At 39.2% G+C, this 72,089-nt stretch overlaps 1 non-coding gene across 1 annotated transcript; it reads right to left on the reverse strand.

Annotated features, from left to right (window-relative positions):
• Positions 1–36,556: 36,556 nt before the first annotated feature.
• Positions 36,557–36,675, reverse strand: LOC111754161 (5S ribosomal RNA). The gene has a single exon (XR_002788872.1). It is a non-coding gene; the product is annotated as a 5S ribosomal RNA (ribosomal RNA).
• Positions 36,676–72,089: the final 35,414 nt, after the last annotated feature.

Consider the following 72,089-nt stretch of genomic DNA (forward strand, 5'->3'; position numbering starts at 1 on the left):
TTATCTCAATCTCCTTTTTTATTATTTACTTTTTTATCTTTTTAATTAAGGGAAAAATAAAAAATAGCAGGATATATAATTGCTTACCAATAAATTTTTCCTTTGAGTAGTAGATTCCTTTAAATGTTAGTGAAGATTTCCTTATAGTTTTTGATGTTGTTGTTGTTGTTATTGATGCTGCTTTCCTAAGTGATGCAACATTCTGTAGCCTCAATTTCAGTCTTTGAGTAAATAAAATATTGAGGGCCTCACTGGAAATACTAGTTCTGCAGTTGTGTTCCTCAGGTACAAAATATCTGTTTGTTAATTTTTATAGTTGTTACAGTTTTTAAACTTTTATTCCATCCATGATTTTGTTCCGGGTGAATACCGAGCTTCCTGGAGAGCACTGTTCTGCTTTATTGTGGTCAGGAAGTTAGTTGATCTCCATCTGGGAGCAGGGCACTGCAGCTTGTTTTCTCTTTGGTGGGATAATGTTTCCCTGATTCCCCATGATCACTGGAGTCTGTGCATTTGAAGGAGTCACCATTTCCAGTACTTAAAGACTGACTTTGGGAGACACACATTTTCCCTGTCAGCTCAGACAGAGATGTTTGGCAGTTCAGAGACATTTGAAGACAGAGGCCATGTGCTCTGAGGTCAGGGTTAGTGATGTATCAGTGAAGCACTGGTGACAGGCCCATGGGGGTAGACACAGAAGGGCCCCCAGGGAAACTTTCTGCCATACTCTGTAAAGGCAAGGCTGTGACATGGTCCCTGGAGTGGGGTCCCTTTGTATAATGACTTCCAGTTATGAGACCCCTCCTCCAACCATGCCAATGGACCTGGCTACTCTGTTCAGAAATCAGAGAAGCAAGGTGAAGTGTCATTCTGTCCTGCCTTTTAGAGGTGAGGTCTTCAGGAGCCTTGTCACTACTTACACTCCCATGACCCTGCCTCTCCTCCTCTGCCTGTACTCTTCTCTCCGTGGTGCATGACACAGATTTCAGAAATGACATCAGAGATGACACATTGAATCTATGACTCTCAATGGTCTTTATACCCCAGTTATCCAGACCGAAGCACACTTTATGTAATGGAGGAATCAATGCTCTTCCCCTTACAGATACTCAGCCTCACCTGGGCCATCTGCATAGCCCTCTCGGTTTCAGACTATTTTGGGTCAGGAATGGTCCTCAGTCAGGAATTTCCTGTGTGGGCTGATGTGGAGTGCACTCAGAAGAACATTCTTTTTTTTTTTTTTTAATTTTATTTAAGGAGGAAAAAAAAACAGAAAAGGGGTACAAGTTATGCAGAATTTCAGAAAAAATAAACAGTAGGAAATCACTAGTTAATAGATTACATATTGTCATCTTAGAAATAGTTGTTCAAATTACAAAATTAAAGCGTATAAAGTGGACATTCAAACAGTGAGACTGCAATGAGTTCTGTTCAATGATCCAACAAAACTCAGTAATATGGTTATCTAATTTAGTATCTAATTAGTATCTAACTTAGAATACTCTAACAGTGTGAGAATGAGAAGAGCAGGCTTCTTCAGCTATAGTTATAATGTAAAGACACATGTTGTAGTCAGGGATTGTACACAGAGAACAATTCAGATCAGGACATGGAGTTTTTATAATGGTGACTGGAAGTTAACACAGGAGAATGTAGGAAATCTATCCACAACACCAGAGTTAAGAGTCTAAACCCCATGGCAATGTCCCACATGAGTCCAGATAAAAACCCAGAGCTCAGGACAACACTTCCACGAGTCCAACTGGAAGTCCAGAGCCCACAAGAAGGATTCATGCCAGTCTCTTTCACAGATTCATGCCGGGAAGACCCAAGGGTCAGCGGTGGAAACCAGAAAGTCTATGCCAGCAGGATGAAGGAGCTGTGCTAGTGGGATGAGGGTTCTACACTGGAGCTGAGAAGTCACACTCACACCAAAGAGTGGGGCTGTCCTGAAAGGCACCACAGCTGTCCTCAGCAACACAGAGGCCCTGAGCTCCTCCAATGACAAGCACAGTCGGGTACATGCCAGGAAGCAGCGTGATGAGTTCATCCTGGAGACCAGGCAGCACATGTCTTCCCCTCTGGATCCAGGAAGCAATGCTCGATGTGATGACCAAAGCTTCTCCAGGAGAACCAACAGCTCAGACAGCAACTCGTAGGAGAACCAACAATGCCTCCATAACGCCTCAATCCCTCTCAACACCTCTCTTCTTCTCCACCTATTTATCCTGGCAACCCTCCTCAGGTGGAGCATCTTCTCTCAATGCATGCTGATGTAATCCAGCTGGTGTTAAGTTGACCACCAGTTTTCAAACCATAACAACACAGTTGGTAAAATTATTCTAAATGCACATGAATACTAATTATAAATGAACAAATGACAAAGTGTAATGTGTCCTGTTAATATATATGAGATTGGGGTGAATGTAGAGTGAGTTTACATCACTGAAATTGAGTTGTCAGAACCATAAGTGAAGTTTCTCCAACTCTAAAACTGGAATCTATATACTGTAATGTGTTTCAAGTAAATTCATTACAACTACAGAGATAATCAACTTTTAATAGATACACTAATAGAAAATGGTTTCATAGCCTTCCTAAAGAAAATTCAAATGGAAAAGACAGAGAATTAATGAACTACAAAATAGCAGGAAACAACAAAATGGTAAGAGTGATTCCTTACCTCTCAATAATACCTTTGAATGAAAATAAACTAAATGCATACTACACAATTTTTCCGAATCCATTAAAACAGTGAGATGCAGAAATCTGCTTCCTGCAGAAGACTGCTATAGCCATAAGATCACACACATTTGCTCAATCTTGTAATTCCATTGGAAGATTTGGAGTGGGTTGAGCATGCACAGTGGAACTCTTGAGAGAGATAAAAATTCTCTGACTCACATTCTCTACTAGAAACAACTCAGAGCCTTCTCACACAGTACGAGCAGAGAGTAGTGCAATAATGTTCTCAGTTACCACCATCGACCCCCAAAAATTAATAATGTGAAAAATGGGGCAAGTACAGAGATAGAAACATTTATAATAACAAGAATATTTGTCCACTTCAGGTGGGAATGTGTTAACCACATGACCTAAAATTATTTTCTGCACTTTTCTTGACAGGGACAGTTGCAAAGTCAGTACCTATTTGTATTCTTGCATGCAAAATAATTTTATAACTCATGAAATTGTCAGAGAAGAAATCTGTGAATAAGGACACACTGTATAGTACAAACACTTTTAATTAGCAGTCTGAAACAACAGGTGTTTCCAACCTCATTTTTTTCAGTGCCAAGTAACATCAACCAAGGGAAGTCATAGCTCTTCCCATCCCATGTGCAACAAGTGAATAAAGAGATTTGCCAAAGATGGGAATTCCCCTGAGACTTCTTCCCAGAGTCATGAATTAGACTTATGTTAAAAATTCAGGCTGCTCCCTTTGTAGAATTTGATTTTTGCCTTCATGGAATCAGGCTGTTGCCTTTGTGGAATAATCCTGAAACAGTGCACTGATGTGAAGATTCAACATTCTGTTGGTGTAAATGTTAAATGCTCCTTTCTTATATCCTTGGTGCAAAGAGCCTTCCTCGGAGCTTGGCTGGTCTTGAGAATTTTCCTACAACATTTCTGGTGTGTTGGCTGGGAAGACACATTGCTGACTACTTAGGTCACTGGTGCAGGCCCCACTGGCTGTTACTTTGATCACACGCCTCCGATGACTAAAAGATGCCATATGACTTTTTCTCAGTCTCCTCAGCAGTCAAAATAAAGGAGCCTCTACATAACAGCAAGGACCTCTTTGGACCCAGGAAAGAGTTTAACATGGCTCAGACTGCACTCTCAGATAAGAGACCCATCTAGAACATTGTGGGTTAATAATAAATAACAGCTCTCTGGCTAATAGTTTATATTCTAACATGTTTAATTTTCAGATAAAATTATAACTGACAGCGTTAATGTCACTGATTTTTTCTGGGTGTTCAACAATTGACGTTTAGAAAGGTAACTGGGCAAAGAGAATAGCCAATATTTTGACCTTGGCCCTCCAGTGTCATAAAAAATTCAGCACATGAAGGAACCTTTTCTGTGACAGCCTATGTTCAGTGAGTCCCTGGTTTTCTGATCAAGAAGACTGTGGGACCTAAGGTGAAAATGATTTATGATGCATAATGTTCCTAAAGAGAATCACTAGAGAGAGAAAAAATAAACTCCTAGGATTTCACAGAAAGAAACTTGGTCAAGTAAAGACTGTGATACATTCTGAGGGCTGTCAAGAACTGAGAGACTGTACCTGGTTCCAAGGCAAATCCTGGGAAGACTTAACTGACCTAGATAGATAGCAAGTGGTTAATTTAAATTAGTATGGGTCTCAATTCAGCTTGAAAATCCAACAGAAAAGTAAAGTATATTCAAAAGTTATATAAAAACAACAGCATAATGAGTTATATATTTATAGGATTTAAAATAGAGCTTCAACACTTAGGTTGAAAAAGAGAAAAACATCATCTGTTCCATCTTGTGGCATAACTGTAAAAGGAAACTCACAGAGTTTAGAGGTGACTGATTTCTGCTGAATTTAGGGACTGCTTACACTGAAATATTTATACACATTCCCAGTATGCCTTCACTACAGTTCATGTTATAAGGATGCTTTCAAAAAGTGGATACAGGCACAAAATTGGCTGCTGAGTTCTCAACAAGCCCTCAATCACCACCTGGAATCTAACACATGAGACTATTATTTTGAAGATCTTCAGACTTCACTGAAATTGAGTCATGTAGGGCTATAAGTATTTGCTGGTCCTTGTCTGCACTTATACTGGCTGGCCAAAGGAATTCCCTTTTTGTAAAAAAAAAATTATTTAAAGAAAGACAAAAAAAAACAGAAAGTAGGTAGAAATAATACGTATGTTCAGAGAAAAAATAGTTAGAAATCACTAGTTGATGTTTACATATTGTCATTTTACAAATAGTTGTTCAATATACAATAATGGAACATGTAAAGTGGGAATTCAGACAGTGAGAGAGCAAACAGTTCTGTTCAACTGTCCAACCAAAACTTAGTAACATGGTTGTCAATCCTATACACTTAAACATACATGCAGTTATCCATATCTTTATTGATGTTTACATTAAACAAACTAAAGCAGGTTAAAATCATTCTGAACAAAGAATAATACTATTGCTGGATTTCACATCATGACACTCCATGATCAGCACTGGATACTGTAGTGTCTTTTTATTAAAATTTAATTTTAAAAAGACTAAACATAACAGAAAATGGGTAGAAATAATACATAATTTTGGAGAACAAAATAAACAGTAAGAAATCACTAGTTGATGATCACAGATTGTCTTCTTACAAATAGTTATTCACGATACTAAAGTGAAGCATATAAAGTGGGGATTCAAACAGTGAGATTGCAACCAGTTCTGTTCTACTATCTAACAAAAACTTAGAAATATGGTTATCAATCCTATACACTTAAACATACATGCAGTTATCCATATCTTCAATTATGTTCAGATTGAATAAACCCAAGCAGGTTAATATCACTCTAAACAAAGAATAATACTATTGTTGGGTTTCACATTATGATGCTTGAGGATCAGCACTGGGTATTTTAATGTCTCTTTTTCTTCAAAATATCTGTTCATTTCATCGTGTGTCATATGATCAGTTCTCATAAACTGTTTACAGATTCTACACATGCATGAGGCTTAACATGTATTTCTATCCTTTCTATATTAGAGGGAGAAGCAAAACAAAGCAAGGCAAAACAACATATTTCTATAAACACATGAAACTAAATAAACATATAAGACCAATGTACAAATCACTCTACTATAGTTCCTGTGTTGCCTCTTGTTATCTCCAATAGAATTGGCTACATCATCAGACATAGTATAAATGAATATATCAGTACATAACATTAATAAAAACCCAATTTTGTATATAGTATAGAACTTCAAAAACCAGCAGTTATCAAAACAGGATGTGCATCATTGAGTTTTGTCATCCTCAGTGTAGTTGCCTATACTCTCAGACTTGATATTATCAATCATATCAGTTTTGAATAAAATTTTGTCTGCCTCATTTCTGTTATGCTCTTTTTTTTTGCCACCACTTGCCTGCTTATCTTCTTTATTATGTTTTCTGCTCCATTCATTGAGGCCTCCCTGCCACTGTTCCTGGAATCCTAGTATTTTTCTGTTTCTCTAGAGTGCCCTGCAGTATTCTCTGTAGAGTTGGATTGGTGGATGCAAATTTCTCAAGTTCCTCTTTGTCTTAGAAGCATCTTGTTTATCCATTAATTTCTGGAGAGAGTTTATCAGGGTATATCAATCTGGGATGGAGGTTATTTTCTTTCTGGGCTTGGAATATTTCACTCCAGGCTCTTTTTGACTTGATGGTTTGTGTTGAGAAGTCTGCCATTATTCTGATGGGCCTTCCTCTGTAGGCTATCTGTTTCTTGTCTCTAACAGCTTTTAATATTCTGTTCTTATATTGAATTTCTGGGATTTTGATTATTATATCCTGGGGTGTGGCTCTGTTTTGGTTGTAAGTGGCTGGAGTTTTGCATGCCTAATATATGAGAATATCATTTCCTTTTCCTATGTTTGGGAAGTTTTCCTTAATTATTTATGGGAATAACCTTTATAGTTCCATTGTTTATATTCCAGCTTCTTCATTCACATTCTTTATTCTCAAGTTATAAATCCTTTTGTCATCTTCTAGTCTTTGTATTGTTACTGCTTGTTTCCTTATTATTTTTAAAAAGTTTTCCCTTTCATATTCCCACATTGCAAAATTGTCCTCCAGTTTGGATAAACTGTCCTTAGTTTCTTTCAAGCTGATTTGCCATCATTCCATAGAGTTTTTAATTTCCTTGTGATCTCTTTGAATCTGCTTCATGTATTCTATTTTATTATTTTCTTCATCAAATGGTTCTCTCCTTTGTTTGAGTCCCTCCCATTTTCCATCTGTGTCTGCTTGAGGGATGCTTAGTATCTCTTTAATTAATCTTCTTATATCTTGCTTTATTTGGATAAATATTTCACTTTTCAACTCATCTATGAGGTCCCAAATATATCTCTTTATGTCCACTGGTGCTATGTCTGATATTGCATGTTTGCTGTTCTCATTATCCTTTGTATTTACCTGTCCTGGGTCAGTGTTCTCAGGGTTGGGAGTTGGGGACTTTTTGTTGTTTCTCCCTCTTCCCATCTTTTTTCTTCTTTCAGGAGGCCCCAGTTTCTTTCTTTATTAGTTACAAGTCTTCTGAAACGTGTTAGCTAGATGACCCTTCATACTGCAGTGTGCTAGTGAGTTGCAGACAGGGACAGCGTATGCTGGCCCCTCCCCTCCAGATCAGTCAAGCTGCTGTGGCCTGAAGTACTGTATTATTTTGCACCACCTCCCCTCTGGACCTGCCAAACCTCCAAGGCCCCACTGGGTCAGTGTGGTTAGTGTGCACCACTGCTGCAGGGACTTGCCCTCAGCTAACCTATTGGGTCTCAGCTGGGACACGTGACCCAGGCCTAGCTCACTCCACCAATCCCGTTTGGGAAGGGAACAATTTAACTGAAGTCACCGCTGTACCTTGTACTTGCCAGTCCTTCCCGGTCCCAGAATGTGGTCCTCCGGAGCCCCAGTATTTATGGAATGGCTCCACTCCCACCACTCACCACAGGTTGATGTAGGATCCCCATCAAATCAGCTCTCCATTCAGCTCACAGACTCCCGAACTCAATGTAACTGCACCTCCAGTGAATCAAAGTGGCTGGACCTCTGATGGATGCCAAGTCACCTTAATTTCTTCTTGGGATGAGAGAATTCATCTCCTTCTGTTTGGGGCTCCCCACTCTGTATTATATTGAATTCTAAATTGACTGTCTCAAGGACCATCTCTATAGCCAGCTGATATCTATCCACCATCTTTTCTCCTCCTATTCCTCCTATTCCTTTTGCTACCTCACCCAGAGTGTTTCAAGTCCTGAATGGAAACAACTTCAAAACCGAATTGGTGTACCCTGAACACTATCTTCAAAATTAATGGAGAAATAAGATACTGGCATGAAAAAGAAGCTGGTACTGACCCTCCCTCAGTGCTGATTCCCTCCAGGTGCTGACCCACCCAGTGCTGATACCCCTCCTGCTTCTCACCTTCCTGGTCCTGACCCAACACCGTGGTGCTGAACCCGCCCCTGGTGCTGAACTCCTCTGGTGCTGAACCACACCCTAGTGCTGAACCTCCTCCTGGTGCTGCCCTCCCTCCTGCTTTTCACCTTCCTGGTGCTGATCCCCACACTGTAGCTGATCCCCATGCTAGTGCTGACCCCCCTCCTGCTTTTCACCTTTCTTGTACTGACCCCCCCCCCCCGGTGCTGACCCACCACCTGCTGTACTTCCTCCTAGTGCTTACCCCCTGGGTGTTGACCCCCCTTGGCGCTGACCACCACCCTACTGCTGAACCCCTCTTGCTTCTCACCTTCCTGGTGCTGACCCCAACATGTTGCTGACCCTCCATGGTGCTGATCACCCCTGGGTCTCACCCCCCACCCCGCTGGCACTGACCACTCCAATGTTGCTGATCCCACCACTGGGGCTGACCCACCTCGGTGCACAGGGGGCTGACCCCCTGGTGCTGACACCCCTTGGCGCTGACTGCCCTCCTGCTTTTCACCTTCCTAGTGCTGATCATCCCCATGGTGCTGACATCCCTCTTGCTATTCACCTTCCAGGTCCTAATAGCCCACTGGTGCTAAACCCCCCTTGTGTTGACCCACCCCTGGTACTTACCCCTCCCTGCTTTTCACCTTCCTGATCCTGATCCCCCTTGGTGCTGACTTCCCTGGTGCTGACCTCCCTCCTGCTTTTCACCTTCCATGTGCTAATGCCCCCACTGGTGCTAACCCCAACCTGCTGATGACCAGTCCCTACTGCTGAGATCCCTGGTATGACCCTATTCCTGCTTTTCACATACCTGGTACTGATCCCCCCCTGTGGCTGATTGCCCCCTGGTTCTGACACCCCTCCTGTCTTTTACCTTCCTGGTGCTGACCCCCCTGGTGATGACCACATTTCTTCTGAGCCCCCCCCCTGGTGCTGACACCCCTCCTGCTTCTCAACTTTCTGGGGATGACTCCACCCTTGTACTGACTCTTCTGCTGACAGCCCTCCACGTGACCCCCCTCCTGCTTCTCACCTTCCTGATGCTGACCACCACCTGGTACTCACCCTCCCATGTTGCTGATCCCCCCAATGTTGAACCCCCCATGCTGACCTGCCAATGGTGCTGACGACCCGTCTGAGTCTCACCTTTCTGGTACTGACACCACGCAGGAGCTGACCCCCCCTGCTGCTGAAGCCCGCTGGTGGTGAACCACCCCTTGTGCTGACCCCCATTCTGTTTCTCATCTCCCTGGAGCTGACCCCCCCATGCTGACACCACTACTGGTGCTGACCTCGCCCTGGTGTTCATCCCCACTGGTGCTCACACCCACTTGATGGTGACCCCTCCCCTGATGTTGACACCCCCCTGTGCTGACCCACCCACTGGTGCTGCCCTCCCAAGGTGCTCACTCCCCCTGGTGTTGACCTCCCTGGTGTGGACCCCCATCCCGCTTCTCAAATTCCTGGTGCTGACCCCCCCCCACGGTGTTGTGCCACACCATTGCCCACCCCACTACTGCTTTTCACCTTCCTGGTGCTGACCACCATCCTAGTGCTGAACTCCCACCTTCTTTTAACCTTCCTGGTGCTGACGCCACCCTGGTGCTGACACAACCTGCTGTCCAACCCCAACCCGTCCTGCTGATGCCCCCCTGGTGCTGACCCCTCCCCTGATGCTGACGCCCCCACTGGGGCTGACCCCCTTCAGTGCTCATACCACCCTGGTGCTAATCCCCCTTGGTGCTGACCGCCCTCATGCTTTTCACCTTCCTGTTGCTGACCATCAGCCTGGTGCTGAGCTCCTGCCTACTTTTCACTTTCTGGGTGCTAACCACACCCAGTGGTGCTGATCCACCCGGTGCTGACACATCTCCTGCTTCTCACCTTCCTGGTGCTTACCCAACCCTTGTGCTGATCCTGCTCCTGCAGACCCTCCTCCAGGTGACCCCCTCCTGCTTCTCACTTTTCTGATGCTGACCACCCCCTGGTTCTCACCCACAATGGTGCTATCCCCCCCCCTGTGTTTCCCCCCTCCCCCGATGCTGACTCCTCACTGGTGCTGACCCTTCTCCTGTGTCTCACCTTCCTGGTGCCATCCCCATCTTGGTGCTGACACCCCTGCTGCTGAACCCCCCTGGTGCTGAGTCCCACCTTGTGCTGACTCTCCTCATGCTTCTCACCTTCTTGGTGCTGACCTTTTCTTGTGCTGACACCCTCCTCCTAACCCTCCACTGGTGCTGAACCCCCACCCTGTGCTGACACCACCACTGGTGCTGACCACCCCTGGTGTTCATAGTCCCTGATACTCACACCTACCTTGTGCTGACCCCTCCCCTGATGCTGACATCCCCACCTGGGCTGATCCCACTTGGTACTCATCTCCCCCATGGTGCTGATAACCCTTGGTGCTGAACACCCTCCTGCATTTTACCTTCCTAGTGCTGACTCCCCCTCCCCGGTACTGAACCACATCCTGCTTCTCACCTTTCTGATCTGGACCCCACCCTGGTGATGAAGCTCCCCCTGGTGCTGACCTTCCCTTTGTGCTGACCAGCCACCCGGTGCTGAAGACACACCTGGTGCTGACACTCTGCCTGATTCTGACCTTCCTGGTGCTGAACCCCTTGGTGATGACACCCCTCCTGCTAAACCCCCTAATGTTGCTGACCTCCCCTCCCCCGGTGCTGACACCACCACTGGTGCTGACCTTCCCCTGGTGTTCATGCCCCCTAGTGCTCACACCCACTTGGTGGTGACCCCTCCCCTGATGCTGACACCCCCACCTGGGCTGACGCCCCTCGGTGCTCATCCCTGCCCCCTGGTGCTGATAACCCTTGATGCTGACCTCCCTGCTGCTTTTCACCTTCCAGGTAGTAACCTGCACCTTCGTGCTGACCCCAACCTATTGATGACCGCCCCCTGGTGCTGACACTCCACTGGTGCTGAACCCCCTCCTGCTTCTCATCTTCCTGATACTGACACTGCCCTGGTGCTAACTCAACCCTGGTGCTGGCCCCCCCCCCTGGTGCTGACCAGCCCCCTGATGCTGAACACCCCCCTGGTGTTGACTCTGCTCCTGTATCTCACCCTCCTGGTGCTGAGCCCCCGCCTTGTGCTGATCCTCCTCCTGCTGATCTCCCTTCAGGGGACCCCCTCCTGTTTCTCAATTTCCTGGTGCTGACCAGGCCCTGGTACTCACCACCTCTAGTGTTGACCCCACCCTGGTGCTGATCCCCTCTTGTTTTTCAACTTCTTGGTGCTAAATCCCCCCTGGTGCTGACCACCCCCTGTTGCTGACCCCCCCAGGAGCTGACCCCTCCATGGTGCTGACCCACAACTGGTGCTGAACCCCACCCTTGTGCTGCCCCTTGCTCCTGCTTTTGGCCTTCCTAGTGCTGACCCCCCCACTGGTGCTGACCCTCCTCCGCTGGTGCTGACCCCCCTCCTGCTTTTCACATTTCTTGTGCTAACCCCACCACGTGGTGCTTACTCACCTCCTGCTGACACTCCCTCTGGTGCTGACCACCTGCAGTACTGATTTCCCCCTGGTGCAGACCCAGATTCTGCTTCCCACCTTCCCATGGCTGACTCCTTGCCCAGTGCTGAAATGCCCCATTGTGATGAACCCCCCTAGTGATGAACCCCACATAGTGCTGACCTCCAGTCTGGTGCTGACCCCCCTCCTGCTTCTCACCTTCCTGGTACTGACCCCTCCATGCAGATCCCCCTGGTGGTAACCCCTCTTGGTGCTCACTCCCCTCCTGCTGACCCCTCCATTTTGCTGGCCCCTCACCAGATGCTGACCCCCCCCACTGGGGCTGACATCTCTCAGTGTTCAACTCCCTGCTGCTGACCCCCCTTGGAGCTGCCCCCTCCTGCTTCTCACCTTCCTGATCCTGACACCCCCCTGGTGCTGACCCCCTCTTGTCCTGACCTCCCTTGCTGGTCCCCCTTCAGCAGACACCCCTCCTGCTTCTCACCTTCCGTGTGCTGACCACGCCCTGGTGCCAACCACCCCTGGTGCTCACACCACCACCCCCCCCCCCGTGCTGACATCCCTTGGTGCTGACTGCCCTCCTGATTTTCACCTTCCTAATGCTGATCATCCCCTGGTGCTGACATCCCTCTTGCTATTCACCTTCCGGGTGCTAGCACTCCATTGGTGCTGACCCCCCCACTTGTGCTGACCCATCCCTGGTGCTTACCCCTCCCTTGTGATGAACCCGTTCTGCTTTTTACCTTCCTGATCGTGACCCCCCCCCTTGGTGCTGACCCCCTGCTGCTGAACCCCCTTGGTGCTCAGTCCCCGCTGGTGCTGACCCTCCTCCTGCTTCTCACCTTCCTGGTGCCGCCCTCACCCTGGTGTGCACATCCCCTGGTGATGACCTGCCCCCAGTGTGGATCCCTCTCCTGCTTCTCTCCTTCCTGGTGCAGACCCCCCCTAGGTTCTGTCCCCACTCTTTTGGTGAACCCCTACTGCTTTTCACCTTCCTGATGGGGACAACCCCCCTGGTGCTGACCTCCCTCCTGCTTTTAATCTTCTTGGTGCTAACTCCCCCATTGGTGCTGACCCCCTGGTGCTGACCCCACTGGTTTTGATTCCCTTCCTGTTTTACACCTTCCTGTGCTGAATCTCCTTGTGCTGACCTGCCCCATGGTGCAGATCCACTCTGGGTGCTAACACCCCCTGTTGCTGATTCCCCCCTGGTGCTGACCACCCTCCAACATCTCACCTTTCTGGTGCTGACACACCCCCCCTGCTGAACCCCTCTGCTGCTTAACATCCCTAGTGCTGACTGCACCCCTGGTTCTGACCCCCTCCTGCTTCTCAGCATCTTGGTGCTGACCCCCCCCCCATGCTGATGCCCCCTGGTACTGACCCACCCCTTGTGGTGACTCACCTGGTGATTTCCCCCTGGTGCTGACCCCCCCCCGTGCTGACCCCCACCGTGTGCTGACCAGCCACTTTTACTGACCCTCCCCCCTAGCTAACCCCCCTCCTTCTTCTCACCTTCCTGGTGCTGACTCCACCCCTGTGCTGTCCCCCTCCAGGTGCTGACCCCTCTTAAGGCTTCACCTGCCTGGTGCTGACCACCCCTCTGGTGCTGACCTCCCCCCTGCTTTTAACCTTCCTGGTGCTAACCGCCCCTTTCATACTAACTCCCCTCCCCCAGTGCTGACTCCACCTTGGTTCTGAACCCCCGGGCTGACCCGCCCTGGTGCTGACACCCCTCCTGCTTCTCACCTTTCCGGTGCTGACTCCCCCTGCAGTTGAAGCCCCCTGGTGCTGACAACTCCCTGGTGCAGACCCTCCTTCTTCTCAGCTTCCAGGTGCTGACCCCACCCAGTGCTGAGCCCCCTCCTGTTTCTCACCTTCCTGGTGCTGACCCTCACCCTGGTGCTGTCCCCCTCGCGGTGCTGAATATATATGTATTCATTCACATATATTTATGATAACTACTATTACTAGGTGCCAAATACTATTCTTAACTCGGAATATGATAGTTTATAAAATACACAAAAGTCTCTGCTCTTTTGGAATTTATATTTTACTGAAGCTAGCAAAATAAAATGTGGCATTTTAGATGGTGCTGAGGCCAATAATAAAAAAAGCATAAGGCAGACTGGAAGTGTGTGTTGCAATTTTACATTGAGTATTACAGAAAACTTCATGGAGAGGAATGAGTTAAATAGGGGTGGGAGAAGAGTGTTTCATGCAGTAGGAATGGCTAGTACAAACAGATTAAGGTCACGATGTTAGTGGAAAAGAAAGGGAGGTAATGTTACAGTCTGAAATTTCCCCAAAATGTTGTTGAGCCCTTAAGCCCCATTGTGTTGGTATTAGGAGATGGGCTCTTTAAGGAAGTGTTTAAGCCATGAAAACTCTGCCCTAATAAATGTGTTAGGATTTTATAAATGGGCTGGGATTGATATTATCAAGAATTCAAATAATAACCAATGCTGGTATGGCTGCGGGTGGGGGAATGCTTCTACATTGTTGATAGGAATGTAAACTACTACTACCACTCTGGAAATCGATATGGAGTTTCTCCAAAAAATGAAAACTAGAAATTCCACTGATCCAAGTTTTCCCCTACTAGATATTTCCCTGAAAGAGCTAAATATATATTACAGTGCTGCATGCAAACCCATGATTCATAAAATCTAAATCTTGGAATCTTCCTATATGTCCATCAGCAGATGAATGGATAAAGAAAATATATTTGGACACAATGGAGCAGTACTGTGCTATAAAGAGGGCTAAATTTGAATCACTTTTATGAAAATGGGTCCACTTTGTTTTCATAATTTTAAATGAAATAAATCAAACACACAACTTTAAAAATCATGTCATTTTTCTTATATGAGAAGCCCAAATTACACATAATTAAGGATTAAAATGAAAGATTAGAAATAGGAAATCGGAAGGTACATGTTTTGCAAATGGGAAGGTGACCAAGAGATGGAGTGAGGGGTGAAGGAGAACAGGAAGGGAATATAAAAACAATCAAAATGTGCCAATCCGAGTGTAGTGGTGCATGACTGTAATCCCAGTGCTTTGGAGACTGAGGCAGGAGGATCACAGCAAGTCTGAGACCAGCTTGAGTTACAAAGTGAACTCAAGGCCAGTCTCAACTTCATAGCAAGACCTTGTCTTAAAAAAAAAAAATGTAAGTCATATACATATACCAACAACCCACAAAGAATGCTTTCATTTTGTACCCCAAATACATACTAATATAAATAAAAATAACTGGAGGGAACTGGGTTAGTCCTCTTTGCCCTTTAATCCTCTGCCAGGACACAGCATTGATAGCCTGTAGCCTTTCTCTCCCTTTCACCACATGAAGATAACACCTCACATTTTATGGGGAATGGGCCTCCATCACACACAAACCCTGCTAGTGATTTGGTTTTGGACTTTCAGCCTCTGCTCTTGTGAAAAATAAATTTCTGTAGTTTACAAAGTAAAGGGTCTTAGGGCTTTTTTTTTCTTTTTCTTTTTGAGACAGGGTTTTGTTATGTAATTCAGGCTAGCCTTAAATTCACTTTGTAGCCCAGGCTGGGCTTAAACTAATAAGTGCCTCAGTTTCCCAAGTTCTGGGGTTACAGGAATGCACTACAACACCTGGCTCAGGTATTTTGTTATAGCAGCAGGAAGGGACAAAACTCACCATTGTTACTGAAGTGAACTGAGCCTGGAAGGGAGGAGGAAAGTACAGAGAAAAATTTGGCATCAACCAGAGAGGACCTCATTGGCCACTGCAAGGATTCTGGCTTTTATCAAGCAAGATGAATAGTCTTAGGAGGTTTTTGAGGAAAGGCATATCATGGAAGTAGATTATGTGTCAAACAGGTTCCTTTGACTACAATATTGTGTTGAAAATAGACTGTGGGAGAGACTAGGGAAACCAGGTAAGAGGCAAGTGTAGTTATGGGGAGTGAAATGATATTGGCGTGAAAGAGAATGATGGGAGGGGAAAGAATTGAAAGGATTTGAGGTATTTTGTGGGTAGATGAGTAATGCTGATTGTCGGGGTGGGTGACTAATCATGGAGAAAACAGTAGAGTCAATATATTTGAACATATTTAAAGAAGGGTGCTTTTCTCACAAGAGGAAGGGACACAGAGCCCAGGCCATTCTTAGTCAGGAAGTGCTGGATTGTGCTACAGTGATCAACAGTCTCAGGGACTTGAAGTAAAGTTATTGACCAGCTACCTATATTATGCAGCATAATAGGAAACCTGTGGTTATTACTGTACCTCATTGCTGTAATCACTTTACTTTGGGTGACCTTTGGGAAGAATAAATGCTGAGTAAGGGGGAGAAACCAAAAGGAGTTTAACGTTTGGTGATACAGATTCCTGAGGGAAATAACACCCCATGTAGAACCACTCAGGCAGGACCTTGGCTGGTAACAAGGAATAAAGTGAGAGGCAACTATGGGAAAATGCCTACATTATGGTTTCTGTGGGGAAGGGAGGGGGAGGTAGGTCAAATAGGTTTGGGATTGAACAATGGGAGTAGGGCCTAGTGGCTGCTTTTGATTCTCTGGTACATGAACCTGGGACAATTAGGGCGATGTGCCTGGAGTGTGAGATCCAGATAGCGAGGTAATTGTGGGTTGGAATTAATTGACTGCTCAAGGAGAACTGAGTGAATTCTCTTGCCAAAGCCTCAAAACCAAGTCAAGGCAACATTTTATAAAGTGTCATTGACTCAGGCTGACGTAAACTACAACATTTAGTGAAATCCTCCTTTCAACGTGAGGCTTCATGATTAAAGACAAGGGAATGGTAGGTTTGTGTGGAGGCGACTGAACACTTCACTAAAAGAGACTAATGGCATGCCTTATGACATTACATGGCCCAAGTAAGTCTTATTACCGTACCTCACTAAGCAGGTGTGGGTCTGGGAGGAGACAACTAGAAATCTTGGTGAGTACTAAAAAAGTCGACCACAGGAGGCAAAGTCAATAGATTTCCATCATTCAATCCATGTTTTCCAAACCACAAGATGTATTTATTTTGTTTACCTTTTTATTGTCCATCTTTTGTAATCTCCTTACCTCCGACACCCAGCCCTAAAGCCTTTGAGATTAATTCCACTATAATTGTCCTTTCATTTTCCCCTACTTATTTTCCTTCATCTGTACTCTAATAGTAGGTAACTTATATGTTTTAAAAACTTCCTTACTGCTAGTTCTAAAGTTAACTGTGTCCCACTTAGTCTTGCTGTCTAACAGATTACCTCAAAATAAAGTGGCTCACAGAAACAATGATCATTTTGGCCACAGAATTACAATTTGTCCAGGGGCCAGTAGGTTTGTCTAGCTCTCTTCACATGGCTTAATGCAGGTGAAGTTACCAAGGCTCAATGTGGGTTCACTCAATGAATTGCCTGATTCTTCACAGGAAATTGTGGGCTTCCTCACAGGATGGTAGTTTGGTTCCTCGAGGGAGTATCAAAAAAGAAGCAGGTGTTACTTGTATCATATTTTAAGAGTGAGCCTTAAAAGTTACTTGATGTCACCTCAGCCATAGGCTCAAGTTCACTATGCTTCAAAGGGAAGGAATACAGACTCTTTCTCTCATTGGGTGAAATGTTAAAGTCACATTGTAGGAAGACAGGAGGATGGAAGATTCTGTTGCAGTCATTTTCAGAATATGAAACCTGGCACAGATTTTACTTCCTCAAATCTTTTACAATTAAACAGAGCAGGGGCTGGGGATTTAGCTCAGCGGCATAAGCGCCTGCCTTGGAAGCAGGCAGTTGTGAGTTCGATCCCTGGTACCGATAAAAAGGAAAAAGACAAAAAAAAAAAAAAAACAATTAAACAGAGCAATAAATACACAAAATTGTCAAGTAGATGAATGCCTCTTCTGCTTGTATACTTGCATGTTCCTTAAAAATTGGGGCCGTGATTTATCCATCTTTGTATATCTAGTGCAGAGCACAGAGTGAGATGTTTGAGAGAAGTCATCTTATTTATTCCTCTCTCTTCTTAAATCAGAAAATACCTAAATTATTTAAGGAGGCAAAGTGCTCAGCATGGATGGCCTGAACCAAAGGAATGGATCTTGATGGGTCTAAAACTGTTACGAACATTGTATTTCTCTTTTTTGGCTTGTTGATTTAGAAATAGCCATGCAATCTAATTTTCTCAAAAGACATATAAGAGTCTATAGAGACTTTTAACAGCCATAAATAGTCTATACATTTTTTTAATTGTGAAAAAGACTTTATATTCTAGAAAAATAGAAAGACATGGAGAAATCCTACCTTCTTTTCTATGCTTGGGCATTGTTCATTGAAGATGTTATACATGAAGAAGTAGCAACCATTTTGAAATCATAAGGATACCTCTGTTGGAATCTCAAAAGAACGAACTAATATTTCTGGTATTATTTAACCATAGATTAACCACCTTCTGTACCAATTTCTCTTCAACTTCTTGTTAAGTGAGGTAATTAATTCCTATTACTTAAAGCCAATTTCAGTTGGCTCTTTTGATTGTTATTTGCTGCTGAAAGCATTCTCAATGAAACAGAGCACATTAATGTTTATCGAATTGAATTGAATTCCCTTAACTGGTTTGATTAACTCATTTTGTAGTCTGGGACATGCATAAGAATATGTGCAAAGGATTATAAAATTGCATTTCTATGTATGCTGCTGTGATTTTTTATGTGAACCTTAGGGATTTCAATGTTGGTTTGCCTCCTGAAATGTTTTCAAACCAAAGTCCTTTGGCTCACTTATATCTAAGTGGCAACTTTCCTTGTGAAATTTCTTCTTCTTTTTTTTTTTTTTTGGTCCAAGTATTTAAAACACAAAAGGCTGTTGGGGGTGTCCACTTCTTGGCATTCCCAAGTCTGAGACATAATGTCTAACCACAGGGAATTAGAGAATGAAGTTGGTACCCAGCACTCAGTGTAAATGAAGAACACAGCTGAGTGGGACAGGTCTTTCTGCCATCAACCAGAGGAACATTTCCAAAAAGTCTGTAAACTTTCCCAACTACTTTTGCAAAACGTTCCCCTTTTAGAAAACATCCCCCATGTTTTCAGCATGATACCTAAACAATTTTGTACATTTGGATATTTTATTCTTCATAGGAAGATATTGTTTATTTTTCTTTTGAAAGTAGTAAAACACAACAGAACAAGACAGAATAAAGCCAACTGAGACCATGTAGTGAAACTGGTACAGAACTTCACAGCAGGTTACTGGGATAACAGTAATAGGTATCAGAGTTTATCTTGTTATTTTCATAATAGTTGTTCTTTCAATCATGTAAATCAAAATAAAATGAAGTACAAAACATTATAGAACTTATCAAAACAGAATATTGAATAGAGCAGTACCATTAATCAGAATAAAGCAAAACAGTAATAAAAATGTTTGCCTTCAAAGAGATGGTAGAAGGAAATCCCATTTTTTATGGTCAACCTCCCAAGAGATACTCAGATTTCTGGTTCCTATTTGCTAACGGGGGGACAGAGGAAGGGGGGTAAGGAAAGTGAGATGTTTGACCCTAGGCTGTGCACCAGTGGGTTCACTATTGCTTAGCAGGGAGGTAGGCTGGCTGCTTGGTTTCCCAGGGTCCTAAGTTCCAACATGGTGCAGATCTCAGAACACACTGGTGGTTCTCCCCCTTGGAGGGACACAGCCTACCACACCACAGTTGCTTATCAGGGAGGGAAGCAGCCTGCTTGGTTTTCAGGGTCTTAATTTCCAACATGGCATGGATCTCAGGAGATGCTTGTGGTTCTCCCCATGGAAAGGCCGCACCCAGCTGAAGGTATTTTTTATAGCATATTTTAACCCTTTACCCTAAGAAGACTCTAAATAAGATTATAGGGCTTTAGCTAGTGAATTTTATGATGGAGTAAGGATGACAAGCAAATTCCTATAGGTAAGTGAAGAGTCACTATGGTTTGAGTATTCTCTCCAAAACTTGTTCAAATTTAATTGCCCATGTGATATTAACAAGTAAGACTTTTAAGAAGTAATTAGTCTTCAGAATCCTGGACCAAATACATTTCTATTGTTTATAGTTTACGAAGTCTGTGTTGTATTCTAACAACAGAAAATGAAGTAAAACAGCATGAAGACAGACAGCTTTGACTTTAGCCACTAGTGACTGTGAGCCCCGTATCAGGTTCTTCCCCCTAAACCTGGTTCTTCAGACCCGGGGCTCTTCAAACATGAGCTCTTGGCCTGATCAATCACAGGACTTCATTGTCATGAGCACAGACACATGATTCAGGGAAGACATGCTTTTATGTTTTGATAGGTACAACCTGAGTCTCTGTGAGAGACATGGGTAGAAATTGTAGAAGGAAAGGATCTCTTGCCCTGAGGCAGTGTAAGTGATAAGGGTGCTGACAGCCTGTTGGTGACATATTTCCATACACAAAATTTTCCTGAAAGTCAAAGAACAATGCAGAATAAAGCAGGGAAGAGCAGAAGGGCAGCCCATTGGTTGTGGTGATGCCTTGAACTGGCCCTTCCTCTTTGTTTATTGAAGACAATAATCCCCATCTCACTGTTTATTTTGTGGACTCCTAAAACTTGTTTACATGTGTTAATACTGCTGTCTACTCTGAGTCCCTGCTAGTGCAGTGTGATTTGAAGGTCTAAGAAGGGACAATAACATGCCCCAGTGTTTTAAATTTTTATTTTTGCAACTAGTGAAAGTTTTATTTTAGTAATTAAGTTGTTCCTATCTAGTTGCCAAGTATGATGAAGGACAAATATATTTTGATATAAAATACATTGTGTATGAGCCTGAAGTGGGTTCTGGGGGCATCTAGGGATTTCCCCAAGACCATCAGGCACTTTATGGCTGAGAAGAAAAGATGAATTGAGGGACAATAGGTTAACATTTGCTTTGTCAAAGTTTTTTGGAGTGTAACTCTTAGGAGACATTAGGAAAGGGGAAGCGATCATTGACAGGATTGTGTTGAACACAGCTATGATGCAGAGGCAGGGATAAAGACCCAAACACATGGTGACTAGTTGCCCTGGTTTGGCTGGGACAGAGGGGATACTTGGGATGTGGGACTTAGTTTTAAAAATAGAAATATATGGAGAAAAATGAGATGAAATGGTTATATTATTTGAGACTTTCTTAAGCATCTAATTGATTAGCACATTTGTCAAATACCTGCTGTGTTCTAACCATTGCTTTCACTGCTAAGGATCCATGAATAAATAAGACAGCGTCTTGGGTGTTAAAGATCTTTAGAGTCACAAATCAATTTCAGCGTCATAAGAAATTCTGCGGGTCTATGTGTGCTCACAGTGGTTTAGCCCAAACATTGAATGTGCGGCTGATGTTGTTGCTACATAGAAATGCAAGGTTAAAGTTGAAGCAAAACCAAATTTCATTCGAGGATAGCAGGGCATTGTGATGGGAATACACATTCCACTGTAAACTATTGGCCTATTTAGAATTGAAGAAAGAGAAGATTTTTTTGTGAAATTTAATAAATCGCTCAGTTCTCCCTTTATATAGTACCCAGCTTTTCAAAATTTTAGTATTTTTATTAGTACAAATTGATTATGTACATAATGATTGTATTCATCATGGGGAGTTGACATATAGATTTTTAACAGATAGAGTAATTTTAAATAGTACTCTCTGTTCACAGTTATTAATAACAAGGGATAAATTCAACGTTGGGTAGAATAAAAGTTGCTTGGTAGGTATCCTTGTAGAAGTTCCTTTTGTGCAAATTTATGATGGTCTCTCTACAGACTTGTGGTTCTAGTAGTCTTTTATGATAATTATGCTTAGGCAATGAAATACAAGAACACTTCCTTTATAACATCTTGGTCTTACTTATCTTTGTTGGAGTTGACACAAATTGCTATATCTTGATTTGAACAATTTTTACTATGGAAAATCTTAACCCATTAAGTTGTGCTGTAAGGTTTCACATGTACTAAATATGCTGACAAATTACTGTGTGTGATTAGGCAGACATGAAATTCTTTTCTTTAGTTTACATTGGTTACCTGTCTAAAATAGATATTGTTGGTTCCATTCCCAGATCCCTCTTACCCAGCTGGTACATTGGTTCTCTAGCAGTTGGGAGTACTGGCTGCCAGCAGTTTGTGTTAGTAAGATCTCTGTTACTGTGACAAAGTGCCTGAGATATATTTTGGCTCATAGTTCATGTTTCAGTGCATAGTTTCTTGGCCCTGTTGCTTTGACCTTGTGGTGCTACAGTAAATTTTAGCAGGAGCATATACTAGGGCAAGTTTATTCCTCTCATAGTGGCCAGATGCAGAGGCAAGAATGGGTTAAGGTCCTGTTAAAGGGTATGTCCTTCACAGCTTCCTTCTCCATTATGTTAGCTTCAAAACCTCAGGCTTTAAATCAGAGCATCTAGTTGTAATTTGTATCTTTTACCTTGACCTCAGCCATTCAGTTTCCAAACTTGCAAAATGAGTAGAGGGCACCACATCAATTGGTTTTAAAATTCTCTTCCACTATCTTCCTTCTAATAAACCCTTACTGAGCTGAGATGACTTCCCCCTCTGAATAGTAAATTCCTTAAGAACCTGAAACATAGATATATAGTTGTAGAACTCAAGTGCCTAATAACATCAGCTATGCACAGTAAGTTTCCAACATAGCTTAACCTTGGCAGGAACAATACGTTCAGGTCAATATTACACATTGAAATCTATCTTAACAGGAAGCTGGGTGAATCAATGAGTGAGTCTGGTCCCTGGTTATGTTTGTATAAAGTTGCTGTGTGATTTAAATCACTTTAAAACAATCTCATTATGGCTTTGTGGCTGAGTCAGAATTTTCAGAGGTGTTACAAGAAGTCATGATCAGAGTTGGTTGGTGAGTCACATCTTTTGTGAAGGATTGCTTCTGTACAGGAAAATATATAGCACCCCCAAGCTCCACATTGTGAGTCACCACATCCTCTACCTGGTTGCATTAAAGGTCATGGGAACACGTGACTGGAGTGAGAGTAGAGACCAGAAGAAGATTGAGTAAGATCAATCCACATGGAACAGTACTGTCTTCTTGGGCAATACAGATATGCATATTTTTCTAAAAACACTCAGTACATTCTGTTCCCCTCTGGTGTATGAATAGGTTCATTTCTGTTATGAAAATGTTAACATTTGCCTCCATTTGTGGCTGAAATTTTGAAAATAAAGATTTTATGTAAAATGCAGTGAACATATTCCTTATGTGTTACTTGACATCACGACATTCCATGGTTCAGAACCGGGAGGCTCACATGAGCTGTATAATAAACCTAGACTTTCAGTGTCTTTAGCAAAATATGTCCCAACTTCCTCAGCCCTCTCTTTCTAGTAATCTCAACTGTATATTCTCTGCAGTAATTACATTGTATTTTCTACCTGCATTTCTACCCACTTACCTTGTTTGTTCCTCCTTTACCCAATGGTACCTGCCCCAGCTGATGTAATTAGACAGCACTTGGCCCTCCACATGCTCATGTTTTTTGCTCTTAATTCTTGCTAAAATTCACTCTTTTTTCTTAAGCAGCCTTTGGTATGTACTTTAAGTCTACCCAAACACAGTGGCAATTGGAACTTCTTTGTCCAATCTTTTAATTAAGTATCAAAATGAATTGCATCCACACTGGGTTGCTCATGCCAGATGTTTGCCATCTGGTGAGAAAAAAAAGACAGCCCCTGTTGTCATGGAGCTTAAAGCTAATGCAGTGCAGAAGAGAGAATAGAACAAATATAAAGAGCATCAGATAGCAATAATAGTTCTAGAATTTCTACACTGAAGTGGCTCAGAGATGGAAATTTGGTGTAAAAATTTGATGGAAGAAGTTGATGTTTAAATCCATCTGATTCTACATGGTAAGAGTTAATGTTAAAAATTGCTAAGATGCTACAGCCTGTGTAGAGAAGGAGGAGGAGGAGGAAAAAGAAGGAGTTATTGTTTTATGTGTGAACTTCACTTTTGTAGGATTAAGAGTTCTAGACATGGGTAGTAATGATGTTTGCATGTACGTAATTGCCTCTGAGCTGCACAGTTAAAATGGTTAAGATGGTAAATTTCATGTTGTGTAAATTATATTACAACCTTAACTGGTAAGATAAAACATTTGCCACATAAGATTGAGAAAATGTCAGTAGTCTGTGTCCAAAACTATTATTGTACAACTGAGCCCTTAGTACCCCTATTAGTTGAGAACAAAGCAGGGGGTCAGTTAAATGGTGGCTGTGGATTAGAGGTCATGCAAACATCTCTGGGATGATGGTGTTAACTGAAGATTGATGTTAAGAAGGAAGCAAGCATGTGCCGATCTGGAAGCAGGGCACTCATCACAAAGGAAATAGCTAATGCAGTCCCCAAAGGAAGAGGCAGCAAATTTGGCACATGCCAGAAGAAATAAGTCCTGTGTGGCTGACCACATGGTGATTGGGGTGGGGGTGGGGTAGATGGGTAGGAGATAAGGCTAGGGAAGCAGAGAGCTCCGGGAACAGAGGCATACCCATTGTTTTCACATTGTCTGTGGCTGCTTTGATTCTACAAGAGCAGAACTGAGTAGTGACTAATTATGGTTCACACAAACCAGAATGTATTTTAGGTGTTTTACAGAAAAGATTTGGCAATCTCTTAATTTTAATGTTCATAAGCAGAGAAGTGGCACAGTCTAAAGGGAATCTGAGAAAGATCTCTAAGACTGCCCCTTGAGCTGTCTTCTGTGTGCTAGTCTGAGTTCCAGCTAGACAGAGAGAAGAGTCGCTATTTGTCCCTCATGATTATTTCTTGTACAAGATTGGCTATAAGAAAGCTGAGGCAGGGAGGTCAAGGGGCTTGCTTAAAGTTTGAGATTTGTAGGTAGTAGGACAGAGGAAGGAATATCTAAGTGTTTTCATATCCCAGGCCTTTTCTCTGACATCCTGCTGCCTTTGACTAGAAAAAACGTGAAATGCCTTTGGATTCTATAATTCTGAAGCAAAACAAAGTAAATTAGTGAAATATTATTTGCATAAAGAATGTATACATAAAAGGAGAGTTTCAAGATACTGTTTTTAGTAAAAAATGAACAGAAGTATGGGAAACCTTCAAAAATCACTATCCCATTCTCTAATCTTTAGGAAAGTAATGTGCACATCAACAAGACAGATAATGCTTGATTGATATACAACTATACTCAGAAATCTTTGTTTTCTTTGAGCCAGCTGGAGACTGAATAGCTTGAATAACCAGAAGAACTGTTTTCAAATAGTCTCCCTGCAGAGTTTGACGCCTCACATTCACAAAATATTCCAGAGACAGAAGCTGAGAGTACCAAAGTGTAGAATAAAGTGGAAGTTAAATATTTGAACAGCAGAGGGAATTGACAAGCCTAATCCAGCAGGGAACACTTAGACTGAAATTTTCCAAGAAGTGAATTCTGGCTAGCTGTGCCAAAATCATGAATCACAGATAATGACATTGGGAGCTGTAAACAATTTTAATTTACACAGGTGACATTTAAAATGCTAATCAGACCTTAACATAATTGCTAGAAGTTAGGAAGCCTCTGCTGGGAACTCTTCCAGTATCCATGGAAATGCTTCAAAACACAACCAGATCCATGAAGGTGTTTCTAGCTCAGCGGACTTGTGTTTCAATTTCTGCAGAGCCAAGGCATTTGAGTGACTGTTGTTTGTACTGACACTTGTGATAATTGAAATCTAGAGGCTCTAGTCAGTAAGCAGAGAGTGAAACTCATCTCAGCCAGAGGAGATTTCAATTTAGCTTTTTAGTTTGGTACTCTTGCAAGGGGAGGGATGCATCAATACTAAGAAAATTAACTGTCTTTTACCAAGTCTGATTTTGTGTGTTGGTTACACACACACAAAAAAATCATGAAGTTTCTGTTCTCCGTATTGAAAACATATGCCACAGTTTTTCAGTATGATTTTCATCAGTAATCATGAGAAGTTCAAGTTCCTGCCATCTGCTGAGTACTTACGATGTGATAAATAAGGCTGATAAGGTCTCTAAAGATTTCTTGGACCTTTGACGTGTTTGGGGGGAGTTAACACTCACAACTGATACACACATAAGAGTGCAACTTTAATGAATATACACCAATCATAGTGTATATTAAAGCAGGATATGGTATGGAGTGAATAACTGGGGAGGTCCATCTACCCAAAGATTAAGTGCAAGAGTGGTTCAGATAGAAGGAAGTTCAAAGGTCCTGAGGTAGGAAAGAGCTAGGTTTTTCAAGAGGAGGCAAAGGGCTAAAAAGGCTGTCTGAGGAGAAAAGAAATATGAAATAGAGGTAGGTAGAGACAAGAACTCAGTTTTCAGAGTTCCTAAAGGAATCTCCCTTGACTGCTGGTGGTATTTCTTTTTTGAAAGTCCCTCTGTGATGCCCACCCCTTCATGGATACTATGGAAAGGAATCCTCTGTTTGGTGAGGTGATGATATCTAAAATCACTCCTCTCTTTGATGACAGTATTTTTCAAATGGTTCACTGAAGAATATGATCCTAGCAAGGCACTCTGACATTTGAACTTAGTTTTCTTGCCTCTAGGGTGAAAATAATAATCCCAATTTAGTCAAAAGTTACTTATAAAATAAAATTGATCTGGTAAAATATTAAGTTAAAAGTATTAGAGGAATTCTGATAGCAATATGACTAGTCATTTGAAAATCTAAATACCTGTCATGTTTAAATTGACAACTTTCTTTACTGAACTTATCTTAGGTCAACCTGCATTTAAGAGACCTCAAATATCTTCTAGTTTCTTTTCAAAATATCTGCATCACCTGCTTCTTTATGCTCATAATAAGGCTTGATTTAAGCTTTACTGTGGCAAAGCTCATCACTGAGTTTATTGCCTCTAGCACAGTCCTTAATATATCACAGCTACAAAGTAAATGCTTGTAGAATAAATTAACTTTTACCTAGTGGTTTTAATTATGGTTTCTGGTCTCTCATGACAGACCTGAAATCTTAAATGCAGTGCTCAAATTTCCCATGACCTTTGCTCCTCATAGTATTCTTCAGTTGTCATGGTTCCACTTTCTCTATCAGCCAAGTGCATCTCCTTGTAATTCTTGTTAAACTTTCTCCTAAAACCTAGCACCTTGAACTCTCATACATTTCTGGCATCCTCTCTCAGCTCTGTGTACACTGTATTGACCTTAGCAAGACTTTGGCAGCCGCTGAAGCTATGCGCAAGCCATAAACATTCTTTAATCATGTGTGGCAATAAGCAAGCTGTTTCATCGAAACATTTATACAGAGTCTTGATTCTCTTGCCTCCTTGTGAGAAGAGAATATCTGCAAGTAGCCTACAGCCCAGTGGCCCAGTGAAGTGGAATCTTGTTTTCAAAATACCAGCTGCAGCTGGTGAAGAGGGTCCTTTGTGAGTTTCTAAAACAGTAAGTACTTGGTGATCATAAGAGGATAAACCAGAATTTTAAAAATCAAGCTGAGCTGGTTCTTTCAGCCAAAGAGGAATAAGAGCTACTAAAAGCTCGCCCACAGAATGGTAATCTACAGTACCTCATGAACAGTTATCTGCAATTTATTTCACCTCTGTGCACAGTAAACGGACCTGTGTCATATGCCTTACAGTTATCAGACTTTAACACAGATCTTTGTTTACCTTTTAAAACATAAAATTGGTGTCTCTTAACACACATACTTATATACACACATAGACCTACACATTGCACTCTTGCTAAAAGCTGTAACTCTGTACGGATAGTGATAAAGATTCTGGCTAACACTATCTTTTCAGATCATCTTGTCCTCTTTGAAATATCAGAAGAGAAAATAGTAATGTGAATGAAGTGTCTTTATATGGCTGTATCCCCCTTCTGTACTCATTTGCTGCCAGAAGCACCCTCAGATTTTAAAAATTAACTTTCTTTCTCGCCTCAGGAAATAGCCTCTCATTATCATGTTGAAGCATAGTCAGCCAAATAGATGCTTAGTAGCCAACAGTTACTGTTTGGTAGCATTTGTTCAAACTCATTTTATCTTACAATGTTAAAAGATTTATGTGTGCTAGTTACTAAGAAATTTAATATAAAACTTCATTGACAAATGCCTCTAGGTATTCAGGTTTTGATTTTTAATTGTCCAATATGGGGTTCCCCAGGGTCCACTTTCCTGCATAACAACAATTAGGTAGCTTAGTAGTTCTTTTCCTTCAGAAGAAGTAAGTACTCTATAGTTTGCTGTAGTCCCTTACTACACCCTATCACCACCCTACATTTTCCATATAGGTTTGGAATTAATGACCACTGATTAAAACCAGCTATCACTCCTCTTATCTAGAGAGTTTTTATCTTCAGCCTTAAACTCAACCTCATTAAAGAAACTTTGTGTAGGTCAGAGAAGTATTTTGTTAGAATTTCCCTTTAAGATCTTTTTAAAATTTACCATGAAGGATTTTTTTAGGTCTGTGCATAAGACACACCTCATGTTTTTATTGCATATTGACATTGTTCACATGTTTTAATTCTCTGTTATTTTATTCTAAAATATTTTCTAGGTTGCTTGCCTTGAGGCTAAGGTGAATTCCCTACAATGTACTTCAAACTTCTTTTTTATGTTCGTTACACAGGGAAAGCTTTCATGTGGCTTGGGTGCCCTTTCCCTAGGGTTTATTAAGAGTTTTCTTTGGTGACCCCAATTTATCACCACCTCCCTAATTTTATATGCAATTCTTTTCCCTTTCTGTAAGCTGAATGGTGTCTGGGAACTGTGATATTATATCAATTAAATAATAATATTAAGATGGAGTATGTTGGCAAATTGAAAATAAATATGTAGACTAGACTGAAAGTCTTTTAGAAATTTTGTTTTGCTGCATTTGAGGTCAAAGCTTTCATTTTTAGAACATTTTTCTTCCAGCATGGAAATTATTTTTAGCATTTATGTATCTTTCCATTCTTTTTCTTCCATTGCCATATTTGTGGGCTTTAGAGAGAAACCTTGGTTTAAGTCACAGTTTTAAGACTCAGTACAGTGTTTTATCATAGGCAAGTTGTTTTGCTGAGCTATAGTTTCCACTATCATGGTGTCATATGGTTTATGTCTGTGTCTCCCAAGGCCTCATGCATTTGCATTGTGCATTTGTGCATTTGCATTGTCTAGTGCTTGGATTGATGGTGTCAGTGCTACACCCACATAGGGGTGGAGCCAGGATGTGATGTAATGACAGGAAGAAGGTGTGTCTTGCTCTTTGCCGGTTCCAGTTTGCTGTTTGCAGTCCCCATGAACTGCGGCCCAGCCATGCCCGCCTGTCTTGGAGCCAACTAAGTGTGGACTGAAACCTCTAAAAACTGTAAGAAATAAACCTTTCCTTTCCCAACATTGGGCTTCAGTAGTCTTTTGTCTCAGCAGTGAGCAAAAAGTAACTAAGAAAAATGGGGAAGCGTACTCACCTCTAGGTATTTTTTAAGTTTAAATACAATCATGAATGTAAAACACTTAGCACATAGTTTTTGCTCAGTAATATAAGCAGTAGACATGTTTATTTACTGTTTTAAAGTTTTAAAAGTGCTTTTACATTCATGCCCAAAAAAACAATGAGGGAAAACAAGGCTCAGATATTAGGACCAAGATATATAGTATGTAGATGATTATGTAGAGAGGGTGTGATATGGTTGATAGATGTGTCAACTTGAGAAGTCTAGAAACTAGGGGCTGGGGATTTAGCTTAGGGGCATAAGCACTTGCCTTGCAAGCATGCGGTAGTGAGTTTGATCCCCAGTACCAATAAAAGATTAAAAAAAAGAAAGTCTAGAAACTTAACTAAGTAACTCAGCAGCTCTCCATCCTGGGGTGTAAAGGACGTGCCTTTACTTCTCTAGAGTATTGTCCATTGTGTTAACTTGAGAAGGTCAGAAGTTTAAGTGATTCAGCAGGGGACCAGGGTCTTTACTTTGTAAACATTCTGAGGCTGTGCAAGAGGAGGGCATGGAGTTGGTGTGAGTGCTACACCCATCCAAGGGGTGTAGCCTGCTTACAGTATAAGGCAGGAAAAGAGGCTTGCTGTACCCCTGACTTTTGCTCTTGTTGCTTTGCTGTCTTCTGACACCTAGAAGGGTTGTCCCTGTGCCATGCCTCCAAGCTTTGGAGCCAGTGATTATGGAATGAATCCTCCACAAGCTGAGATAAATAAACTTTTCCTTCCTTAAATTTGGTTGTTGAGTATTTTGCTCCAGCAATGTGAGAAAAGTAACCAAAACAGGGTGCATTACTTGTTGAGACACAGAGCTTAAATATGTTATTTATTCTGCATAAAGATGTTTAGCTCTTGACAGAGTGCTGAAACAATTTCTCCTCCCTAGGCTGAACCTGCTGCACCCTGGATAAAAGGCCTCTGTGAAGCTTAGCGGTGACATATGAAGGACAGATTTTGAAAGGTAAATAGAGTGGCCACCATCGCTGCCTGGAGCTGAGGCAGTTCCTGGTATGTGAACCATTCAATAATAGAATTGGGAATATCCCAGGAAAACTGGGATAATTAGTAACCCTAGACTTCTCTGGAGGCCAGTGAAAGGCTAGAGGATCATGTGTTTGTGTGCACACACATACACACACAGATGCCCATACACATATACTCACACTCACAACAATAAAGATTAAGAGGTGCTTGGATACTTTTTCTCTCTTTGGATGATGGACCTGTTACTTCTTAATGTTAGGGTTGGCTCAAGAATGAAGAATACACGATTCTCAAAAAGAAATATGTTATTTCGTAAAATCAAAACTTCCAAATCAGTACTATGAGCTGGGTTATGAGAATGGTGGAGAAGCCAGCTCTTAGTTACTTCCTCTTCACGAAAGCGCAATACCTGACATCTGAAAGTTAAATGAGGAAAGGTACATTTTGGTTCAGCGTTTGTGCATGTAAATATAAACTATAACACCAGTGCATAGAACACTAACTACACATTGCTATTGAACCTGTGGCTGCATGTAAAGCATACCCTGGATTCCTAAGACCTAGTACAAAACAAAGTAAACTATCTCATTAAAAACTTTTCTATGGTTTACATGTTGAAATAATACTTTGGATACTGTAATGGTTGATATGTTGTGTCAACTTTAGAAGTCTAGAAACTTAGCTAAGTAACTCAGCAGTTCTACATCCTAGTGTGTAAAGGATATGTCCTTACTGCTTCAGGATGTTGTACATTGTGTGAACTTGAGAAGTTTAGAAGTGACTCAGCAGGGGGTCAGGGTCCTCACTTTGTAAACATCCTGAGGCTGTGCAAGAGGAGAGCATGGAGATGATGTGAGTGCTACACTCATCTAAGGATGGGTAGTGTGCATACATTGCAAGGGAGGAAAAGAGGCTTGTTCTCCTCTCTTTTGTTTTTGTTGCTTTTGCTGTCTTCTGAGGCCTTGAACTGTGCCCCTTTCTATGCCACCCTGCCTTGGAGGCAGTTGAATATGGAATGAAACCTCCACAAACATTGAGCTTAAATAACCTTTCCTTCCTTAAGTTTGGGAGCCAGGTGTTTTGTCTCAGCAATGAGAGAAAAGTAATGAAAACATACAGTGGGCACTTAAAACATGGCACAGAATTTACCCCCCAAAAAGGCACCACCGCAGTATGATATTTTTTGCTCTCCTCCTGCCCAGGGAAATAAAGTGCAGAGGTAGACCTGTGTACTAGAGGAAAGCAAGAAATCAGGAACACATATATAAAGCTGCTATTGCATGTTCTTTATGTGGTTATCTGAGGTCACTAAGTTCTGTGTTTTGGGCCTTGCCTACTGAGTATGTATTCAATACCATTGGAATCACCTGGAGACTCCAGAGCTCCACAAGAGTCCTAGGGAATTAGTCAGGAGAGGCATTTGTACAGGAACATTTGAGAATTTCTGGCCCAGCCTTAATTCCATGGCTATTAAACTTCGTTTTAAAACTTTTTAAAAATTAGAACACATTTATAATCTATAATGAATATATTCATCATAGTGAACTGGTACATGTATGTATCTTAATCCTCTTTGTTTCTCCTTCCTCTCCCCTCCCTACTGTCTGCCTTTGATCCTATATTCCCTTACTGTGACCACAAAGTCTACTTTCCTGTTTCCTATCATCTTTTACTTTATTCTTTATATTATGTATAACTTGAGTTTCTTAAATAGTGTGCGATGTTCAACATTTTGTGTCTGATTTTCACTTGCTATGGTTTTGAGGTGCATCTGTTTTCCTGCAAATGACTCAAGTTTTTCCTTCTTTATGCTTGAGTGGTACTCTCTATACACACATACCAAGTTTCTTTATCCATTCATCTATACATGGGCTTGTAGGTCCCTTTGATGATTTAGCTATTATGGGTTGTGCTGCTATAAACATTGGTATGCGTGTATCACTATAATATGACTCTAACTCTTGGGAAAGTAAGAGGAATGGGTCAAATGACATCTATAGTATTTTTAATTTTTTGAGGAATCACCTACTGATTTTTGCAGTTATTGCACTCATTTATATTCCCGTCAGTGGAGAAGAGTTCCTTTCTCCCTACAACTTTACTGCATAAGCTGTTTTTGGCATCAATGCTAATAGCCATTTGGAGTAGGGTGAAACCTCACTGTTGTTTGGTTTTGCAGTTTTCTAAGGACTGAACATTTTTCATGTAGCTACTGGCTATTTGTATTTCTTTATTTGAAAAATGTCTGTTCATTTCATTGCCCATTTTTGGATTGGAACCTTTATGTAAGGCGGTAAAGTATTTTGGATTCTTTATATACTATAGGTAATAGTTTAGTCCTCTGAGAAGTAAGTGAAAATTTCTTATTCCTTAAACTTTGATGAGTATCAGAATCATGTGGTGAACTTGCTAAAGACACCATACATTTTTATTTTGACAAAAAGAGTCCCCTGTGTGATGATTACCTCTCCAAGTGGTTTTGATACATACTGTGGTCTGAGTGCCACTCGCTTAAATGATCAGGTATTTATACCAGGTGGAGGTCTCTATTCAGTCTGCCATCTATCTGTAACCTTGTTGGCATGCAATGGTGGGAAAGTACTATATAAGATTATTTGCTTTTGCTCTTCGCTTGTCAGTCACAGCAGAAATTTGCTTTATGCATGACTGCAGAGAGAGCACCAAAATATTAGGACTTATACACATGTCCCATCATATCCAGCAAGTGTTTATATCTTTTCTTTGGCAAGATGAGTGTGTACTCTGGGTAGAGTTACTGTAAGAGGATAAATTTGTAGATTTGAGAGTTTGGTTTTTTACTACCTTCTGTTCACATACAGTGAGTTCTGGTCTGATGAGACTCAGTGCTAAATTTAATATTCCTCCTTTACAGGGAAAATGTCTTAGAAGTTTAGGTCATACCTAAGGCGTTACATGCAACACAGCAGGGAACTGCTGAGAACTGGGTTGATGGGGTATTTATGGAAACAAACAAGATGCTAAAGTTAAAGTCACTTAACTAACAGTTTGCCTTTGCAGCTGTGAAAGGTGTCTTATGCAGCACCTGCATTTCAGCTCTGGGATCACCGCTGATTTTTTTTCTGCAACTGTAATGGGCATTTTTATGTAGATGGAGACTGACTTGCTCCTGGGAGTATCTCGTTATAAGGGCTGGCTTCTTAGCTGGGGTTTTCTCCATCACAGATCACTGGAGGCTGGAAGTTTAAGAGAGTTAGTCTGCAAGAGCAAGTTATCAAGCAATAGAAAATGCACTAGTAAGTAATGCTTTAGACTCAGGTGCCTTAGGTGACATTTCTGAAAAACGGAAGGCACTTGCCCAGGCTGTGGAGGAAACTGAGCTCTCCTGCCTACAGTAATTACCACCATGTACTCTTACATTAGCTTCTTCTTTCTTAGCAACCTAGCCTTATGCCCTCACTTCTGCTTTTTTGCCTTATCTTCCAAGTATACTACCTGGCACCAAATCCTTGCCTTGGCTCTTCATTCACAGGACCTAAGTCAAGAAGGAGCAAATCGTTGTCACATTGCTGAATATTTGACTTTGCCCGACCTTTCCATTTGGTGAAAGCCCTGTGATCCTGCTGACAAGCTTTTCTAACTTGAATGTGTTGTATTCTATTTAGTTTTATCTATGCTCTAAAGACAGCATGTAAGTGAACTGGAGTGAGAAGCTCAGTTTTCTACTATACAGCATGAAATGTTCAGTCATAGGAGTGGAGGCACTGAAAATGCACCAAGCAAATCTGCTTGTCACATAGCTGGCGCTAGCCTAGTCTGACGTGTATCCGGAGGCCCTCCAACTCCCCTACTGATTCTTCTCTCCTGGACACTTCGCCTATTAAACCCCTTATGTATGTAATCCTATTTTGGAGTCTATTCAGGGCACCTAGATTAACACATGGAAAATTTTCTCTAGATCCTTTTTTTCTTTTTTTTTCTTCCTTTTATTTTTTTCTTAACTATATTATTCTTTTTTGATTGCTTTGGTCTTTGCTATAATTTACTTATCAATGACTTCATGGCTTCTTTTTGACTAATGGGGTTCCTGATATCTGTGGTCTAGTTTTACCATTTGTTTGATTGGTATGAGGAGGTGAGATGTCTTGTACAGGTGTGTATTAAGAGTCTGACTTTCTGATTTGTAAGGTATTGTTCTTCAGGACATGCAGTTTCGGTACTATGAAGTTATGGTTTCTCTATTTTAATTTCCATGCATAAGAAACTAACATTTTTGAAGTACTTACTAAGGGATAAACACTGGGTGAGGTGAGCAACATATTCTTTTACAATTTAATCCTTGGAGCTACTTTGAGAAGTGTGAGGTATTATTCCCTTATCAGAGACAAGAAATGCAAGACTCAACAACCTTCGATGATTTGCCTAAACCCATAAATGCATCCTTTATGTTTCAGTTGGCCACAAGTGCTTTATAAAGCTGTCCTTTTTGACTTGTTGGTGGTATCATGTAGAAACTGAAGCAAGTGTTGACAGTGACTTTGAGGCATCTAAGATCAGATCCTGCAAGAGCTTAGCAGGTGCATCCAAGAGAACTTGTTGTTGGAACTACATGTGAGCTTTATTTGATTCTCTCCTGGTCTTTGAATATGAAAGTCCTGAGCTGAGAGATGGTTTCATCCAACTGGAAAGAGGTTGCATGTGTCTGGCTCATCTAAGCTTTTTTTTTTGCACACTAGGGTTTTAAAAAATGCATGATGAACTGGTCATACTTTCCAAGTGCTGATGTTTTATTCAGTTTAAATGCGTGCTGTATCATTAGAGGCTCTTTACAAAGGCGCCATGTGAGACATGACATGATATCCTCAAAAAGGGCACAGTGTTACTTTTTAAATTCACCATAAGCAGTCTCATTTGTACAGATTTGTTTCCTGAAATCCTTTTAGACTTAAGTTTGTTCCTGAGCTTGGCCAGTCATGCTATTAGAAAGTTATGAGGGGAGATTTTGTTCATTCATTCATTTGTTTATTTCATCCATTCTTAGTTTGGCTGGCCTTGATAGGGAGATCAAGAGCTGGTTCTTTCGTTCAGGGGCTCATAGGTCAGGCAGTCAAATTTTGTTATGAAAACTAGACCAGAACAGAATCAGAAGAGGCCATATGTATGGTAGGAGGCTTCTATTGTCTTAGTACTCTGTAGATCAGTGATGGTGAACATATGACGCGTATACTATTTGTATCATTGAAAGCTCTAAAAGGTTCACCTTCGCCGCTGTAGATGATATCAAGAATGTATTGTTTGAAACTTGATGTGGTGCCACATACCTGAAACCCCAGCACTTGAGAGGCTGAAGCAGGAAGATTGCCATGTGTTCAAGGCCAGCCTGGACTGCATAGGGAGATCCTATCTCAACACCCCCCACCTCCCAGAATGTATTGTTGGAAGGTGGTTGACTGAAATATGTCCAACCGCTTAGTTCAATTTCCTATGCCTGGATGAAATGAATGTTTGTACATGTGTGTGTAAAAAAAAGAGAGGTCTGATTTTAAATATTAATTTTACTGCTACATTTTGATACATAATTAAAGAAGAGAAATTTTCAAGTTGTCTTAAAAAAAGATCTGTTCATTTTGAAGTTTGCTAAATGCTTATCACCTGCCAGGCAATATGCTGGGTGCTGTCCTATAGGAGTGAAGAAAATAGAACACATCTCAGGCTCATAAGCTTTATAATTCATAGACTTATGAACACTTATGAGTTTTGTACAAGACACAAAGATATGGGTAAATAGGCCCCTTATGGAGCTTGTTCTGTACAGAGAAGTCTTAAAATTTAATACAAACATTAAACAAATTGAATATTTTTTCAAGTGTGTATGCTATTTAATTAATTACTCTTTCTTCTAGTAACAGATCCCAACTGGGGTGTAATATCTTATACCCCTAGCTATAGTAATTGGTTTAAACCAAAGGAATGAGACCAACTCTTGGTATATAGGTAGAATGAATTCTGAGGTTGAGGCTGATTAAGAGAGGAGAGGGAGGAAAGAAAGGAGCAGAGAGGCGGGCAAGGTAGGCAGAAAGGGGGAGAGAGAAATAGAAAGTGGGTGGCAGAGAGGAGCAGTGGGTAACAGAGAGAGGAGGAACAAGGGACTTACTGAAGGCAGATGATGTACTAGAGGGTGTCTTGCGCACATTGAATTAGGGCATGACTTTTGGAGGAGTGCTGGGTCTTGAGGGATGAGAAGATTGTCACGTCATTGTCATGATTTTCCAAGTAAAGGGCATGATGTTTAAACATAAGGAGGCAAGGACCCTTGGCTCATTCCTATAACTCTGAGAAGTGCAAATGACTGGTGTGGATGCTGAGAAATGAGGGAGGAGGAGGGGGTTTGGCATTAGCTCAAGGGGTGTAGTTTATCTTTTTTTTTTTTTTTTTTTTTTTTTTTAATTTTTTTCTTTTTTAAAGCCTACAGCACCCGGTATTCCCAGGCGGTCTCCCATCCAAGTACTAACCAGGCCCGACCCTGCTTAGCTTCTGAGATCAGACGAGATCGGGCGCGTTCAGGGCGGTATGGCCGTAGACGGGTGCAGTTTATCTTGATGCAGAGCCAGCCCTGGTCATTTGATGTCTATGTGTTGAGTATCATCCCATCCATCCCTTCAGACACAAAAAGTGCTGATGGAAAACACACTGGTACTGACAGATTTGCTGGTCTTATATGTCCACATCCCAAATCTGTCCAATTGTCACATATCTGACACAAAAAAGTTACAATATTCCTTGAGTGAATTTACTTTTTAACACACAGACTAATCCCTGTCCTCTCAAGCCCTCAGTCCAAGTGTGTTTACTGGTTTTTTTTTCAGCTTGTTTATTTTCTTTACTTGTTTTTTTTTACCTTAAAGGATAGGGAATGATTTGGAATTCTTGAAGTTTGCACTATACAATGCATGTCTAATTTAGTCAACTTGCACAGGGACAGCAAAGGTAAATAAAGTAGGAAATTATATTCTCTGAAAAGAAAAAAAGTTGAGGGTGCTCAGAACATCATGTGAAGTTCTCCATAAATTCTATCCCTCATGGAAATCAAATGTACCCCATACACCTGTGAGAGGGAGTCTGAGGCTCAGAGCCCCACCTTCCTCAGTGTTGCTAGATGTTTAGGACATAGTCTGTAGTATGTTGTACAGAAATTAATTTAGGAACCATAACACATCCAGAGACATGAAGAAATGTTCTGTTTAACTTTTCTGTATTGTGAATTTCAAGTGTCTAAATGCCCATTATATCTTGGTGACAGGTCACTGAATCGAATAATGAAAAAAACAAAAAAAAACTTAGTTAATTTTTCTAGCTTTGTAAACTATTTTTTGGTGGGGACTGAGAATCAAACTCACCACCTCACCTTTGCCAGGTAGGTGCTATGCTGCTGAGCCATATCCCCAGCACTTAGCTTTGTAAACTTTAGTGAAATAAAACTCATATGCAAGAAAGAGTATGGATCATCAATGCACAGATCAATGAAATTTTCACTAGTAGGCTCAGATATAAAACTAAATCTCAAAGAAGCAGAATGCTGCAGGACCACAGGCAGTCCTGAGATCCCTACCACCTTATGTGCACCTCCTGTTCCCAAGGGGATCACAACCTGTATTACTTTTGCTTCATTCAGTGTTATCCTGGAGACACATTCTGAATATATTTATAGTTCATTTATTCTCCCCACAGTCTCATATTTCACTAGATGAATGTATTGTAATTTATTTATCTGAACCACTATGAATGACCATTTGGACTTTTTCTGGTTTTCATCTGTTGTGAAGAGGACTGCTGTGAGCATTCTTGTGTACAGCAGATATGATATGTACACTGACTCTCACTGTCACTGTGTTAGAGTTCTCCAGAGAAACAGAATTAGCTGTATGTGTTTAAGAAATTAACTCTTACCTGGACATGATGGCACATATTTATAATTACAGCATTTGAGGTGGCTGAGTCAGGAAGATCTCAAGTTCTAGCTCAGCCTGGGAAACTTAGCAAATTAGTGAGACCCTTTCACTAGAGAAAAGTAAAATAAAGGGCTGGGAATGTAGTTTACTGTGAAGACCCTGGGTTAAATCCTTCATATACCACACACATGACTGAGATATTCATACTTAGAATTTGGAAGTGCAAATCTAAAGTCTGTAAGTTAGGACAGAAGCTGGAGACCAGAAAGTGTTGTAATCCGATTTTAGAGATCTGCTGTAAAATTCCCCCTTTCCTTTACAGATCTAAGTTTTTATTAAGACCTCCAGTTTATTGGATGAGAGCACCCCATGAGGGAGACTAATCTGCCTAACTCAAGTTTTACTGATTTATATGTTAATCTCATCCAAAAAACTTTCACAGAAACATCGAGGATAATATAAAATTAATCTTCACTGTCACTTCCAGATTACCTGCTGTGCGATGTCTCCTGTACTGGTGATGGGTTGGGAGATGGAGTGAGTAAAGTGGGTTGGGGTGCTTTAAATGCAGTGTAGTGATAGAACATGAGGTCTAGGTAGGCCAACAGTGAAAGTACTGTCACTGGAAAGATGGTTTATTTCTTTTCCAAAGTGAGTCATGTCACACCACATGGTAGAGACCATGTGAGGAAACACCAGATGGACTGGGGGCAAAAGGCAAAACTAAGAGACTTCACTGCACTTTCTGTGAGAAGGAAAAGATGAAGCGGAGTAAGGAGGCACAGGACTGGCTGCTTTGCATAGTGGCTGCCCCTCTTATTTGGTTCCTGAACTGTGGGTGAGGTGGAAAGCTAGGTAGCATGGCCTGGACTGCATGGGCTGATATAGCAGATGACTGGGCTATGGGCTCTGGATTGCTTGGTCTGCATTTGTATAGCAGTTTGGTGTCTTTAGGAACTGGTCAGCCCTGAGAGGGACAATCAAAGCATCAGAATACAGAAAAAGAAATAAAAGTAGTGTGGTGAGATTAGAAGAATTCAGAATAGAACTCAGAGTTCCTGGACTGTTTCACTAGTGAGTGATTCTTATTGTGTCTTGCAGTAATGATCCCCACTTACTGACAAGGAACTGGGGTTTAGAGAAGTTTATCAGGTCACTGATGGAAAGAAACATAGCCGAGGCTTAATTGAGATTCTGACTTGAAATTCTTAACCTTTATTAGTTTTTTCACTCATTGGTTTGCTCTGAATATTGTTTCTGTCTTTATAATTTTACAGGATTACCAGAAGTTAATGAGTTTATTTATGTGAATATGTTCTGTAACCAGTGAAGAGCTAGACAGATCGAAGGTAAAATTTTTATGAGCATATATTACAGAAATGTGTTTTAACTTTGAAACATATAAATTCATTTAATGGAATATTTGAATCAGGAGTGTGGAGATCATTTGGTACCTGTCTCTGTTGTCAAAACAAGTAAAATTTGAAACTGTATCATCCTGGAGAATAGCCAGGTTCTCTCTTGATAGCCTTGCATTATTATTCCTCTGAGGAGAAAAAGACCAATGGATGTTTATTGCACAGTAACTTTGCTTAGTAAATTACTTCTTCAGTGTACCAAATAGCACCCTGATGATCTGAGTATTAACAACACTTCTGGATATTCCTAACTTACCCAAAATATGTTTGAAATCTGGTTCATTTTATATTACGTAGATTATCCAGCTTGATGCAATTTGTGAAGCTCACAAAACACAGACTTCTGCATTGAGTTTGAGGAATTAAATTAGTTTTCTTTATCAATGTTCAAAAATAATCCCTCAAAACAAAACTACCTATTATCTATCTACCATCTCATATATTATGTAGATTTTGCAGTTAATAACAGTCTCACAAAATTCGGAAGTGGTGCAAAGAGCCTTAGGATGGAGGTAAGCTACCAGACTAGGATGGCTCAGCTACAAATTGATTGGTCAATCATAGATGGTGACTTGATTTGTTTGAGTGTCTGTCTTTCACTTATAAAGTCAAATCATTGTGCCTAATGATGTTTCAATTTCCTTTCAACACAGGCAGGCTACATTCAGTCATTTAGAATTTGGATGGTTAATGTCATTTTGATAGAAGGGAAAGCTCTTGTAAGTTGCTAGGAATCTGTTTTCCTTTGATGTGTGGTAGTTAATAAAACTGAGAAAGATTCACACAGAAAGCTGCACTCCTCTTTCACTCTCCTGCCAGCTATCTGCTGATTCTCCTTCCTTGATTAGCCTCAGGTTACTATAAATTAATCTAACTGCTTTTCCCTGGGAATTTCTTGCTCTAAAAATCAGTATTGTAGGCGAGGAGCTCTGCCAAGAGTGTTTCATGAGGTACTGTTACCACTGGAAAGACAACATGTTATCTGGCAACTGCTTCTGAATATCAGTTTATGTCTTGGCAATTGTTTTCTTAATAATCCAGACCTGTCAAAAAAAGCATAGTTCCCATGGCTTAGCCACTTGCTCTACCTTTTCTGCCTAGCAGAACCTTATTCACTGTTTTCCTCCATTCTGCTTTCTGCATTTGAAACAATTAAACATGTCTTGTGAACCTATGTAGCACAATTAAATAACCTGACCCATTCCCAGATGGTTAGATCATTAAACACCACCTTCCCCCACTTTAAACAAGGAGACGGTTTTGTCTCCTTGTGAATTGTATATTAGTGTTCGTTTTGTTAGTGTCATCCATAAGTCCATAGGGCTCTCCAGTGTGGGCTGGCCCATCATTGCTGGGTTGATGGTTATTTTCATCATTGGGGCTTAATCAGACATACCCTTGTCCCTGCACATAATCAACTTTTGTGTTTTAATTATTTACTTAAAAATATGAAAGTTATCTCAGTGTCATCTTGGATATCCATGTTGGAAAAAAATGACATTTCTGTGCCATCCTATGCTATGCTGAACCTGAGTAATTCAAATAGTTGTCCCATTAAAATTGAAGTGGGGGAAAGTAGCTCAGTAGAAGATCATTAACTAGCATGAGTAAGGTCTTGGTTCTATCCCTAGCACTATAAGAAAAAATCAAACCAAACCTAACCAAACCAAAATAAACACAAAACAAACTGAAACAGATATTTCCAATTCTCACCTCTGCTCTCACTTAATCCAACATATTTGTGATAAATGATTCAGTATTTTTTGAACTCAATCTGAAGTGGTTTCAGAGAAAATGAGAGAGATAAGGAGACAAAGGAGAAGGCCTTTAATATGGGTATGGGAGAGCTTCTCGGGCCGGTGGTACAGAAGCTCTCAAATGAGAACAAAGAAGTGGGACTATTTTTATCAACTTTGGCTGGGGGAGAAATGTGGGAGGTGGGAAAAATAACATACTAACAGCTTATTTAAAGGAGCATCTGCCTGTGTAAAACAGGAGACAGAAAGATTCACCTGGGGCTAGAGGGGGAGTCTTGGTGGTTGTGGAGTCTTGGGATTGTAAAGGGCTCCACGTACGTGCAAAAAGGGAGCCGGAGTTTTATCTCTGCAATGAGAAGGAGAATGTAGAAGTTACTCTTGGATAGATAAGTTGTTTCTCTGTGTCTAGTACCATGTTGGGAGGATGTAGCTAAACCCTAGGCTAGCAGAACCTATCCATCAGCTCAAGAGAAAACTTTAGCTCAACTCCTAGACTCCTATATGTCTCCAGAGCTTCTTAGATTCTCTTGCAAATAGGAAAGAAAGGTACTGTGGCCTCCAGTTTGTCCTTTCAACCTACAAAGACTTCATAAATAATTGTGGCCTGTGAATAATCTACAGCAATTAAGTCATTTTAGTGAGAGTGAGCCCCCCTGCCTATACTGTAGGTGAATTATAACTAGTTCTCTGTGAGGGAAATTGCACAGATATATGAAATGCATTACAGAAAGGGATACTTGTTGAGAATGAATGTGGAACACAGAAGATAAGTGCTGTTATGTCCATGCTACTTTTAAGGGATAGCTTCTCCTCAGGGTATCTCAGCTGTGTTGAAGACCACAATATGCTGAGAAATCTGAACTCAAAGAATTTAGGCCAGTCAGCCTCTGTGCTGCACGGGGCCCTGGGAGGAGTACAGCATACAGAGGTGTTGCAGGCAATAGAGGGCATACAAAGCTCCTAATGAATGAATACCTGCATGGGGCCCTTTGACCATGCCCTGCTGATCTGCTGCTGCAGATCCCTGATGGCCCTAGAATTTATGGAAGGAGGAGAACTGGGAAGAGGAGCTCTGGATGAATGAAGAAAGAAATGCTGGAGAACTGAGTGTGTGATGACTGGGTGGCTGGGATCCCATCCTTAAGCCCAAAAGTAGGTCATTACCACATACACATATGCCCACACTGTGAGGGATGAATCTAGTGGTAATACTTCCAGCTCCAGTGCTTTGGAGCCTAAGATGACTCCTACCTAGCATCCACGTGCTAACCAGATTCACTGAGATGACCTGGAATATGGAACAGATATCAAAGATAAAGGTGATCTGCACTGGGGCACAGATGTTGCATATGGACCCAAGATGCTATCATGACAAAGCACCCAGGACAGTTATGGTTGGTCATGGAGCATAGCCAGGAAACTTGTGCCAAAGAGTACTGGGATTCTGTTTCTGATAAGATAAATTTAAAAATAGAGAAGAAAGGTGATGATTTTTAAACCCAATTTGGAAAGAAGGGACTTCCAAAGTGAGCAGGGTGTCTTGAAAGCTATGGACAATAATGTGAATAGGTGGGCATTAGGCCTCAGCTGTGCCTTTGGCCTTCTAGGAAGTGCTTGGCCACTGAGAGCGAGGATGAGTACAGGGCCCTATTTTCCCAGTAAAGTAGAATGCTGAAAAACATGGGCATGGAGGCAGTGACTCAGTACCTGCTCTCCAGCCAGCACCTGAGCCCAGGAAGAAGTCTGTGGTCAGAAGCATTTCTTCATCTCCCCTAAGACTGCACTAAAGTGACCTATGGGTACTGCATGAAGGAGTTTAGGACCTGAGTACCTGTTGTATTTCACAACAGCAGTGCAATGCAAAGGAGAAGAGATAATTCAGAGTCCAGGCCAAGTTTAACCTCCTAGCGGACCCAGGGGTCTGACTTAACAGAGACACCTCCGTGCGAGAGCATCTCAGGAAAAAAGAACCTCAAACTGAAGCCTCTATGACTTTTTATTGATAGAACCAGGAAGCAAAAATAAAGGACATGTGTGTAGAATTTACATAGGGGATAGGGTAAAAGGAGGATAATAGGGAAAGGATAAAGACAGGGTGGTCTGCTACATGACTGTTTTGAGTGTCAATATAAGTAGTAAATCAGAGTATGGGGAGAGTAATGGCCAGGGCTTACATTACTTAAGTCAATGTAGTTTGATCGCATGTGGATGTACGGCAATTTTAATCTCTAACTATGCATTCTCGGAGGCTTTCAGCTTCTGGCCCCAAAAGTCCCTATCTCTGCATATCCATATCATACATACTTCTAGCAAGGCTCCTACACATCCTCCACTTTTGTTTGTTTATAGGTTTTGGAAAGAGATAAGATAAAGGGAGGTGGGATATTGGCCTTGGAGAAAAGTCATCAAGCTTCAGAGGCAGTGTCTGCTGAAATAGTGTACAGAGGGCTTTTAGGACTGAAATTTTTAAAAAAAGAAAATTATTCCAATAGCAATCAAGACCTGCATGCATAGATTGAGGTCGCAAACTAACTTTTGAGATTCAGTCAATAGGCAATATCACTGAGGTGATCTAAAGTCTTATGGCAAACCTCCATTTGACATGAATGAAAATGGGCCTGAAGTTATCCTTGGAAAAAAGTAATTTCTCCATTCAGATTTGTATGAAAAAAACTCTGCAGAAGATTTTGGACCTCCTTCCAAGATTCAGAATGATTGAAAGGATTGGAGTAATGCACACTGAATGATACCCAGTGTCACAACTAACCTATGCATTCACAGAGCCTGTTGATACTCACTGAGCCATCCTACTATGGCTTTGAGAGTGTCTAGTATTAGAAAAATTCCTTATTAATATTGGTTTGAGTTAAAAGATTGGAAGTAATGTTTTTTAAGTTTTACTTTAAAGAGGATAAAACAGAAAAAACCAATCAAAACAAACCAATAGTGTAAGAGGTATAGGACTTCAAAACATTATGATATCAACAATAGTTACCATAATGCCTTTTGATGTCTTCAAAATAGCTGCAGATAACTTTGGACATAGTAAAAATCAAACAGAACAGAATAGAATAGGAACAAACAAACAAACAAAAAACCCAAAACAATGAATTCAGTAAAGGATTTCAAAACAAGCCAATAGTAAATCCAAAATTGCTACCATGATATATCTTGCTATCTTTGAAATAGCTGCCCCGCCATCAGATTTAACATAATCAAACAAAACAAAAGAGAATAAAACCCAACCCAACAAAACAATGGAAATGATATAGTACTTCTAAAACAAGACCGAAGGGAATGAACAATGGCCACAACCCTCAGAAGGAGATCCCCCACTAGTTTCCCCACTGTGTACTGCTACGCTCTAAACCTATGATCAGACTACTGGTCCGAGACCTGCAATGTTAGTGAAACAACAAAGCACCACAGGCATCCAATTACATTTCACCTCCATAGCTATCATCACAGCCTTTGTTTCTCTGGATAAGCCAGTTGCTTAAGGGAGAAGATGATTGGTACTTCTTGTTTGCGAGTTTGTGCACCAGAAAGGGCTGGAGTCTGGCTGTTTCCAGTCTGGCAGTTGCCTGAACATGGTGCTGGTTCCCAGACTCGACTTGTTTGCTGATGTGGCTTTGTTCTTTCTACCCCCAGTCCATGAATGGCACTGACTCACCAGAGAGGCTTGGGTCTAGCTGTTCTCAGTCCAGTGGTGCATGGCTGGCAATAAGGTTCTGACAATACCTCCTCATGGTCTGGGGAGACTACAAGGATTGAGTCAGCGTTGCTGTAGTACAGTGCCAGTACTGTCACTGTTACAATGGCAGCAATAAGAATGCTTCAGAACCACACTTTTCTGATATGTTCAAGTGCTGAGGTAGTTTGTTCAAGGGCAGATTCTACTATCCAGTTGTGTGTAAGATTGGTGGGGAACCAGGCTTTAGCCCTTAGTCTAAGCATCATAATATGAGTAATATTTGACTGAAAAATATTATTATCAGTCACTCATAAAGTGAGCTATATGGAGTTTGATACAGGATAATATCAAGAGGCTTAAAAGTCAGTACTAATGAGTGGATGCATTTTAAACTGTGAAAATAACTTTCTTCTTAGTAAAGACCAAAATAGTTGGGAGGAAAGTACAGATCAGAACATGATCAGAGAAATCATTAGCAATCCATGTGAGCCTACCTATATTGTGATAGCTGCCAATTCTGACAGTCACATGCAGAAAGAAAAGAATAGCTAAATGTCACAAACTTTCTTATGGGGATACAAGTAGGTACTAGATGAAAAATACAATAAAGAACTGGCAAGCCCAAAATTCAATAAGGGAGGGCTGCTGATGCAATTAATAGGTAAACTGTAATTCCAGTTTCAATTAGATTCTCTTGTACCATCATATTATGGGGTTCCCAATTTTTTGTTAGATTATAAGCAAGTTGAATAAGTTGGTAGACCAATATGAAATTCACCCAAATCTGAGACATCTCCTGTAGACACCCATGGAGCAAAGTGAGAATATTGGGTTTTGGAATTCTGTTTAATTTCTGTGTTTTTTCTTTCTGTTTACTTCTGGTTTCATTGTGCTGTAATCCAGTAGTATGCAGGATATTGCATAAATGTTTTTGTATTTATTTAAGCATGCCTTATAGTCTAAGATGAGGTCTACTTTGGAGAAAACCCTGTATATTATTAAGAAAAATATATATTTCATTGTTGTTACATGAACCATTCTGCAGATGTTAATTTGTTTGAAGTATGGTTCTGATATTTTTGTTGATTTTTTGGTCCAGTTGTGCCATTTGTGAGAGTGGGGCAATGAAACTCCTACTATGACTGTTGATGTTTATCTAACCTTTGTGCCCAGTAGTGTTTACCTTATCAAATTATGTGTACTGGCATTTTGAACATACATGTTTACAATTGTTATCTCTTCCTATTGAATTATATCCTCTAGTTTATAGTGACTTTCTTTGCCTCTTCTGGAAAGTTTTGAGTTGAAGTCTGCTTTCCGTGATGAGAGGATAGATGCTCTTGTTTGTTTTCAGGTTGTTGATAATGCACAGTATTGTTTTCTATCTTTTCATTTTCAGTATATATATTTCTTTGTGGAGGTGTGTCCATTGTAAATAATATATATTTGTTTTTTTAAAAATTAAATTTCTTGGCACATTGTATGTATATATAATGGCCACATTCATTATAGGGAATTTGTACCTGCATATGATATGTCTTGATTATTTTTCCCCAACTTCCTACCCTTCCTTCAACCCTGTTTCCCCTCATTTATAGAAGATGCTTTCACTTTATACTTTTTCTCATTTTTTTCTTTTCCCACCCCTCCCCCAGCTTCCTTTATGTTTGAATATTTTCTTCTACTGCATGATATGTATTATACATTTTGGTCCTTTATTGCACATAGTGCACATGTTTCTCACACCAGATGGAAAAATGCAGTATTTACACATGTGTATGATTTATTTCACTTGAATATGCTTTTAATGTGCATTCATTTATTCATTTATCTAGAAATGTCTTAATTTTAACTTTTATGGCAGAGTAATACTCCACTGTATATTTAAAAAATCACATCATATTTATCCATTCTTCAGCTGTTGGGCATTTGGCCACTTCAAAACTTAGCTATTACAAACTGTGCCGCTATAATATGGGTGTGCGTTTATCACATGGCACTATGATTTTAACTCTTTCAAGAAGTTACCAAGAAGAGGAAGAGCTAGGTCAAATGGAACATCCAGTTTTCTTTTTTGAGGAGCCTCCACGCTGATTTCTACAGTGCTTGCACTTGTCTACACTCCCATCAACCATGGAAAAGAGTTCCTTTTTGCCCACAATCCCACTAGCACTTGTTATTGGTGTATTTCTTAATAGTAGTCATTATTTCTGGAGTGAAGTGGGATCTCAGTTTTGTTTTTATTTGAATTTCTCAAATGACCAATGATGTTAAGCATTTTCTTGTATATTTATTTGCTGTTTCTACTTCTTCATCTGAGAAGTGTCTATTTATTTCAGATGCCCATTTTTGGATTTGGGAGGCTGAACTTTTTTAGTTCTTTATATATTCTAGTTAGTAGTCTATTATCTGATGAATAGCTGGCAAATTATTCTTCTTACACTCTGAGATGTCTTTATACTCTGTTGGTGGCTTCTCTTTTGTGCAGAAATTTTTAAATGAGATCCCAGTTGTTGATTCTTTGTGACAGTTCCTGTGTGACTGGGGTTTTGTTCATAAAGTCTTTGTATACACTGTGTTTTCAACATTTGTGCCTATTTTATTGGCCAGAAAATTTAGCATCTGTGTTTTAGAATTTAATTTTTTTTTTATACTAGGGATCGAACTCACAACCACATACTTGCAAGGCAGGCACTTACGCTGCTGAGGTAAATCCCCAACTTAAAATGTAAATATTTGATCTATGTTAATTTTAGTTGAGTACATAGTGAAAGATGTGAGTCTAGTTTTAATCATTAGCATGTAGAAAGCTGTTTTTTCCAGCACCATTTATTGAAGAGGCTGGCTTTCTTCCAGTGAAGGTGTTTGGCTCCTTTGTGAAATAAAGGGTGACTGTGTATGTCGTGAGTTATTTCAGTATCTTCTAATCCATTTCTCTTGATCCTCGGGTCTATTTTTTCACCAGTTCCATGCTGTTTCTGTTACAGTAGCTTCATAGTATAATTTCAAGTCAGTGATTGTTATGCTTCTTGCCTTTCCTTTGTTGCACAGAATTGTTTTTTGCTATGTATTGTAGTCAGGGATTGTGAGAAGTACAATTAGAATCAGGACACAGAATTTACCTTATATATTATTTTATGATAGTCACCCAAAGTTAACATAAGAAAGTGCAGGAAATCTGTCCACAACACTAAAGATTCAGAATATTCACCCAGTGGCCTGGATCCCAAAGCAATGTCCTGCATGAGTCCAGAAGAAGACCTAGAGCCCATAACAGTGCCTCCCACTAGTCCAACTGGAGTTCTAGAACCCATGAAAAGGACTCACACCAGTCTGTTTAACATATTTGCACTGGGAAGGCCCAAATGTCAGCAATGGAAACTAGAAAGTCTATGCCAGCAGGGTGAAGGACCTGTGCTGGTAGGTTGAGGGTTTTACACTGAAGCCGAGAACTCATGCTCAAAATAAGGACCCAGGATGCCCTGAAATGCACTACAACCATTCTCAGTGAAATAGAGGTCCTGAGATCCTCCAACAATAGCAGTTGAGTACATGCCAGAAAGCCAGTATGACAAGTTTCTCCTGGAGATTAAACCGTACAAGCCTTCCCCTCCGGAACCAAGGACCAGAGCTCCCCCTCAGTGAACCACAGCCACTCTCACCAACAAGATTCCAAGCTCCGCTGATAACAATGGTCGAACTCACACTGGGGAAGCTAGTCATGACAAGCTCCTCCACAAGAACCAATGACTTAAAACAGCAACACTTAGAGAAACGCACAATACCTAGCTCTTCTTTACATCTGTACGCTGCAACTTTCCTCAGTGCTGGGCCATCTACATTCAGTACCATGCTGATTTAATTCAGCAGGTGTTAAGTTGACCAACAGTTTTTAATCCATAATACCATACAAGATCTCTTCTGGTTCCAAATTAATTTTAGGATTGTTTTCTGTAATTCTGTGAGGTATGCTATTGGAATATTCATTGGTATTGCATTAAATCTATATAATAATTTTGGGAGTATGGCCCTTTTTTAACTGTATTGATTTTTCCTACTTAAGAACAAGAAATATCTTTCCATATTCTGATGTGAACTTCAATATCCTTTTCCAGAGTACTGAACTTTTCAATATAGAGTACTTTTGCTTCCTTCATTAGATTGATTCCTACTCATTTAATTTTTGGATGCTTTTGTGAAAGGTGTCATTTTCCTAATTTATCTCTGAGTGAGTTTGTTGTGTATATGAATGCTGTTGATTTTTCAGTGTTGACTTTGTTTCTGCTGTCACTACTAGAAAATGTGAGCAGACAAAGTCCAGGTGCAAGTTAATCCTAGTAAGCCAGCTGTAGCTTTGTGGCAGTGTGGTGGACAGTCCCAGCAGGCCTGCATCTTTAATTCCATTGAACTCTAGGCTGCTTTCTGGCTGTGAGGCTGGAACCAGATTTGTTTAGCTTCCAACTGTGTGTGTGCCTCCTGTTTGAACTCATCTCTCTTTGAACTCAGCTCCCTTACTAAGCCTGCAGCTGTTCTGAGTTCGAGTTTAGTTGGGCCCTATTCAATAGATGGCTATTGGCCAATTGCCCTCTCTTGGGTTGGTCTGAACCTGAGTAACTCACCAGCCAGTGCATTCCACTGGATCCTGCTTCATTTCCCTGGTACATTTCACTATGGAGGCCTCTGGGGTTGCCAGTAATCACTGTGAATCTATAGGCTAGAGCGGCTCCTCCCATGCAGTGAGTCCAGGCTCTGAGAGAAAACACCACCTGTCATCTCCTTCTTCATTGAAATCTGTCACTTTTCTCTCCCAGGGAGCTTCAACTGTCAGTTCAGATCCATCCTGCATCCTAGTGACCCACTTTCCTCCTTCTCTTCCTCATGTTGCTAGATTCTAGTGACTGGACACGAAATCTTGGAGAGGTTCTTTCTCTGCTGCTTACCAATCTGTCATCATCCCAGAAGTTGGGTTTAGTTTTTTGATCAAATCTATGAGTCTGTCTTTATTGGAGAGTTAAGAACATTTATATTGAGAATTATTACTCATTATATTTACTTCATGTTGTATTTCTTTCCTATTGTGATTATTTATTTATTTATTTACTTTAAAGAGCGTAAAATTTAACACAATAAAACAGAACATAGGAAAGCAATGTAAGAGACATAAATTTCAAAACAAGACAATCAGAGATCTTCACTGTCTATCATTCTGTCTGTTTTCTTCCAAATAGTTGACCATATCTTTCCATACAGAAAATTCACATGAAACAACCATAGTATAGAAGTGATCTGAACAAGATGGGGAAGGTGCTTTAGACCTTCAAGATCAGACACCAGGGAAGTCAACAATAGCTGTCATTGTGTCTCTCATTCCCTTAAAAATAGCTGTCCATACCTTCATGTATGTTAAGATTAGGCAAAACAAAATAGGCTAAAATCATTCTGAACAAATAATAATAGTATTGCTGGATTTCACATCACGATGATACAGGATCAGCACTAGATACTGTAGTATCTTTTTCTTCAAAGTAGTTGTTTATTTCATCAGGCATTATATGATCAGTTCTCATAAACTGTTTATAGTTTCTATGCATGCATGAGTCTCTACATGTATATCTATCCTTTCTATATTAGAGGGAAAAACATAACAAGGCAAGACAAAGAAAAACATACTCCTATAAAAACATGAAATGAAAAAGTCATATAAAACCACAGTACAAGGTGTTCTACAATGGTTTACTCTGTTGTCTCTTGTTCAATAGAATTGTCTGTGTCATGAGGCATAGTATAATTGAATATAGCAGTGCATAACAATATTAATAAAAACAAAACATTGTACATAGTGTAAAACTTCAAAAGAAGGTAACAATCAAACCAGAATGGATATCCTAGGAAATCTTGTAATCTTCAGTGTAGTTGTCTGTAATCTCAGACTTGATACTATCAATCATAACAGATTTCAATAAAATCTGTTGATGTCAAACAGCAATGTAACAAATCAGATTCAACTAAGATCAGTCATGGTAAAACAGTATAGGTTATACAGGGCCTCAGATTAACTTAATAGGAAATTAAGGATGATTACCACACTATATCCTACTATTTTGGGGATAGCGATCTGTGCCCTCAAATCTAGTGCAAGTAGACAAACTGGTACAGAATATAATGTATCTAAACAGAGCAGTGTGAGTAATGTGGTTTTTAAATCCTGATACACTATTAACAATATCCTCTGCCTTCTCTTTTTAGACTATTCCTCCCCTTTTACTCCCACAGGGTGCACTGTGCATTTTGGGTCCAACCAACTCCCTCAGTTTTTTGACTGGGAGCAACCTGCTAACCTAATTTGTTCTGAACCTTCTCACTCCTGGACTTGATCTCAAGTTGTATTCCTTTAGCTATAAAAGTCTCAAGGTTTTCTTTTGTTATAGCTGAGTAGTTCTCTACTGCACGTAAGTATCCTGTCTTTCCAATCTATCTGCAGCTACTGGATGAGCTGCCTCTATTTATCTCTGGTTCCCTATCACATAGAGCATTGTTTTCTCATATTTGATTTTGGCCCATAAACCCTTTTTCAGGTTATTTTTCCTGTATAGAATGTCTTGGTAGACCCTATCTCTGGATCTACTCTGCCTGTCTTTCTTTCTTTTTTTTAAGTATACCAAGGCCATTTATATTAGAGATTATAGTCAACCTTCTCTGACTCATTTCTGCTATGCTATTTTTCTGACATTAGTTGTCTGCTTTTCTCTTTCATTCCAATTTCTGCCCCATTCATTGAGGCTTCTCTGCCACTGTTCTTGAAACCCTGATACTTTTTTTTCTCTCTCTAGAATATACTTCAGTATTCTCTGTAGGATTGAATTGGTGGTCATGAATTCTCCCAGTTGCTATTTGTCTTGGAAGCATCTTGTTTCTCCATTAATTTCTAGAGACAGTTTTTCCAGGTACATCAATCTAGGCTGGAGGTTATTTTTTTCAGGGCTTGGAATACTTCACCCCAAGCTTTTCTTGATTTGATGGTCTGTGTTGAGAAGTCTGCTGTGATTTTGATGGATTTTCCTTTATAGATGATCTGTTTCTTTTCTCTGACCACTTTTAATATTCTGTTCTTGTGATGAATATCTGGAATCTTGATTATTATGTGTCTGGGTGTAGCTCTGTTTTGGTTGTATGTGGCTAGAGTCCTATATGCCTCATACATCTGCGTATCATTTCCTTTTCCTATGCTTGGGACGTTTTCCTCAATTATTTCTATGAATAGCCTTTGTATTTCCTTTGTTTTTACCCCTGCTTCTTCACTTACATTCTTTATTCTTAAGTTATAGATCTTCTTGTCATCTTCTAGCCTTTGTATTGTTACTGCCTATTTCCTTGTTATTTTTAGGAGTTTTCTCCTTTCTTGATCACACATTGCAAACCTGTCTTCAAGTTCTGATAGTCTATCCTTAGTTTCTTTTAAGCAATTTTGCCAGCTTTCAATGGAGTTTTTAATTTTCTGGTAATCTCTTTGAATCTGCTTCATGTATTCTAGGTTTTCTTTGTATTCTTCATTGAACATTTGTCTCCTTTTTTGTGTTTCTCCATTTTTTCCATCTATGTCTTCTTGAGAGGTGCTTAGCATTTCTTTTATTAGCATACTTATATCTTGCTTTACTTGATTAAATATTTCACTTTTGAGCTCATCTATGAGGTCCTCAAGATATCTCTTTATGTACACTGATGCTGTGTCTGATATTGCATATTTGCTGCCCTCAATTTTTTTGTATTTACCTGTCCCAGTCAATGTTCTCAGGGCTGGGGGTTTGGAGTTGGGGGCTGGAGACTTTTTATTTCTTTCTCTTGTCATGTCTTTGGTTTCTTCCATACAGGTGTATAGAGGAGTTCCCAGCCCCTTTCCGTGTTGGCTATGGTTCTTCTGAAGCATGCTGGCTAGGGATTTCTGCCCTCTCCAATTTGCTGTTGGTCATTGAGGTGCAAACAGGGGTGGTGTATGCTGGCCCCTCTCCTCTGGATCAGTCATACTATGGGAGCCTTCACTGCATTGGTGTGTGCCACATATATGGAATTAGTTTGGGACTACTTATTAGGTCCCAGCTAAGGGCATGATTCAGGGCAAGCAGATCCCACCAATCTGGTATGGGAACAGAACAACTGACTGAAATCACTGCCATTCCTTGTTCCTGTTGGTCCTGCCTGATTCCAACATGTCATCCAGTTGGTTCCCTCTTTCCTGTGTGAGGGTCTTATGCCCAGCACTCACTTCAGGTCAATGCATGTCCCTTGCTGGCTCTGTTCTCTGTTGGGCTCTCCTACCTCTGACTTCAGCATGATTGTGGCTCCATTGAGTCACAATGGCAGGAGTTTGGGTGGCTCTGGCGAGTTGTGGTAGTGTGAGTTTGTGTGACTCCAGTGAGAGTACTGTGGCTGCTAATCTTGGCTGCTCCAATGGTAGCCCAAGGACTGTGTGATTTACCAGCTCTTTTCCCTTTAGTTTCTTCTTGGGTCAAGAGGATCCATCTTCCTCTATCCAGACCTCTTCAGGATGTTTTATTCTGGCATCTGAGTTGTCTGTCTCAGGGAGCCTCTGTATTCTACTGCTTACCAATCCACCATCTTTTGCTCCTCTGCTTTATTTTTTTGTCAACAGTGATGGTTGTGTGCTCATGAATTTTTTAGGTACCATTCTCATGGAATGTCTTTATTCATCAATTTTGAAAGATAATTTGAAGGTTACATTTATTTGGGTTGAAAGCTTTTTTCTTTTAGAAATTAAAAATCTATGTTCCATGTTCTCTTGACCTTTAAATTTTGTGTTGAAAATGCTGTTGTTGTTATTCTGACAGGTGTGGCTTTATAAATTATTGATTTTTTATTATAAAGAGGGTAAAATTAAACATAACAAAACAGAATGAAACAGATCATAAGGAAACAGTTTTAAGAAATGAGGATTTCAAAGCAAGTCCACTGAAGATTTTCACTGTCTATCTTATTGTCTTTAGTTTTCTTCCAAATAGTTGTCCGCATCTTCACACACATTGAATACATACTGAACATTATAGAACTAATCTAATCATAGCATGATGAGGAAGTCATTTTAGATCTTTAAGACCTGACATTGGGGAAGTCAATAATGAGTGCCATAGTGTCTTTCATTCTCTTTGTAGTAGATGTCCTTATCTTTATGTATGCTGAAATTGAACATAAGAGGCTAAACTAATATCACTCTGAACAGAGAATAATAGTATTGCTATATTTATATCATAATGTTACAGAATTAGCACTGGGTTTCTTAGTGTCTCTTCTTCTTCAGAGTATCTGTTCATTACATTGTGCATTACATAATCTGTTCCCATAAACTGTTTAGAAATTCTCCCCATGTGTGAATCTCTACATGTATATCTATCCTTTCTGTATTATAGAGAAAAACACATCATAACAAGACAACAAAATAAATCCCTGGAAAAACATGAAATGAAAAAGACATATAAAACCACAATATTAGGTGATCTACAGTAGTTACTATGCTTTGTCTTGTTATTTTCAGTAGAATTGTCCACATCAGATGTACTATAATTGAACATAGCTTTACACAGCTATTTTAATAAAAACACAACTTTGGAGACATTGTAGACTTGAAAAGCAGTTAATAATCAAACTGGAATGGGTATCTTATTATACCTTGTCATCTTCAGAGTAGTTGCCTCTGCTCTTAGACTTAATACTATTAAGCATACCAAATTCGAATAAAATCAGTCAAGGTAAAACAGTGGTCTAACAAACTAGCTTCAAATAAGATCAGTCATAGTAATACAGTGTTAGTAATACAGGGCTACAGTTTAAGTTAATAGGAAATTAAGGATAGTTAATGTGGTATAGCCTGCTATTTTTGGGATACTGTCTGTGCCCTCAAATCTAGTATAAGTAGACAGACCAGAACAAAATAGAATGAAACTAAAGAGAGCAATAAGACTAACATGGTTTTTAAATCCTGATACACTATTAACAATGTCCTCTGCCTTGCTTTTTAGGCAGTTCCTCACCTTTCTCTTTTTCAGGATGCTTTGTGTGTTTTGGGTCCCACTAGCTCTTTTAGTTTTTAGATTAGGATCTATCCCTTATCTATCTGAGTGGTGCTGAACATTTTTACCCCTTATGTATCTGAGTGGGGCTGAACATTTTTACCCCTGAGCTTGATCTTGAGCTGTATTCCTTTACTTACTAAGTCCACAAAGTTTTCCTTCCTTCTAGCTCTGTAGTTCTGCACTGCACAAAAGTGTCATAACTTTCCAACCTATGTGTGGCTGCTGGATGAATTGCCCCTATTTCCCTCTGGTTCCCTGTCACATAGAGCATCATTTTTTCATCTTTGATTTTCAGTTTATTAGCCCTCTTTCAGTTTGAGTATATTTCTTATTCAGAGCATCTTGATGGATCCTGCCTCCTAATCTACTCTGTCTGTGCTTCATTTTGTTAGTGTATCAGGGATATCTATATTAAAGATTATAGCCTCCTTCTCTGCCTCATCTCTGCTACTCTATTTTTCTGCTATTGATTGCCTACTTTTCTCCTTCATTTCACTGTATGCCCCACTCACTGAGGCCCCTCTGCCACTTTTGCTGGAATCCTAGTATTTTTTTTCTCTCTCTTTCTAGAATGTCCATAAGTATCTTTTGTAGGGTTGGATTGGTTGCCATGAACTCACACAGTTCCTCCTTGTTTTGGAAACATCTTATTTCTCCATTAATTTTGAGAGAGAGTTTTTCAGGATATATCAATCTGGGTTGAAGGTTATTTTCTTTCAAGCCATGTATTATTCCTCCGTAGGCTCTTCTTGATTTAATAGTTTGTGATCATAAATCTGTTGGTTTTTTGATGATTTTTCCTTTGTACATGATCTGCTTCTTTTCTCTGGCTGCTTTTAATATTGTGTTCTCATGGTGGATTTCTGGGATCTTTACTATTATATGTCTGGGTATAGATCTGTTTTGGTTGTAGTTGGTTGGAGTGCTGTATGCCTCATGTATCTGGATATCATTTCTTTTTTCTATGCTTGGGAAGTTTTCCTTAATTATTTCTGTGAATAATCTTTGTAATTCATTTGTGATTACTCCTGCTCCTTTGCTCATGTTTTTTATTCTTAAGTCATAGATCCTCTTTTTATATTCTAGCCTTTGAATTGTTACTTCCTGGTTTCTTGTTATTTTTAATAGATCTTTTCTTTTACAATCACATGTTGTAAATCTGTGTTCAAGTTTCAAAACACTACCTTTAGTTTCTGTTAAGGCATTTTGCCAACTTTCAATGGAGATTTTAGTTTCCTGATAATCTCTGTGGATCTGTTTCATGTATTGTAGATTTTGTTTATATTCTTCACCAAAGGTTTCTCTTCCTTTTCTGGGTTCCTCCATTGTTGGAACTATGTTTTCTTGAGGAAGGGCTTAGTGTTTCTTTAATTTATCTTTTTATATCTTGCCTCACTTGGGTTAGAATTTTTGTTTTAAGTTCATCTATGAGGTCATGAAGGTATTTCTTTATGTCTGCTGATGTTGTGTCTAATATTGGATGATTCTTGCAATGGTTCTCTTCTGTATTTAACTCTCCTTGGCTTATTTTCCCAGGGTCAGTGGCTGGAGGTTTTCTCTTATTTTTTTCTCTTGCCATGTTTCTGGTTTCTTTCAGATAGGTGTGTGGTGTATGTCTCAGGCTCTTTCTGTATTGCCTACAGTTTTTCTGAGTCACACTGACTGGGGTTTTGCTGTCTTCTCCAGTTTGCTGTTATCTGAGGTGCATCCAGGGACTGTGGGTTAATGACTCTTCTCTGAGCCAGTCAACTGGTGAGTACCTTCAGCAACTTAGGCTGTGCTCTGGTAGATGTCACAGGTTTGAGATAGTTTCATCCCTGGCTGGTGCATCCCAACCAGGAGCATGACTCAGCCCAAGCTGATCTCACCAGATCTCTCTGGATCAGGGGCAGCTGACTGATGCCACCATGGTGCGGGGTTCTGTGTCACTCCAAGATGTCTTCCAGCCAGCCACACCCACCATGGGACCCAATTTCCAGCACTCACTGAGAATTAATGCAGTTCTCTACCTTGGCTCTACTCCACACTGTGCTGTGTCCTCCCACCAAGGACCTAGGATTCACCAACTCCTGTTATCTGCAGCCACAGCTTCAGTGCGACAGTGGATCATGTGACTCCACAGCACTTGCAGCACAGTACTGGACTGGACTCAGTGAGTGTGTCTGGCTCCAGCCCTCCACCCACATTTTTCCTTCCTCTTCCCATTTTTCTGTTTCCTTCAGTTTCCTCCTAGAGTTGTGAGAATCCCTCTCCACTCGTCTGACCCTCTCCATGTTGTCAAATTCCAGTGTCTGAGTTGTTTTTCCCAGAGAGGCTCTCTACCCAGCTACTTAGCAAGCCACCATCATCAGGGAAAAAATCATTGTCAATATATTTTTAACAGCATTTACTATTTTTTCTTTGTGCTAAAATCTGAGATTTTTTTTTTCTAAGCTATTTCCTGAAGTTGTTTTGTGGTCATGATTGTTTGGGGTTCTGAATCCCTTGTTTATCTGGAAGTTGGATTGTTTCCCTGGTTTTGGAAATTTTTCAACTATGGTTTTGGTGTATAAATTTTTTCTTTTTTTAATTTTATTTAAGAGGAAAAAGAGAAAAACACAAAACAAAACAAAGCAGTGTAAGGGTACACGTAATACAGAACTACAAAAAAAAAACATAACAGTAAGAAATCACCTGTTAATAGATTACATATTATCATCTTGAAAATAGTTGCTCAAATCACAGCATCGAAGAATACAAGGTGGACATTCAAACAGGGAGACTGCAAACAGCTGTGTTCAATGATCCAAAAACATTGATATAGTCAGCTATTTAACACCACTAAACACACTTGCTGTTATATCCATTAGAGCTCTTTTTCTTTTTTTTCCCCTCTCTTTTTTACAACAAAATTTACACATTTTGGATTTTATTACTCCTTAGTGCTTATTACTTTTATGGGGGGGGGAGAATACAGTCAAATATGGCAAAACAAAGCTGTCAGTCAAAACCAAGGATAGACATAGCACATGGTGTAGAACAGAGTACAAGGTTGTCAACAATGGTTATCAACGTTGTCTCTTGTTTCCTTAAAAAGAATTGTCTATCTCATTAGATATTATAAAGTTGGACAAAAGAGTACAGAACAAGACCAATAAAACTTAGGCATTGTAAACATTACAGGACTTCCAAAGAAGACAATAGTCAAACCAGAATGGGCAACTTAGTGAATCTTATTGCCTTCAAAGTAGTTGCCTATATCCTCAAACTTGATACTATCATAGAGAATGGAACAGAGTCTAATCAGTCACAACAAGATCGTGGGAGTATTACAGGACTTCAAAACAAGTTAATAGGAAATCAAAAAAGAGTTACTATTTATATATCCTAATTTTTTAAATTTTTTCTTTAATTAAGACAAACATAAGAAATGACTAAATAATTTTTTAAAAGAATAAGGGGGAGATTGAGATAAAACATAACAATATAACAATAGAGGTCAAAGCATGACTGTTTCAGCATCCTAGTACTTCATCCACCATATAACCCGACTTAATAGTAGTTACCATAGTGTCTGTCTTTTTCCTTGAAATATTGGATAAAACTTCATATACTCTAGCTTCAAATATTTCCATATCAAGAATCTCAGAATAAAGCCTTTCTAATTAATGAGTGAAAACTTTATAAGGCTTCAAGGCCACCTAATGGGGAATCATGATTACCACATATTTTTATATATTTGAATCATTACTTACATTAGGGAAACTATACGGTATTCACACATGCGAGATTGATTTATTTCACTTATGTATATGGTCTCAAGCTGCGCCCATTTATTGATAAATATCTCAATGTGATCCTTCTTTATAGCTGAATAATACTCCATTGTATAGAAATACCACAACTTTTTTATCCATTCCTCAGTTGATGGACACTTGGGTTGTTTCCAAGATCTGGCGATTACAAATTGTGCTGCTATAAACATAGGTGCACATATATCACTGTGGTATGATGCTTTCAGTTCTTCTGGGAATATGCCTAGAAGTGGAATAGCTGGAATAAATGGGATGTCCAATCCCAACTTTTTGAGAAATCTCCAGACAGATCTCCACAAAGGCTGTACCAGTCTACACTCCCACCAGCAGTGCAGGAGAGTTCCTTTTTCCCCACAGCCTTTCCAGCATTTGTTGTTGTTGGTTTTCTTGATCCTGGCCATTCTTTCAGGAGTGAGATGGTATCTCAGTGTGGTTTTAATTTGCATTTCTCTAAAGACCAATGATGATGAGCATTTTTTCATGTATTTATTTGCCATTTGCATTTCTTCATCTGAGAATTGCATATTCATCTCAGATGCCCATTTTTGGATTGGATCTTTGAATTTTGGAGGTCTGAGTTTCTTTAATCCTTTATATGTTTTAGACAAGAGTCCCTTGTCTGAGAGAGAGTTCACTAAAATCTTTTCCCAGTTTGTGGGTTTTCTTTTTACCATGCTGGAGATTTGTTTTAACATGCAGAAACTTTTTAATAAGAAGTGGTCCCAGTTATTGATTCTGGGAAGTATTTCCTGTGCGGTTTGAGTCCTGTTGATGAATTCTTTACCTACTCCTATGTCTCCAAGGTTTCTACCAAATTTGTCTTCCAATAGATTTAGTGTTTCTGTTTTAACATTCAGATCTTTGACCTATTTAGATTTTAATTTAGTACATGGTGATAGACTTGGGTCTAGCTTTAGTTTTTGGCAAATGGAGAGCCAGTTTTTCCAGCGCCATTTATTAAAGAGACTGTCGTTCTTCCAGTGAACCTGCTTGGCTCCTTTATCAAAGATAAGGTGGTTGAGTGTGTTTGTAGTTGTGGTTTTATCTTCTAATCTATTCCATTGATCTTCGGTTCTGTTTTGATTCCAGTACCATGTTGATTTTACTACTGTTGCTTTGTAGTATAACTTCAAGTCAGGGATTGTGATGCTTCCTGCCTTGCCTTTGCTCCTTAGAATTTCCTTTGCTATTCTAGGTCTCTTCTGGTTCCAGATGAATTTTAGGAGTGATTTCTATAGATTTATAAGGTATGTTGATGGTATTTCTATTGGGATTGCATTGAATCTGTATAACACTTTTGGGAGAATGTCCATTTTCACAATGTTTGTTCTTCCTTTCCATGAGCAAGGGATGTCTTTCCATTTTCTGAGATCACCTTAAATTTCTTTTTTCAGTGGATTATGATTTTCCATGTATAGGTCTTTTACGTCTTTCATAGAGTAATTTCTAAATATTTCATTTTTTTTGTTTGTTTGCTGGTGTGAAGAGTGTGATTTCCCTTATTTCGCTCTCTGTGATTTTGTTGTTAGTGTATAGGAATGCTATTGATTTCTGAGTATTGATTTTGTATCCAGCTACAGTACTGAATTTATTTATTATATCTAAGAGTCTTTCAATGGAGTTTAGGGGGTCTTCTATGTAGAGTATCATGTCATCTGCAAACAATGATAATTTAACTTCTTCTTTTCCTAACTGTACCCTGTTTATTTCTCTCTCTTGTCTAATTTCTCTGGCTAGTACTTCCAGTACTATATTAAATAGGAGTGGTGATAAAGGGCATCCTTGTCTTGTGCCTGATTTAAAAGTAAATGCTTTCAATTTTTGGCCATTTAGTATGATGCTGGCTGTTGGTTTGTCATAAATGGCCTTTATTATATTGAGGTAAAGACCATCTATTCCAATTTTCGGTAAAGTTCTTAGCATGAATCAATGTTGGACCTTATCGAAGGCTTTTTCTTCATCTATAGAAATGATCATGTGATTCTTACTTTTGGCTTTATTCTACTTTGATTTTTATAACAGATAATGTTACTTTATATTTGAGTAGTATTTTCAAAGCAGTTTTATATATAATTTCAATCTTACTGCATTTCTGAAAAAGTATGGTAGGTACACCATGATTTATTTTAGAGTAGGACTCTAACATTAAAGTGTAATGATTTGTCAGAAGTATTATGTCTAATTAGGATGGTATTTAAATTATTTAGTTAAGATTGAATTACCTTGACCTACACAATTTGTTGATGTCTGAATTTACTTTTTAGTGTCAATGACTTTGGTTAAATAATAGTAATAACTCTGGTGTTAATGTATTCTGTTCTAGAACAAGAAAGAACACATTTGGTTTTCTAAGCCTTTGGATTGGATATTTAATATTTTTTAGCAATATATTCAGAATTAATTTAGTGAAATATGGCATATTAAGCCATATTGAAATCCTTTAAAAAATAAACTGATTTTAAGAAGCAAAATAAGAAAAAATCTTGTGAACATTTTCTTCTTCCTTTTAAACTTACAAAATTATTTAGCAAAGGTTTTGGACTGAATAAGCTCTTATGGGTAGAATTTTTGATGTATTAGCTTGGCAGTTTTAAAAGGCAAATAATCTCATGAATAAAGACCTTGGCAACTGAAATTATTACTGAATAAAAAAGGGTGTATACTTTCAGTTAGGAGAAAAGTGGTTCATTCATTCGATCCTTAAAATCTAGGATGCTTCTACCTTTAAACTAAGTGTATTAGAGAAGTGGCACTTATTGAACACATGGTCATAGCATTTTCTGTACAATGTTTGAATTTTTTTTTTTTTTTACAGTGAGGTTCGGTCCCATGGATAGAATTATGACGTTTTATTTTAATAAATTCAACTTCTCATACAGCCTGCCTGAGTCATTTCTCATTAGAAAGCACGACTGATTTAGGTCGACATAATGGAAGAAATCTTTATCCTTTATCCTGCCCATCTTTGGGTAACCTTTTCTATTTTAGAGCTCTTACACTGCCCCAAGGGAAATAACTGCTTCTTCCTTATATTCTGATTTCTTCTCTCAGAAAGCACCTGAAATATTTATTTGTACTTGGCTTTTAAATTCATTTTCTCCAGTGAATAAAAAAAAAGAAGACTTAGAAAAAGGGTGGAGTTCAACTTCCCTCCTTCCCTCCATCTCTTCCTAAAAAGCACTTTGCTGATTTTGGTTGTTCCCTTATAGACTACAGTAAAATGTAATACGTACAACTCCATGGGTTTGAAGATACATGTACTTCTGTGAGACCATTCCCACTGTGAAGGCCATCAATGTATCCATTGCCTCCCAAAGTCTCTATTCACCTCCTTAATTTTTATTTTTTTGTGTGTAATAAGAACACAGCATAAGATTATTCCTTTTAGCAAATTTTAAGTATTTTAACAATACAGTATTGTTAATTATGGGTACTGTGCTGTTCTATAGATCTCTAGAATTTATCTTGCCTAACTAAAACTTTGTACTTTTTAAAACTATGTTTCCATTCCCCACCCCTAATGCCTGTCAACCACAATTCTCTCTACTAATAGGAATTTGATATTTTTGGATACTACATTTGAATTAGATCATGGGGTTTCTATTCCTGGCTTTCACTTAGCAAACTATCCTCCAGATTTACTCATATTCATTTACTTCAGATGGCACAAGATTTCTTTTCTTATAGATCAATGATATTCCTGAGATATATATATATATATATATATATATATATATATATATATATATCTGTTCATACATCAGTGGACATTTGGCTTGTTTTTCAGCCTAATTCCTAACTTCATTATTATGAATAATTGCTGTGATGAATGTCGCAATCCAGCTATCTTTTTGAGATAGTGATTTTTATCTCTTTCATGTTTTCATTAGTACATATTTGCAGTACATAATCTTACATTCCTTGTGTGGGTTTGGTATATGTACCTAACACATCCAAATCCTTTTTAAAAAATCTCCTTTGTCTCCCTTTTCGCTCCCCTCCCTTCCTCTTGATCCCCTTCAAATTTGAGAAAAATCTGTTTTATCTTGTTTTAAATTTCTCTTATATGTATTAGAATTGCTGGATTATATTGTAGTGCCAATATAATTGTTTGAGGAATCCCCCTGTTGTTTTCCATAATGGATCTATAGTTTACATTCCCACTAGGAGTGTACCACGGTTCTTTTTTTCTTCACACACTAGTCTGCAGAGTGACATTTCTGAAATAGTTTTCTTTTATGGTAAAGAGGTTATTATGAGGCTGTTCTCATATAATTGTTATAAAAATTAAATGCTATAAGGAAGGCACTCTGCCAGACACAAAGGAAGTGATAAATACATGATGATATTATAATAATGTACTAAAGTGCTATTTTGATTCAATGCAAAATATTGCTTAGAGTGGGGATCATTTGTGTGGGAGAGAAGAAATCAAAGTGAGATGGTAGGAATAGAAGTAAAATTAGTGAATTCAAGGACTATTATATTGGTTAGCCACACCGATTAGAGATGCAGAGACAGGACAAGAGGATAAAGCCACAGAGTAAAACCAACTACTGGGAATGCAACAGACAAAGATAAAATAGGAATAAAATTGAATCAAGTTAAAGGCTTTTGTCGAGGTTGCTCTGGATTCTCTCTCCTATTAATTTCCCCATTAGCAGGCATCCCAAAGTATAGTACTGGCATTATAATAAGAAAGGTGACTTCCAATCGAGGAATTATATTTCAGAGTGGAACCAAACTTTCTCTCCCTCTGTTAAAAGTCTGGAGTCTATAATGTAAATACAATAATGGCATCTTCAGGAAAATCATTTGAGTTATAAAGAAAAGCTTGTGTTGGTATTGTTGTTTTAATGTTCAGGATTCAGTAGCTACTTTCCTTTTAATTGTTTTTTTTTTAATTTTAAAAAGCAAAACAAAAAAAGATAGAGATGATACAGAATTTCCAAAAATAGGAAATTAACACTAGTTAATATATTGTATTTTGTTGTCTTAGAAATAGTTGTTCAGGTTACAATATTTAGGCATGAGAAAAATGAAAGCACAAATGGTTCTTTTTGATGAATTAACAATGATTAGTAGTATAGTTATCTACTTTATATATAACATACATACATACATACATATATATACATGTATACCTTTATACATATATATACATATATACCTTTATACATATAATCTTTTCCCTTCTTTCTTTTCTCCCTTTCCCTATCCCAGTTCTTTCCTTTTGAGAACTTTCCCTTTCATTATCACAATATCTATTGTACATTTTGGATCTTGTTACTCTTTCAGTTTTTTTTTTTACAGTAGGAAGACAATATGATATTTACAAATTGCTGACTTCATTCAAAGTGATAAATCATGTGGGCATCTGTGTCATTCTGGGGTACATAGTGAATTCAAGGCCAACATGAATTACATAGTGAGACCTGTCTCAAAAAAATTAAACTGTATAACACTCTGCCCCAGATCTCTTCCTGAAAAACTCCTATGACCCTGACCAACTTGAATGAAAATTAGCAAAAGAAAGGCAAGTTTGGGGATGCTTAATTATAAAGAAGATATAACAGAGATGTGTGTTGAACTCGGGGAAGTGAGATACTATATTTTGTATTTTTAGAATATGTATTTTATAACTTTCCTGAGTTTGGTCATTCTATCACTGTCTCATTTCTAGATACTGAGTCAAGAAAATAGCAACTTATGGATCTAGAATGAATTACTAGAAACTTCACTTCTATTTTCTTAGGAGTCTAGAGAGATTTGGCATGACTTGTCCTTAAGCTCTGCTTACTTCAGTGTCATGTATGTTCAAAAAGACTTCTTGGTTGCAAGGTATGTTTTTAAGGCTTGGATTTTGGGTTGCATTTTTTTTTAATTTTTAAGAGAATAAAACCAAACAAAATGGAATAATGCCAATCAAAACAAAACAGTAAAAGTGATATAGGACTTCAAAACAAGATTATAGGAAATCAACAATGGCTGCCATAATGCCTCTTATTATCTTCAAAATAGCTATCCACACTATCAGACATAATGAGATCAAACAAAACAGAACAGAATAAAACTAATTAAAACAAAACAGTGAAAGTGATACAGAACTTCAAAACAAATAATATGAAATCAACAATGGCTACCATAATATGTCTTGCCATCTTTGAAATAGCTGCTAATGCCATCAAATATAATAAAATCAAACTAAACAAAACAGAATAAAACCAATCAGAACAAAACAATGAAAACAACTCAGGACTTTAAAGCAAGATAATAGAGAATTAACAATGGCTACCACCTTTGCTTTTTATATGTTTCCTCCCCTTTCACTTTCATAATATCTGTTGTATATTTTTAAATTATATTAACTCTTTCAGTTTTTTATACTAGGGAGACAACATAATGTTCACCTACGTGAGTCTGAAGCATTTCACCCAGTGCATGATAACAAGTTGCATCCATTTACCTACAAGAGTCTCATAATTATCCTTCTTTATAGCTGAGTAGTGTTCCACTGTATAAAGACACCATATCTTTCTTATTCATCCTGTGGTTGATAGGCAAGCTACTTTTCTCATGTTCCCTGTCACATAGAGCATTGTTTTTTTTCCTTTGACTTTCAGTCTATGAATTTACTTTCAAGTTAATATGTGTCTTGTATACTGCATATTGATGGATCTTGTTGCTTGATCCACTCTGCCTGTGTTTCTTTTTATTGGTTTCTTTTTATCTACATTACTGCTTATAGTCAACATGCACTGGTGCATCTTTTTCATGCTTTTTTCCTGCCATTGACTCCCTACTTTTCCCCTTTATTCAATTGTCTGACCCACTATGTGATTCTACCCTGCTGCTACTCTGTAGTCACTTTTATCTCTCTAGAATATCCATTAGTACACTTTGTAAGGTTGGTTTGTGGTCATGAATTCCTTCAGTTGTTTTTTGTCTTGGAAATATTCTCTATCTCCATTAATTTTGAAAGACAATTTTTCAGGGTACATCAGTCTGAATATAGGAAGCTGTTTTCTTTCCGAATTTGAAACACTTCACTCCAAACTCTTTTTGACTTGATGATTTGGGTTGACAAGTCTGCCATGATTCTGATTGGTTTTTCTTTATAGATGATCTGTTTTTTTCTCTAATAGCTTTTAATATTCTGTTCTTTTGCTGACTTTCTGGGATCTTGATTATTATAAGTTTGAGTGTAGATTTATTTTGACTATGGCTAGTTCAAGTCTGTATGCCTCACTTATCTGAATGTCACATCCTTTTCCTGTGCTTGGGAAGTTCTTAGCTACTTCTGTAAATAATCTACTATTTGGCATTTTGTTGACTCCTGATTTATCACTAACACCTATAAATCTTAAATTATTTTTGTTTGCATTGTCTTACAGTTGTTGAACTTTTATTTCCTGGTTCCTTATTATTTTTAAGAGATATTTCTTTTCATGGTTGCTTGCTGCCATTTGTCTTTAAGGTCTGAAAGTTCATCTTCAGTTTCTTTCAAACAGTTTTGGTAGCTTTTGGTGGCGCTTTTAATTTCTTGGTTATCTCTTTGAGTGTGTTTTGTGCATTTCAATTCTTCTCTATATTGTTTGTTCAAGGTTTTCCTCATTCTCCTATGCTCCTCTTTTTTTAAAAATCAATGTCTTTAAACATGCTCGGTAACCCTTTTATTTACATTTTATTTCTTCTTTTGCCAAAGATATTATTTCTGATCTGATTTCTTTAACATCCTTATGAAGTAGTTTGTTTACTTCATTTGCCATAGTCCCAGAAATTTAAAGTGTGTGACTTACATTCATTCCATGCCCATATATCTTGGACTTGTTCTGTTTGGGCTAGAGGCCAGAGACTGCCTTTTGCTCCTTCTTCTTGACAGTTTCCTGTGTTCCTATTGACATGCAGGTTGTGGCATCCTAGGCACTTCCCATGTTGACTACCTATCCATGTTGTAGAAGGATGGGTCAAGCACACTGGTTTTTCCTAACCCAGGTCCCCTGGGAGGTGTTGGGGTGTGGGGTGAGCTTGGGTATTTAAGAAATTACTGAATATACAAAGTAAGATTCTTTTAACATGAATGTGAATCTCTTTTCCTTCCTTTCTTTCACATCAATTTTAATTTATTCTGTTTTGGCATTAATTGCAGGCTGAATTATTTATATAGGAGTGATTTAAAAATCTTTGCTTTGAGCCTTCCAGACAAAGTTAGAATTATAGTATGTAAACTACATAGAGAAAGGAAATATTTTCCAAATTATATTTAAAATTCTGTGAGTTTGAATGTGAAAAGTAGGTGCTATTATTTCTTTTCTTAAATTCTAGAAAAATAATCTTAAAGCTAGATTTAAGACAAGTTGCAAAGATAGTACAGGAAATTTTTATGTATCTTATATCAGTATCCACATTTTAACTCTATATTATCATGGTACGTTTGCCACAATTAATAGATAAACACTGACAAATATTACTAACTTTTATATATTATTCAAGTGTCCATAGATTTTGCCTAATTTTTTTCTGTTTTAGGACTCCCATTGAGGATAGGACTGCATTTAGTCATCTTGTGCCTTCAGGTGTCTCTTAACTGTGATGGTTTCTTGGACTATATTTTTTTTTGATGATGATTTTGACTATTGTGGATGCTGGTCAGGTATATTGAAAGATGCCCCAGGATTGAAGTTTGCCAAATGTTGTTTTCATAATTGGACTATAGATTTTGAGGGGCAAGATTACAGAGGTAAAGCACCATTCTCATCATACTATATAGTCTTTATATTATTGACAATACTTGTCACTGTTTCTGTTAATTAATTGATTGAAGTAGTTTTCATTGGATTTCAGTATTGTAAAACTAATTTCTTCTGCCCCTACCTTTCCTAGTTTAACCCTTGGGAGGAAGCCACTATATGTGGCCTGTACTTAAGGAGTGGGGAGTTACATTCCTCCTTTAGGGTAGAGTGGCTACAATTGTTATTTGAAATTCTTGTGCACAAGAGTTTTCATTTCCTTCATTTATATATATATATATATCACTAAGTATCATGGGTACTTATTTTGTACTTTTGGTTACAATCAAATATTTTATTATGCTGCTCAAATTGTTTCAGCTTTGTTTAGGGAAGCCCTTTTAGTTGGTTTCTGTGTTCCTTTGATGTACCCTACATTCCTGGGACTTTTTAAAAACTTTTTCTACTCTCTTGTACTACAAGATGCTCCAGGCTTATCTTTATATTTCCTGTCCTGCGTTCAAGGTACTATTTTTTCACAACATAAGAAATATTTTATGTCTTACAGTCATTGTTGAGTCAATGTACAAATTTAATGGTTTAAAAGAAAAACAAATAGTCTTTCCCTGAAAAAAATGTCTGAAATGTCTACACTGGAAAATTTATTCTATCTTGCTTTCTTTGATCTTGGGTCATCCCTGATGGAAGAATCCAATTTGTGTGTGTGTTACCTTCCCAGGAAGAGTCACGATCAAGAAAGCTTTTCTGTAGAGGGCCATATAGTAAGTTATTTAATTTTGTGATATAATAGAAAGTCTCTGTTGTACCTACTAAACTTTGCCTTTGCATGTGAAAATAGCCACAGATGATTTAAAGATGACCAGGATTACTGTCTTCTATTTTCACTTTTAAACGTGTAAAGTGTATTTCCAGAAGTTTCTAGTAGTCTGGACTTCATTTATGGGCTGTAGTTTACATGTTTTGTGTTATGAGGACTCATCATTTACTGAGTCTTATATAAGGCAAGTAATTTAGCTTCCCACAAGTTTCAATATTCTTCAGATTAGTGATATGCACAGTGTAATATTGATACTGGTACCCTATAGTGTTTAAGATATAATGGATATAAGTAAGGAATTATATGAGTCAGCACTTGTAAGAGCTCACAGGCCTCTGGCAAACTTCCTTAAAATACTACACATGCTCTGAATCCAATTTATTGCAGGACCAGAAATTTATGAGATTATCTTACAATATCCACCCACTGAGTCAAATGGAGAAAAGTATTAAGAGATCTATCCACACGTTAGAGAGCTGAAGAATCCATCCACAGGCTTGGAGCCCTGGGCAATATCCTGAATGAGTCCTAATCAGGAGGCCAAAGAATCTTCCAAGGAAGACTGACTTTTGTGGTGGAAATCCCGAGGTCCAGTGCTGGAGGCAGGAGCAGGCCAAAGCTGAAGGATCTGTGGGGAAAGCCAGGAAACAGTGCTCCCTGCAGACTGGAGCTTTTCTGGAGAAAACAACAGCTATGCTTTGCGAAAGCAGGGACTGGAGCTTCTCTGGAGAAAACAGCCAAAGCTCCTCCAAAGAAATCCTTCCCTCTTGGTCTCCTTTTATACTGTTTCTTCTTAAAACAATCCTTAAAATGGATGTTCCCTGCTCAGAACCATGCTGACTCAGTTCAGCTGGGTGTTCCCCATGCACGTTGACAATCATTTAGCCACTGCCAGCATTTAGTGCAATGTTAGCTGTTATTGGGTTGGTTATAGCAATTGCTTTTAAACTTACTTCTTTGAAGAGAAAGAACACTATTGATAATTATGCAGGACAACATATAAAAACAGAAATTATTTAGCTCTGTATCAACATGTGTGATCATTTTAGCTACAATTATTCTGATCCTCTCTCTCACCTATTGATGCCTTTAGTTGGTTGCAAATGTTTGTCCTTCAACCTTCTGTAATAGAATCCAGGCTATTTAATGGTCTGAAATTACTTCTTCTTATTTCTTTAAGCTCAGTAAATGACTTGCAAAATGTATGTAGAGCCAGATCACTCAATCTTCCTCAGCTAACATACTCCATGTTAAAAATGTCTAAGTTTCTTTCCTGAATCTTGGCATTTTGCAGTTAAGTGTGATATTCTACATGTTATGATTTTATAATAGCTATTCTTTTTTTTCCTTCTGCTTGTAGTGGATTTCTGAACTTTTTTGTTGAGATTCATAATTTGCCATTTGTTTGGACCTCTGATCTCCATGAACCTTTTTGTCTTTGCTTTGTGTGTCTGATTCTTTTATTTTGCCTCAGTTTCTCTACATAATTACCTTCAGAGAGAAAATTCAGATTTTTTCCCAGGAAATGTTAGGGTTTTTTATTGTAGTGCTTTTCATGAGCAGGAAGCTGACTTAGAGAGGAGAGGGAAGTAGGGGCAATGTTTGTCATGTGGTCTTGATTTTGTGAAGGAATGAGTGGAGTGCTCATTAAAATGCAGGTTTCTGGGTAGCCCATGATGCACTGACTCATTCTTTGGGAGTGATGCTCAGGAATCCACATTTACTCAAGCACTCTTGATGATTCTAATATGCTTCAAAGTTTGAGAACAAGGAAGATATCTGTCATGATTTTTAGAAGAAATTAGCAGATAGTAATAATACAGAATGGTTAGTTTTCTTTTGGAAAGTTTATACATGCATTTAACATATCTTGATCATTTTTAATAATATTATCCCTCTCTCATTTTCCTCTTCTCTTTTCCTATCTCCACAATTCTGTCTCCTAGTTTGCTTTCATCTCCCCTTTATTTTAATTAATTATTAATTTGGTTTCTCATATAAGGGGAAATATGATATTTAACTTTCTGAGTGTGGCTTATTTTGTTTAACATTCATACCATTCTGCTTTATTGAGGGCTGTCTCTGAGATTAAAAAACTTTCTTCTGTTCCAGGAGCTACTACTAAAGCGCTGGTGTCATGAACTCTCAGACATTTTCTCTCTGATTACCGTGATCCTTCTGTTTTCTCTTTTCTTCATGAAGGGAAATGTAGAAGGAGCATCTCATTTCTCCAAGTATAAAATATTTGATTATATGTATTATGGTGGCTTTAAAGTGTAGGAGATCATATAAATGAAGACTGATTTGAAAATGTTCTCCAAAATTGGGCTAATTATGGAGATGAGGGGAAGCTGAGGGTAAAGGAGTCAGGAGAGAAGAGTGTCAAGAGAGTAAGGGAAGGTGGAGTGCATGGGAGAGTGTTATCTTGTAAACATGCTGCAAGTGTTTGACAAGCAACTTGAAGAATTCTCTGGAGCATGTCTCTAATAGTAGACACAGGGAATTGTTGAGGGTTTGTACTTACTCTGTTTTTCTTTCCACATATTTATTGAAAAATGTTACTTTGGTAAAGTAGTTTTATATTCCTTCGTATGAATAGTAGAGATCCTAATTTTCAATTTGAATAGTGTCTGTGTTCATGTTGAACATTATTTCTTTCTCAGATTATGTAGTGAGACCCTAATTTATGTGCCTGTCATACTGGGCACTTTTGTGTGACACAAAAGCTTAACTCTTCAGCTTTTAGAAGCTGTTGTTCAAAGAGGGAAATTATGATAGGTAAGAAAAAAATGAAGCACCAATAAAGCACTGATGAATACTATATAAGCAGCCTATAAAATTTAGGGAAATGCTGTCTCAAAATAAAAAGGGTTGGAGATATAACTTAGTGTAAAACCTCTGGATTCAGTTCCTAGTACTGCAGAAAGAAAAAAGTCAAAACCTTTTCTTCTCCTGATAGTTGAAGTGTCAGGATAGATCTGGAAGGATGAATGTGAAAGGTATATGTCAGCACTAATAATAGAATAAAACTACACATCTTTGGTCTGAGGAAGGGCTAATTGTTCCATTTGGTGTTTCTGGGGAGCCTATTACATGTCAGGTTGCAAAAAACTTCAAGAACCAGAGAGTATATTCCATTAAAAGCTAGAGTGATTTGTAAGGTTTTGAACAAAAAGGAAATATAGTAAGAATTATATTTGAGAAAAACTGATTCGTTATAGTTTCTGGGAGGACTGGAAATGGAACACACTAGAAGTAGTAAAATGCAGTAAAGCAGTCTTTTGATAACATGAGCATGGTGAGCCTGAGAAAGGGAATGAGTAAAAATGCTTTGCAGAAAAATAACTTGAGTTCTCACTGCAGGAGTTGGTAGTCTACTTTATGTCACCCCCTCAGCAACTCTTTTAAGTTTAAAAAGTGACATTTATTTACTCATTTTTGAATCTTCTAAAAATTTTTAATTATTAGTGCACATTGTTAGTACAAAGTGGTGAAGTTCACTTGGTAAATTGGTGCATGCATGCATTGTATTTTGATCTTTTTCATCCAGTTACTGCCCTCTCCTCTTCCTTTGCCTTTCTCTGGTCTCATCTCTCATCTCAAAAGATGTCCATCAAAAACTTTTTGAGGGAATATTTTTGTTCCTATTTTCACAGTGAGGAAACTGAGGCCCAGAAAGATTTCCTGTCCAAATTGCACAGCTAATAAGTGAAGGATATAAAATTATGCTAGTCA

Source organism: Cavia porcellus, unplaced genomic scaffold, assembly GCF_034190915.1.
Source record: "Cavia porcellus strain 051 isolate PalLab524CR breed Dunkin Hartley unplaced genomic scaffold, mCavPor4.1 scaffold_3, whole genome shotgun sequence".
NCBI lineage: Eukaryota > Metazoa > Chordata > Mammalia > Rodentia > Caviidae > Cavia > Cavia porcellus.